Source organism: Cupressus sempervirens, chromosome 6, assembly GCF_028749045.1.
Source record: "Cupressus sempervirens isolate cs-2001-9-10 chromosome 6, ASM2874904v1, whole genome shotgun sequence".
Classification (NCBI taxonomy): Eukaryota; Viridiplantae; Streptophyta; class Pinopsida; order Cupressales; family Cupressaceae; genus Cupressus; species Cupressus sempervirens.
This window is the reverse complement of record NC_143123.1, coordinates 417,010,924-417,083,012: the sequence shown is the minus strand read 5'-3', so window position 1 is coordinate 417,083,012 and position 72,089 is coordinate 417,010,924.

Below are 72,089 nucleotides of genomic sequence, written 5' to 3'. Positions count from 1 at the left end.
ATTCATTACCTCCATTACCTCAGAGAAATTACTCATGAGTTTATGTACTTTGTCTGCATTGTTTGCAGCATTACTAAGAGGACTGAAATTTTTATCAAAACAATTAATGAATTCCAAAACTTTTGAATAGACTCTCCATTTTTCTTTCTTTATTTCTTGCTCATGGAGAGAATATTCATTTCTTATTACATCTTCTAGAAAATAGAATTCATGCTGAACTGGACGCAGCTTGATTCTCAATCTAAGGGCAGAGTTAAAGAAACCTTCTGTATCACAAAAACGAGAGTGAGACACTGCCATTTTGTATTGATCCAAAAATTTATGGAGAAAGGCCCACCCTTCTTTAGTTATCACAAATTGGTGGGCTATATTACAAGTAGGAAAAATTGATCCTGTCCCCCTTTTGTGCAAAAAGGCCTCCTCCACTCCTCCCAACTGCCACAAAAATTCAGCTATCCCTACCTTCAAGGGTACCTGATAGGGTAACACATGGGGTGTTCCTTTGAAACCATAGACCCTGATGACCGTTGAGACTGAATATGGGATAATATCTCCCCAATTATGTGAAACTTTTAGATTGTGGGTTTTGTCCATAGGCCTGATAAGGTGCATTAATGCCTTAGGGATTCTGGGATTGTCACTCAATAAGAGGCACCTTAGTTTGGAGGCAAAGTGCCTATCAAATCTAACAAAGCTAGCATTTTCTGCTTCCCAGGTCATGTCTGCACTCCATAATTGGACTGGTAGTGCTTCCCCTTCTTGTTCTCTATTTAAAACCATTTCTTTACCAAAATAAGTGGCCCCTTTAAAAAGAAACATATGCATCAGTAAGGAATACTGACCCCAAACCTTTTCCACCTTGCCCTATGCAATCCCCACCAATCCATGATGGATCTCATTTGCCAAGTAAGATGCAAAATCAAAAATTATTTCCACACCAAAAGAAGAGATTTGGGTGATCATATACATGAAGCTCACCGGAATAAAATCTTCTTCGCCCTCTCCGAAGACTCTGCACAGGGTCCTATATATCTCCACTGCCCTGGCATTAAAACATGATTTCTTGAAGGGCTCTTTAGAAGATGATGTTATGGTTGGGAGGCCTCCAATTCGGCCTATGTGGGCTTTCAATGCACCCTGTCTAACTACATCCCTCTTGGATATATATTCTTTTTCTAAATCTATCAGATTAATGGGCACATGATACATGGTGAGGGGTCCCAGACTGAATACCTTCCTAATCTCCTTGGGACTGATGGTAACTAAAGCCTCACCATCTATTCTCCTCACTACCTTAGTGGCTTGGTCATAGTTTTTTGCTATGGCTTCAAGCAAGTCAAAATCCATAAACACGCTGGGAACAACAAGCTTCCCAAGATCAAAATTCCAAATGTTGGCATGAGGGGCATATAACTTTCTCTCTGCAAACCATTTCTTGAATAAAATCAAACCAGTTTGAGCAGTTTGAGCATCCCGGACCCAATTACCCTTATCATACAATCCATCAGCTACCCTAAGCCGAGGATTGAGTGAGGTTAACCTCTTAACTTGCATCGTTTCTACAGTGGACTCAGGAAGTAACTCAAGCAAATCATCATGCACATTTCTATCCAGGTAGTTTACTGCTCCTGTAAATCCCTTCTTAGGAGGCATCTTGGGCTATCCTCTTTAAAACTTAAAAGCTCACAAAGATGATGGCAGTTTTACTTACTTGAATTCTGTCTCAATTCTCCTTTGAATTCCTGCAAAATTTCAGCGAACAGATAACTTGACAATTCCTTATCAACCTTGGCATGCTTTTCTTTCAGTAATAGCTTCTGCACAGGAATGGCTTCAAATCTTTTCTCGCGTGAAATGAAACTGATGCAATCTCTCTGTATTATACTCTATTTTTTCTCACGGACGAAGCTTTCTTGTCTAATTAATACAGAGAGTGGCACTACATTTTTTATTTAAAACTGCGCCGTTGATCTTCAAAGATCCTACGATCATGCAGTACAAAGAGAACAACTAGGAGTTATACTTGCCATGTCAGTCATATTACCCAATGAGAGCCTGCCACGTACATAATTCTTTCTTTTGATGGCGCTTACCTTTAAACCCACTGACGACGGAGAACACGTGTCAGCATGTCGCTACTTCGTTATGCATAAAGAACTAGCACCTTACCATAACGAGGCGGCGACAACCGTTGATCGGATCAAGAAATGATCGAAAGATACGCTACAGGACTTCTTAAGAAAGAAGGCGGTGGGCCCATCTCGCTATGTCACTGTAATTATCTTCCTTGCAACTCTACATAACGAGATAGCGAGCTCCGTTGATTCACTTCAAACTGACGTTCCAGATTTCTTGTACATTTAGTCAGGTAGGCATTAATGAGAATCGGATCTCTGCATAGCTAGCACATGTCAAAATTTATCACAGTCACCTGTCATTACATGTCATCATAGATCTTGCCGATCTTCTACCATTTTACGGGGCCTTGCTAACTCGCTAACGGTGAAGCACCTCAATTTTCTGATAGTGAGGTAGCGAGCTTCAACACTTTAAAGGATTTCGTGCCGGAAAAAGCAAGGGGGTACCCAGTAATTACTTCCGTTAATTAAAACTGATTCTGACAACAGTATTCATGACAGGTCATGCCACCTGGTGTAATTATGATACAAGCAAGATGCAATGTCATCATTTTAAGATTTTCACGTGGCCTCGCTACTTCGCTAATGGTGAAGTGCCTGAATTTTCCGATAGCGAGGTGGCGGAACTTCCGGAAAAATCAACATTCCAGCTCTGATGTCAGATATTCTAGTGGGTCCTTTTCCCCCTTTTTATGGTGAATTGCTAAGTGTACCTGAACAATAAAGCACTTAAATAGAAAATCTTCGATCGCCGTACGTTCACTTCATGGTCCCACCGCTTAAAAACTCGACACTCGCTATCTCGCTATACTTAATGAGCATGCAACTTTCAATAGCGAGATAACGTCAGCGGTAGATCTAATCGGATCTGACGGTTGGGACAAACAGTAAGAAAGGTAACCCGGGAGAGAGGAAAAGGAATACGGAAGCATATTCGCTTCTTTTGAATTTTGAAAATTTTTGCGCCCGACCATTTATAAATAGAGATGAATGTAAGGCTTACAAGGCAAATATTTCTTATAGATGGTTTATCCAAAACCTTATACTTCACTTAGACATAGAACATCTGACTTTTCTATGGTTTAACTGAAAAATTTTTTACTGCAGAAAAAGTCAGACCAACAGATCTTTTCATTATCTTTAGTTTTATTAACTCTCACAATTTTATTTAGTTATCACTTACTTAAAACTTCTTATCCTCCGTCAACCTCCGGCGCCATACGCCGAGCTGCGAGATAGAAGCCCCCTCCAAATGCTACCATACCCTACCCATGCTCATCCAACGATGAGTGCCCGTAGGCATGCAAATTCCCAACCCAACCCCAATGATCAAAACTTCCAGAAAAGACATGGAAGGTCGAGACTCGCAAGTCCCCCAACAAATGTACGCGTACGTACTTGTGTGTGGTGCACCACCATCATGAAGATCATAACACAAGGACAGGAATGAGAACACAATGCAAAGAAAACACCCAACTGAAAGCAACACGGGAAGGATGGATTCTACATGAATCCCAAAGCCAATAAAACCGTACATCATAAATCACTCAACCGGCCTCAATCCGAGAGTATGGATTCTACACGAATCTCAATGATGAACAAGACCAAACATCATGAACTCACTCAATCGTCCTCAATCCGAGAGTATGGATTCTACACGAATCCCAATGATGTAACAAGACCAAACATCATGAACTCACTCAATCAGCCTCAATCCGAGAGTATGGATTCTACACGAATCCTAGCATTCACGAAACAAAAGCAAAGGTCCAACAAAAACATAACAAATATAAAATCACTCAACCGAACACAAGTCGAGAGTACGGATGCAACATGCATCCCAATGCAACATAAAAGTGCTAAAGTGGTCTGATTGATATCCAAATAGATCATCAAGGTCCACGACCCACATTGTGCCAAGAAAACCCAAGAAAATAGGGTGGCACGCAAAACAAGGTAAAAACCCCAAAAATTTGAAAAACTTCAAAATTAAAACCCATTTGGCCTTTGGGTTCAAAAACCCCAAAAATCCAAAAATAAATGAAATTAGACACCGTATGCAAAAATGGCCAGCATAATGGCGTAAAATCCCAAACCCTCATCTCAAAAAATAGAGAAACGTTCATACCCGCCCAATCGGGTAGAACTAGCATACAGAAATGGAGGGGAACACTAGTTCTCAGCCTCCAAACAAACGGCTACCAAAAACAAAAGCAGAAACGAAGCAGAACCAATAAAATGGGAAAGCCCTACCTCACAGCCAAAAGGGCAAAACGAGAATCTGAACCATAAAATAAATATCCCGCAGAAGTAGCTGAAAATTGCGGCAATCCAAGGTTTCTCCGAGCTGGATCCAATGAGCCCAACCTCGCAACGATCCCATGCCCGTAGCGCCCACAACGAACAAAACAGTAAATCCTCATGAAGAGGATTTTGGGTTTTACTCTCCAACTTTCCAATTCAAAAGTGAGAAGTGAGGAATTAAATTCCTTTTTGGATATTTATTCACTTTTTGGGTGAATAATCGATTAGGGCATTTAACCAGCCAATCCAGTTAAAACCCAAATCGACCCAAATAAAAATAGGCTATTCCTATAAATAGGAATTCATCTATGGAAAAGCTGCCAGAAATTAAAATAAATCAATTTAAAAAGCCCGAAAATCCAAAAACACATAAACCTCCTTAATAACTTTTTGCGACAATGCGAACCTCTAAATGCACAGTCACGCTTACTGGTCTAATCACATAATGCAAATGAGTTCAGATTTAATAATCATCGAAAGGTTTAAATTAAACATTTTAATAAAGGATACATCGACCATACAAGGACAACATTGGTAAAATATGAAAGGTTGAATCACTAACTCCATGTGCCACTGCTAGGGATATAATCCTGCACACTAAACAACACGATCAAGTGCAATTGCACATAATAACATAGCCGAAGCAATAATGTGTTAAATCACCTAATTTAACCATTTATTTAATTATATTAAAATAATCTATTTACATCACTCATGTTCGCAAAAGGCATAGCAACGCAGGAATAAGTGAATAACCATAGCATTAAATCCATCACATAACAAAATCAGAGGTATGTCCAAATACCAAATAACCAGATAACATCACAAAACACATTGTCATCTCAAAATAGCATCATCATGCAATATGATTAACTGAACAACATAGTAGTCTAATGTCTATGATACTAGAATCAAAGAGTAACATTTGACCCTTAGGTCATCTCAAATGTAAACATAACACGAGAATAGATATCTCTCAGATCAAAATAAAACAAGGTAAATGTCCGCAGCACATAACCAAAGAATCCAACAAGAATAATCCATTCTAATTACTTAAGCATTTAATAATGATTGATTACTTTGCATTAAAAGGCATTTAAAACACATAAGCAAACTCAGTCATAAACATGACTAACCACTGCTACAGGAACCTAGTCCCATGTAGCATGGTAAAAAACTACATAGTGCAATCTCTGCACACATCTCAGGGTAATCACAGAACAACCTCATGATACCACATCAATCCTGGTAACCACTGGCACAAACCTCAGTGAACCAAAAATTACATCATAATCTCAAAGATCAGTCAAAAGCATAATCAAAGCAACTAATACAGAAACATAAATCCAAACACCTCGATGGTGTAGACCACTCAGGGTCACAATCATGATCCCATCACAACAAAAGATCAGCAAGGTTGCATCCATCAGGACGACTTACAAAAGTCAAATGGGAGAGGCACTACATGAATGTTATGTGAAAAAATATGGAAATCTATTGAGAGGTATAATACTTTTCTTGCACCTCATTTTGTGGTTGTAGTCTGTAGTTCTCTATGAAGTCTACAAACAAAAATAATGGTATCTAGTGGAAATGTATCCTTTCACAGCTTGAAGTACAAATCTAGCCATCGAGCTCTATGTGTATGCCTTGCATACTCATAAATAATCTTCACAAACACATTCATCACATTCATACTATGTTGGAGAAGCTTAGTTAGTCAATGCTCACTAGACATTCCTAAAGAATAACAAGTAAACTTGTGCATTGAAAACTTAGTCTCGAACTTAATGAATGAACTTAAAATCAAGAGTCCAAGCACCATTTCTAAACTGATGAAAAAAGGGGCTAGTATTGAAGATGCTCTTATCCATAAGGGAATCCTCAAGATAAACAAAGAAAACACAAACACCAACTCGTCTAATGACAAGGCAAAATTTTTCTCCAAAAACAAGAATATGACTAATTATGGCATTGTGGATGCCCGCACGATTAGCACAGCACAACCTCAACTGAATTTGAAAGGTGCAAACCCTACAAATTCACAAACCTCTAATCAAACATCAGCTCCATAAAAGAAAACTGAGACTTCCATGCAAGACAAACCTCAAAGACATCCTAGAACCAAAGACAGGAAATTCACACCATTGGGAATACCACTTGAGACTGCATTACAATAGTTACTGAGTAATAACTTCTTGCAGCTACCCCCAATCAAAGATGAACCATTAACTAAAGTAGATTGGTGAGATGAAAAAAAGAATTGTGATTACCATTGCACCAAAGGACACAAGACTTCATCATGCTTCCAATTGAAACATGTAATACAAGACCTTATTGATGATGGTGTAATCATTGTTCATCCATCACTATTAGCATCTAACTCTGATCACACTATTTTCAAAGATCTTTTGGGTAATCATGACAAAGAGAAACCCTCAAGTTCAAACTCAAACTCACAAGCTAATGTGAATTACACATGCATTAGCTATGACTACACCATCAATTGCTTTAATGAGTCTAATTTCTACATATCAACATTTACATTGAAGGTTGAAGACCCTCATTGTGCTATCACTACTTGCCGTAGCAAGATCACCCTACCTGGAGCTCCATCTAGACCTACTACTTCTACTAGATCTACACCCCCAAGTAGACCTATTGCTCCTACTTCATCTAATTATAGCCTTGTTGAACAATTTGGCAAAACCCCTACACAAATATCCATTTTGGACCTACTGCGTGCATCTCCCCAACATCAGAAGATCTTGGATCAAGCACTTAAAGAGTCAGTCATCCTAGATAACATTGATGTTGCCTAGTTCCAAGCCATGGTTGGGAACCTATCTGCATCATAGCATATCACTTTTTCCCCTCAGGATCTTTCTAAAGATAAACCCAACCACAATGATCCCCTCCACCTTGAAGTCTTTGTCCATAGTGTTAAAGTAAGACGTGTCTTGATAGATGGAGGAGCAGGGCTGAATATGTATACACTTAAAGTAGTCAAAGGTTTGGGTTGTTCTGAAAATGATGTGGATCCCTCTTGAAGGACCACAATCAAAGCCTATGATGATGGATCGAACATACTAGAAAATGGGTTAAATGCATAACATACTATGAGAAAATCATAGAACTCAATCAACATATATTAGCACCCACTAGTCTACCATGAAAGCCAAACTAATAAAGAAATCAATAGAAACCCCCTCTTTTGTTTGTAGCTCCCATGTTCTTCTTTCTTCTCCAAATGATTGTAGCTCCAACTTGCCTATAGTACACACAAAATTGAAGCAAAAGCCTATGATATAGATAATGCCATGAGAATACTTGAAGTTGTGATTTAAGATTTGAGAGAAAATGGTGTGAAAATGCAAAGAAGCTAAGGACTCAAAAAAGGCTCAAGAGTTAGGACCAAGGACTCAAGACTACAAGGATTCTAAGGGTCAAAAATGAGAGAAAGTGTCCAATTTATAATTGACATGGAGAATAAGAGCATTGGATTTGTCACCCATAGATATGCAATGTGGCAAGAAATTCCTATGAGAATCCATGATGCATATGACAAAATATGCCAATTGTAAGATTCTATGACACATGAAAGTCAAACTTTGCTAAATGTGGAAGAGAATCTATGACACGTCATAAGACACCTCAACCCACTTAAAGCTAAGAATCTATGATGAATAAGCCAAATAGGGAAGTGCATAAGAGATAAGAATACTTGATTATCAAAAATCTTATCCAAGTGTCAAAGGAGAATCAACGAGGTGTCGTATCCAAGTGTCATGATGATGCAATATTTTATGGAATATTTGAATTAAAAATCCTTTTATTCCACAAAATAAGAATTGGTAGAAAATGGAATTAATGATGGAAAATGGAACTTAGGAAATTGTAAATTTCCATGGTTTGCAGATAATGAATCAATTAATTAATTAAATTAATTAATTGAGTATGATAATTAGGAAGAATAATTAGAAAAAATAATAGGATTAAATTATGGGTTATTTAATCCTATAGAGAAAATTAGTAGATGGTTGGCCAAAATGATTAAATGAATGCAACTGTATCCTTTGATGAAAATGTAATGATGATGGATTGAACGAGATGATGACAAGTAGACCAAATCCATGGTCAAATTGATTGATTGAAGTTGATAACATGCCAAGGACACATGACATGAATTGATATTGCAAATGCTACAGGATCGAGGTTGATTGATAAGGTTGATCATAATAACATCGAAAAACACTGTCAATATTATTAAAATGGTTAATGATGCCATGATCTAACATTGAAAGCCTCAACAATGTCAAAGATTGGATGACATGAATGATAGTTTGACCTAGCACTGAGAGCCACAATAGTACTAAGGTCAGATTGATAAGATTGATAGGTTGATATATTTCCAAGGCACTGAAAGCCACAACAATACCTAAGATTGGATAGATGATGATTGATTTGAGATGTTTGATATGTTCTGGGCTGATTAGGACTGATTCTGAGTGATTCTAAGTTGATTTGGGGTGATTTTGAGTTGATATTAAATGGTTTTGAGTTTATATGAAATTGATGTGAAAGAGGATACAAATGATAAAGTATGATCAATTTGGCCAAAAGATCAAAGTTAGTAGAATGAGAAAATGGGACAAATTAGTATCAAGAAGTGATGAAACCATAGATGTGAACCATTTTTGAGCATCTACATTTTCCCCCTCTTTGATACAATGTGATTTAGAGCATTGTATCAAAGAATAACTAGTGAGAAAGCCAGAACATGCCCTAGTAGGGATGATATATATGGGTACCCCCTCAATAAATTGACTAAGATAAGCATATGATAAGTTAATGTTTTGAAAACGAGAAGAGAAAACTATAGAAACTGACAGAATGAAAATTAGAGCTAAAATGTGAAAGTTATGAGGCCCGGAGTGCAGAACAGGATCAACTAGGAGCTTGAGAGTGATTGCATGGGTGACCACTTAAGAAAGACACAAAATGATAAAAATGATAGTTCATTTTTTCCACAATAAAGATATGAATCCAAAGCAACTAAAAAATTGCAAATCCATTTTAAAATGCAAAAGTTATGGGCTTCGGAGTGCAACATAGGGGCTCCAGGAGCAGTTCTGGGTATCTTAGGTTCCCAACTGTACCCAAAAGTCAACCAAGTGCATCATTGATGTAGTTGGTAAGCCCAAGTGTGTCAATGATGCACTTGGGAAGCCCAAGTGGACTCGAAAGGTGCAAAATGTGCTCGAGAAGGCTCTAGGGGCCAAAATCAACATAACAGGGGTCAAGCAGGAGCCCAAGAGTAGTTTCAAGGATTATCACTCCATAAAATGACCAAGTAATGAAATTGATAGCTCATTATATTCACAAGAAATAAATGAGTCCAATGCAACTGATGGTTCATAAATCAGAGTTGAAATGCAAAAGTTATGGCCTCCAGAGTGGAACATAGGGGTTTCAGGGGCAGTTCTGGATAACCTAGGTCCTCAAGTGTGCCCAAACTCTACCAAGTGCATCAATGACATATTTGTCTTGACCAAGTGCATCAATGATGTATTTGGGAACCCCAACTACACCCTAAAAGTGCAGATTATGCCCTAAAAGGCTCCAGGGCCAAGAATCAACCTGATTGGTCTTGGAATGCCCCAAAACTTTGTATGCATGCCCAAAATGATGGAAAGATATTAGAGCATGAGTGAAATCACCAAAAATGGTCATATTTGGTCAAACATGGTGAGAAAAATGTTAGACTGAGGTTGAACTAGGTGGAAAGCCATAAAAATTTGATTGACAGAGTAGGATGATGCAAGAATGCATGAATGCAAGATGAAGATGATTTGGTGAATCAAAAGACATGATCATGGTGATGGAGAATGAGATGAAAAGAAATATGAGATTAGGAGATGTTATTATGATGGAAAGACTTTTGCTTTTAGAAAGTGCACTATATGTCAAATGGAGCATTATTTTGATGTGGCAAATGGAATGCAATGCATCATGGTATAAAGGGCCAGAGCGCAAATGCAAGCCTTGTGCATAAACAAGCACAATGCAGATAGAGAATAATGTTGTCCTTCCTAAGGCATATGTATGTGCCCCAGACTCTCAAAGGTACATTCTAATAGATAGAAATAGAAAAAGATGACCATGAACCATCCTGACCACTCTCATAGATTAGTTGATATCATCGAGTAGCATAGGAACATGATCAAAGAAAAATAAAGAAAAAAATAAATCAATCACTAAACAATGTGAGTCAATAGCCATTCTTGTCCATTATTGCTTACTTTTTAGTGTTTTAGGTGTTGAGATGGTGTTTGACATGTTGATGAAGTGATAACTCTATTCATGGATTCAGTTGATAGGTTCATAGTGATATGTTGGATTGATTGTTGGTTCACATTACCTAGATAGTGTGATTGTCTTGAAAGTGTAGTGCTTTAAGTTTCAGTCTGTAATGTGCAAGTGTTTACGCAAAAGTGGTGGTTATCCACAGTGAATATGTAGAAGGTTTATTGCAAATTTTTAATGGGTTTTTTGATTTTTAGGATTTTTGAGGATGTTTGATTTTTTTAGTGCTTTTTTCAGGACATTATGTGATTTTTATAGATTTTTTCAGGACATTATGTGATTTTTAGGATTTTTTCAAGATTGTATTTGAATTTTTAGGATTTTTTCAGGATCATAAAAGCATATATAGGTGTTAGCTCCAATCTGTTATGCGATAGGTCCAATGGAAAAAAATTTCTTAGGGATATGCCCCCAGTTCAAATTCAAATTCATACACCATGTAGGTAATATGCCCCCAGACAAGACACAAACTATGTACAAAGTTCAATGACAGAGTGTGTGTAGACTAGTGATGCTTAGGAAAGGTAACAAAGGATATTAACTAGTTCATGAGCCATGGTCAAGGAGCCGAGGATGTCTTGCAATAGGAAAAATATGATCAAGGAATGATAGAGGGGGAAAAGACCAAATGGAATCCCGATAGATGGAGGAGCAATACTAATTACACATGGTGCCTATTTGCCAAGTTTTCACCATGATACTTGCCCAAAGCACCTGTTTTCCAAGTTTTCACTTTTGGATGGATTTTTTCTCTTGACTCAAATTTTCATGCCAAGATGCCTGTTTGCCAGGTTTTCATCAAGGTATCCATTTTTTTCATGACTTTTTTCACTTTTTTCTTTTCTTTTCTCAGGACTTTTAGCTATTTAAAAATTTTTTTTTTAGGACTTTTAGATGGAATCAAGAATGTTGTTGCTGAATGCTGAGAAGAGATCTAGTGTCACTATTGCTAGCTAATGATCTCAAAGTCCATGACTAAACATAACTACGTAGGATTTGTTTCAAGTCTAGAGCTAAGATCAAACCATTGGGAAGGCCTCGAGATATACCATCATGTACTGTATGTAAGATAGTGTCTATCTCTTGTGAATCAAGGCATCTGAGGATAATTGGGTCAAAATAAATGTCATGTGGGATGTAACTGATGATGACATATAGAAAGGCTTGTGGGATAGAGATGTGATCTTCAGTGCTAGGAAAATTAGGTAGTTGGATTTGGGGATAAACAACTGGATATAAGGGAGGGTTGGGAGGGTTGAGACCAATGACCTTCCACAAGAATGCTAATCGAGAGAGCTCCAAAAGACTTTGTGTCATGTTGAACACTATAATGCTAATATTCATGGCATCATATCTTTCATTTTGTATCTTAGGGAGCTGCTTAGCTTTTGATTTGTCATGGTCTAATGGTGCCTTTTGATTTTCACCAAGAGACCTATGCTCATTATTTTTTTCTTTGCTATCAGATGGAGTTGACTCCCAACAATATGCCAATGTGTTCTGTTTAGGAGAAATTACTTCTTTATGATTATTGTCCATAATGCCTCCATATATTTTAAAGTCTATTGTGAGAGTGTCATCATCATAAAATTGATCAAAAATTGGTGGTCCACATTGGTCCTGATCAATAGTTTAGGATAACTTGAGGGGATGTCATCATTAGTACTAAATGGGCTTTGGTTGAAGGTATGGATATGGGTATTAGATTCTATTGTATCATTAAGGTCATGCTCAGAAGTTGGAGTATTGCTCATTTAAGGTCGGATATCCTCAAATGCAATTTCATCATTCAAAACATCCATAGTCTTACACATAGGTACCATATTACTAGAAGGACCTATTTGTAATGGTTTAAATCCAAGCCCCAAACTAGGAGGTTGTCCTTCTATAGTGATAGGTTCAATGATTCCTTGTTTTGGAGATCCAAGAATGCTATAGCCATCATAGCCTTGTTTCTACATGATAGTAAACCCAAGTCAATACTTTCTAGGAGATATCAAATTGGGTTCTTGTTCTACTTTTTCTTTCTCAATACATACAGATGTATTCTCATTGATAGAAGTATCATTCTTTGCATTGATCTTTGAATGTTGTGCTTGAAGTGGTTATGATTTACCATGAGATTGGGGAGAAACTAGTGACTCCCTAATGTGAGAGACTTGAGACATAAAGTACTCTCCACACCCATTGTCTTCAATCTTCATCTTTTCCATGGCTTTACTGAGCAGTATATCAGCATCCACATACTTAGAGGAATTTGTGGTTTGTGCTTCATTGCTTGTTAGGATTTGGTATGCAGTAGCATGTCTGAGGTTAGCACAAAATTGGAAAAGATCTGGATCGTTGGGGATGGCAACCTCCACATTGTCATAGGAAAACTTAAGACATTGATGATATGTAGAAGGGACTGCTTTCATAGCATGAAGCTAAGGGCATTCTAGTATCATGTTGTAGTTCATTTCAATATCTAGGACATGGAACAATGTGTCTTCAATATCTGGACCAACTCTAACAGGTAATGTGATAATGCTCTTTGAGAAGCATTCACCATCATCATAAGCTTTTATTGTGATTCTTTGAGAGGGATCCACATCATCTTCAGAATAACCCAAACTGTTGACAACCTAAGAGTACAGATGTTCAGTCTTCCTCCTCCATGTATTAAGGCATGTCTGACTTTGGCATTATGGATGAAGACTTTGAGATGAAGGGGATCATTGTGATTAGGTTTGTCTTTAGGAACATCTCGAGGGGAAAAAGTGATATGTTGTGATGTGGATAGGTTCCCAACCATGGCTTGGAACTGGGAAACATCAATGTTATCTGGGACTACTAACTCTTTAAGGACTTGCTCTAAGATCTTTTGATGTTGGGGAGATGCATGCAGTAGGTCCAAAATGGATATTTGTGTAGGGGTTTTGCTGAGTTGTTCAACAAGGCTATAATTAGATGAAGTAGGAGTAGTAGGTCTACTTGGGGGTGTAGGTCTAGTAGAAGTAGTAGGTCTAGATGGGGCTCCAAGTAGGATTATCTTGCTACTATGTGTAGTGATAGCACAACGAGGGTCTTCAGCCTTCAATGTGAGTGTGGATATGTGAAAATCAAACTCATTAAAGAAGTTGATGGTGTAGTCATAGCCGGTGCATGTGTAATTCACATTACCTTTTGAGTTTGAGTTTGAACTTGAGGGTTTCTCTTTGTCATGATTACCCAAAGGATCTTTGAAAATAGTGTGATCAAAGTTGGATGCTAATAGTGATGGATCAACCATGATTACACCATCATCAATAAGGTCTTGTATTGCATGTTTCAATTAGAAGCATGATGAATTCTTCTGTCCTTTGGTGCGATGGTAATCACAATACTTTTTGTCATCCCACCAATCTGCTTTAGTTAATGGTTCATCTTTGATTGGGGGTAGCTAAAAGAAGTTATTACTCAGTAACTATTGTAATGCAGTCTCAAGTGGTATTTCCAATGGTGTGAATTTCCTGTCTTTGGTTCTAGGATGTCTTTGAGGTTTTTCTTGAGTGGAAGTCTCAATTTTCTATTGTGGAGCTGATGTTTGATTAGAGGTTTGTGAATTTGTAGGGTTTGCACCTTTCAAAGTTAGTTGAGGTTGTGCTATGCTAATCGTGCGGGCATCCATAATGCCATCATTAGTCATATTCTTATTTTTGGAGAAATTTTTTGCCTTGTCATTAGATGAGTTGGTGTTTGTGTTTTCTTTGTTTATCTTGAGGATTCCCTTATGGATAAGAGCATCTCCAATACTAGCCCCTTTTTTCATCAGTTTAGAAATGGTGCTTGGACTCTTGATTTTGAGTTCATACATTAAGTCTAGGACTAAGATTTCAACACACAAGTTTACTTGTTGTTCTTTAGGAATGTCTAGTGAGCATTGACTAACTAAGCTTCTCCAACGCAGTAAGAATGTGATGAATGATTCTCCCATCTTCTATTTAGTTAAGAACAAATTAGAAAGTGTCACCTCATTTGTAATGTTGAAGGAAAAGTGGGAGATGAACTTGTCTCCTAGCTGTGACCAAGATTTGATATTACCAGGAAGTTTGGAGTACCATTCAAGTGTGGGCCCACCTAGAGAATGAGGGAACAATCTCATGAGGTAAGTGGGCTCATCATTGAGTTTGGTACATGAAGCACAAAATTCTCTGATATGATCAATAGGGTTGCCTTTTCCTCAATATTTTTCAAACCTTGGAGCCTCAAAGTGTTTTGGGAATGGAGGCATATACAAACTTTTATCGAATGGGTTAGGACATAGGTCCCTTTCTGTGTATAGAGTTTATTTCTTCTGGACTCCCAATGCCTTGACTTGTTTGGAAATTTGTTTGAATTGTTGTCATAGCTCTTCATTGAGGTTTTGCATGATGGTCTTTCCTTCAAGTCTTTTGTGTCTGTGAGTAGACCGTTTGCTGTGGCGGGAGCTATGTCTACTCAGTTCTGACATTTTTGTGTTTGATGAGTCTGGTGAAGTGTCGCTAGGTGGTGGAGGTATGTTGGCACCTCAAAGATAGAAAGGTTCCTATTGTTGGGGAACTTTTTGTGGTATTTGATATGGCACTTGTTGAGGGATTGACTGCAATTGTTGTACCATGTGTTGTTTTTGTGCCATGTGTTGTGGTTGTTGTTGGGATACCTCTATCGATTGTATGTGAGACCATGTCTGTGGGTGTTGTTGTAGGGGTATCTGTTGAGGTTGTTGTGGCACATGTTGTTGTTGTAACAAATGTTGCTAGTACATAATTTTTTGCTCAAGGCATCTTTGATATACTGTTTGTTTTTTGAGTTGTTCTTGTTGTTTAGCAAACATGGTTTGTTGTTGTTGTTGGAATTGTTGCTGAAATTGTTGTTGATAAATTGTGTGTAAGCCAAGTGGGTTCACATGGGACTATATATTAGGAATGTTGAATGTTTGTCCCACTTGAGGTTGTTATCATTGTGGTTGATGTTGTTGTTGATATGTGGGATGTGTGTTAAGTGGATGTATACTTGGTTGAGGGTTGGAAGTGTTAAGTTCTTGCACAACCATAGGTTGATGTTGTTGTGGGAGTTGACTAAGTCCTTGGGAAGTGATAATCATGTTGGTATTGTTATTTTGGCTCCTTTGCATTTTGGAGGTTTCTCTTTGGGACATCATATTGACTTGACAATGAGGTTCATCCATTTTGGTAATTGGTGTAATGTCAATAAGACTTTTCCTTTGTATGTCAATAGGGACTATTGTAGATGATGTTGCAGATAGTGCACTCGTGGTAGGCTCCGTAACACTTGATGTCATACCACTTGGTAGGGTTAGGAGAAAATGTGTACTTTGTTGATTTACCTCCAAAGAAGGTATGTCTAGCATCCCTAGAGCACAATTCTCTTTAGGTGCATCTTTTTGTTGCATCATGTGACTAAAATCAAGTCTTAATGTCCTTTTGGGGTGTTTATGAATCGGTGGTATTTCATCAAACAAGGGATTAACATTGATGTGTTCAAATGTACTTTGGAGGATTTCAATTGTTTGTTCTTGATGGGACCTTAAAGGTGCCATTATTGCATTTGAAAACTCTAAAGGTTGTTTTCCCTTATTTAAGTCCAAGTTGATCATGGGTTGTAGGTTTTCAATTGTTGTGTTGGTTTGATGTTTGGACTTAGGTCCTTCCATATTTGGGTTGAATTTGACAATTTCTTGGGCTGCCAAAAGTTTGAAATTTTTATGAAAGTTTTTGTCTTGACATGCCCTAGCCATTTCCTCATTAGTGATGCCATAATCAGTGTCAAAGTCATCACTGAGGTGTACAATACCTTATTGTATGTTTGATGTGTTAGGTTGGCTAAATTTGAAGGAATGTGATTGTTCATCCTTAGGTGTGGTTGGTACACTTCCACCTCTAGGTGGTATTGGAACGAATATAGGTTCAAAGTCAGGACTCCACTGAACCATCCCATGTGTGGGGGAAGTGTTTGGAGGAAATATCATGGTAGGTGCATTGTTTAAGGTTTGTTGTGTCATAGCTTTGTTATGGTGCTCTTATGGATACATGTTTAAGGGGTCTGCAAGTAAAGGTTGTGATGCCTCGATTTGTTCTTTGTCAATGGTTTGTTGGGTTCTCTTGCTCTTCCTCTATCTTGGACAAGGTTTTGATTGTGCTTGTGCCTCAAAAAACAAAGGTTGATAGAGTTCCTCGGGTCTCTGAGCTGATTGTGTCCTAGTAAGTGCTGGCATGATACCTAAGAATGCAGATACAATGGAAATTTTGAGTGTTTTGAGTGATTTAGAGTGGTGGGTATGCAAGATATGAGTATTTTTGGGATTTTTAAGTATTTAGGAATGTTATGCAATGTGAGGAAATGCTAAATTAATTAGGTTTTTGATGTGGAAAGTGAAAATGTATTAGGGATGTTATGCAAATGCAAATGTAAGGTGATGTTTTGAGGGTATGCAAAATGAAGGTTAGGGCTATGTTTTGGACTTGTTAATCACACTAAAGGTTGGTGTATGAAAGGTAGAATATGAAAAGGATGGTTTTCAAGGGTTGATAATGACGTTTAGGATATGCAAAATGAGGATAAATGATCAAGAAGGCAATTTGGTTGATGGATAATCTAATAGGGTTTGGTAGTGAGAATGATGCTAAGGTTTGGACCATGCAAGATGAAGGGGATATACCACTAGGGTAAGTAAAAATGATGTTTGGGGATTCTAGGGATATGATTATGCTATGAAAAGGGTATATGGAAAGTTTTGAACTTAGGTAAAACCTTTTAGAAAGTATTTTGTCTAGGAGTTTAACCTTGTGATAGAGGACTTTGGATCTTGACCAAAAAGTGACAAAAGATGAAAAGATCAAATTGATAAAAGATGACAAGGTCAAATCTATCAAGACATAGACATATTTTGACCCAAGAAAAGTGATAAGAAAAGATAAAAAGACTAGTCAATATCCATTATCCGTCAACACTAGGAGATACTCTAAGACTCATACTTTGTTTAGATTTTTGACTAAATTTAAAGGTTTCAAGGGTTCAAAATGATGTTTTGAGGACTTGAAATGGTGGTGATGTTGAATGGATGTGTGATATGGACAATTCATATGATGTAAAATTGGATTTTGGGTGCAAGATACAATTTTGGGTCAAGTGCAGAACGGGGAGGTGTAGAGGCTCCTAGATGCAATTTATGGGTTCTAAAGTGCAGTTCGGAGGCCCAAAATGGTCATGCAGGTACCCAAGTGTACCCTAACAGTTTTGAGTGCACTCAAACAGTAAAAAATATGTCATTGATGCACTTGGAGCCAGTTTGGGCACAGTTGGTAAGCTAGGAAGAATGTTTGCTGATTTTGAAGGGTATGGTTACCAAATTGATATGCCAGGAAGCTAAGATGCTAGGGTTTGTTAGGATTGGTTGGGAGATGAAAAAAAGAGGTTATGACCTATAGAATGATGTATTAAGTGAAGGTGATGAAGATTAGGTGATGCAGAATGCAAATCTGGGCAAGCTAGTGCAAGGGGAGCTATCTAGGTACCTAAGGACACTGTTGAAGCCCTAAAATGTTATTTGGAATCCAAAATTGGGTTTTAGGACCAGAAGGTTCACCCAAATAGTGTAGACTATTTTAATGACATAGTTGGTAGTTTTTGGGCACTGTTGGTAGTTTTTGGGTGTAGTTGGTAAACTGGTCTGAAACCAAGGCAATTTTGGGACCTATGATTCCCATATTGATATCATAGAGAGATAAATAGTAGGGGACAATGTTAAGACTAGTATGAATGCTCAAAATGATGGCTAGGACACTCGAAATGATGGATAGAGTGGTTAAGATGATGAATAGGTATGCAAGGATGCAAGGTGTTGAATGCAAAGTGCTAATTTTAAGATGGGAATGCAAAAGACTAAGGGATGTAAGTTGAACCTAAATGGATGCAATATGAAAGGTAATAGATACTAGGTGAGAACTAAAAGTTTCAATATGAAGTTTATATGATGCATGAATGAGGCCTATACTAGGGTGAATGCAAGTGAAGTCTATGCAAGAGTGAGATCTACATTTTTCCAAGCACATTTAGGAGCACAATTTACCATGTTTTCCAAGGTTTGAGTGTGTTGAACCAAAGTTTGGCAAAATGTTTTGATAATGTGTAATGTTTTGACAAGATCAAATGATATCCAAGGTGTAAATTTAAAATTTTGGCTTTTATCTTGGTTATTTTTTACACACATGAAAGACACATTAAGACAAGAATAACTATTGTTAAAAGTTAACAAACACACCACAACCTAGGATTTTAGGATTGTATCAATAGAATTACTACTTGAACCAAAGTTCAACCACACTTACACATGGTGCTACAACCACAATGACATAAACCTCAAGTGGGGCAAACATCCAACATTCCTAATATACAGTCCCATGTGAACCCACTTGACTTACACACAATTTATCAACAATAATTTCAGCAACAATTTCAACAACAACAAACTATGTTTGCTAAACAACAATAACAACTCAAACAACAAACAGAATATCAAAGATGCCTTGAGAGAAAAATTGCATACCAAAAACATTTGTTACAACAATAACATGTGCAACAACAACCTCAACAGATACCCCTACAACAACACTCAATAAAGCCACAACCTCAACTGACTTTGAAAGGTGCAAACCCTACAAATTCACAAACCTCTAATCAAACATCAGCTCCATAATAGAAAACTAAGACTTCCATGCAAGAAAAACCTCAAAGACATCTTAGAACCAAAGACAGGAAATTCACACCATTGGGAATACCACTTTAGACCCCATTACAATAGTTACTAAGTAATAACTTCCTGCAGCTACCCCCAATCAAAGATGAACCATTAACTAAAGTAGATTGGTGGGATGACAAAAAGTATTATGATTACCATCACACCAAAGGACACAAGACTTAATCATGCTTCCAATTGAAACATGCAATACATGACCTTATTGATGATGGTGTAATCATGATTGAACCATCATTGTTAGCATCCAACTCTGATCACACTATTTTCAAAGATCCTTTGGATAATCATGAAAAAGAGAAACCCTCAAGTTCAAACTCAAACTCACAAGATAATGAGAATTACACACACACCAGTTATGACTACACCATCAATTGCTTTAATGAGTCTGATGTTTGCATATCCACATTCACATTGACGGCTAAAGACCATCATTGTGATGTCACTACACACCATAGCAAGATCATCCTACTTGGAGCTCCATCTAGACCTACTACTTCTACTAGACCTACACCCCCAAGTAGACCTACTGCTCCTACTTCATCTAATTATAGCCTTGTTGAACAACTTGGAAAAACCCCTACATAAATATCCATTTTGGACCTGCTGCATGCATCTCCCCAACATCATAAGATCTTAGAGAAAGTCCTTAAAGAGTCAATATTCCTAGATAACATTGATGTTTTCCAATTTCAAGCCATAGTTGGGAACCTATCCACATCACAACATATCATTTTTTCCCTTCAGGATGTTCATAAAGACAAACGTAATCACAATGATCCCCTTCATCTCGAAGTCTTCATCCATAATGCCAAAGTTAGACATGTCTTTATAGATGGAGGAGCAGGATTGAACATCTGTACTCTTAAGGTTGTCAATAGTTTGGGTTATTTTGAAGATAATGTGGATCCCTCTCAAAGAATCACAATAAAATCTTATGATGATGGTGAATGCTTCTCCTGGGGCATCGTCACATTACCTGTCAAAGTTGGTCTAGCTACTAAAGATACATTGTTCCATGTCCTAGATATTGAAATGAACTACAACATGATACTAGGATGCCCTTGGCTTCATGCTATGAAAGTAGTCCCTTCTACATATCATCAATGTCTAAAGTTTTCCTATGACAACGTGGAGGTTACCATCCCCGACGATCCAGATCCTTTCCAATTTTGTGCTAACCTAAGACATGCTACTACCAAATCCCAACAAACAATGAAGCACAACCCACAAATTCCCCTAAGTATGTGGATGCTCATATACTACTCAGTAAAGCTACGAAAAAGATGAAGATTGAAGACAATGGGTGTGGAGAGTACTTGATGTCTCAAGTCTCTCACATTAGGGAGTCACTAGTTTCTCCCCAATCTCATGGTAAATCACAACCACTTCAAGCACAACATTCAAAGATCAGTACAAAGAATGATACTTCTATCAATGAGAATACATCCATATGTATTGAGAAAGCAAAAGTAGAACGAGAACCCACTTTGATATCTCCTAGCAAGTATGGACTTGGGTTTACTATCATGCAGAAATAAGGCTATGATGGCTATAGTGGTCTTGGATCTCAAAAATAAGGAATCATTGAACCTATCACTACAGAAGGGCAACCTCCTAATTTGGGGCTTGGATTTAAACCATTACGAATAGGTCCTTCTAGTACTACAGTACCTAAATGTAAGACTATGGATGTTTTGAACAATGAAATGGCATTTGAGGATATCCCACCTAAAACCAACAGCCCTCTAGCTTCTGAGTATGACCCTAATGATACAACAGAATCTAATGCCCATATCCATACCTTCAACCAAAGCCCATTCAGTACTAATGATGACATCCCCTCAAGTTATCCTGAACTATTGGATTGGGACCAATGTGAACCACCAATTTTTGATCAATTCAAAAATGATGACACTCTCACAATAGACTTTGAAATATATGGAGGCATTATGGACAATAATCATAAAGAAGCAATTTCTCCTAAAGAGAACAGATTGGCATATTGTTGGGAGTCAACTCCATTTGATAGCAAAGAAATAAATAATGAGCATAGGTCTCTTGTTGAAAATTGATTCAACATGCGACAAAGTCTTTTGGAGCTCTCTCAATTAGCATTCTTATGGAAGGTCATTGGTCTCAACCTTCCCAACCCTCCCTTATATCTAGTTGTTTATCCCCAAATCTAGCTAGCTAATTTTCCTAGCACTGAAGATCACATGTCTATCCCACAAGTCTTTCTATATGTCATCATCAGTTACATCCCACATGACATTTTTATTGACCTAATTATCCTCAGATGCCTTGATTTGCAAGAGACAGACACTATCTTACATATGGTACACGATGCTATATCTCGAGGTCTTTCCAATGGTTTGATCTTAGCTCCAAACTTTGAACAAATCCTGCATAGTTATGGTCAATCATGGACTCTAAGATCATCAACTAGCAATAAAAACACCAGATCTCTTCTTAGCATTCAACATCAAAATTCTTGATTCCATCTAAAAGTCCTGAAAAAAAACTCAAAAAAATAACAAAAAGTCTTGAGAAAACCAAAGAAAAAAGTGAAAATAGTCATGAAAAAAATGGATACCTTGATGAAAACCTGGCAAACAGGCATCTTGGCACAAAAATTTGAGTCAAGAGAAAAATTTTGTCCAAAAGTGAAAACTTGGCAAACAAGCACTTTGGGCAAGTACCATGGTGAAAACCTAGAAAATAGGTGCCATGTGTAATTAGTATTGCTCCTCCATCTATCAGGATTCCATCTAGTCTTTTCCCCCTCTGTCATTCCTTGATCATATTTTTCCTATTGCAAGATAGCCTTGGCTCATTGACCATGGCTCATGAACTAGTTAATGTCCTTTGTTACCTTGCCTAAGCATCACCAGTCTGCACACACTCTATTATTGGCCTTTGTACATAGTTTGTGTGTTGTCTAGGGGCATATTACCTACATGGTGCATGAGTTTGAATTTGAATTGGGGGCATATCCCTAAGAAAATGGGTTAAAATGCATAACATACTATGAGAAAATCACAAAACTCAATCAACATATATTAGCACCCACTAGTCTACCATGAAAGCCAAACTAATAAAGAAAGCAATAGAAACCCCCTCTTTTTTTTGTAGCTCCCATGTTCTTCTTTCTTGTCCAAACGATTGTAGCTCCAACTTGCCTATAGTGCACAAAAAATTGAAGTAAAAGCCTATGATATGGATAATGCCATGAGAATATTGAAGTTGTGATTTAAGCTTTGAGAGAAAATGGTGTGAAAATGCAAAGAAGCTAAGGACTTGAAAAATGTTCAAGAATTAGGACCAAGGACTCAAGACTTCAAGGATTTCAAGGGTCAGAAATGAGATGAAGAATGCTCATTTTGTAATGGGCATGGAGGACGAGAACATTGGATTTTTCACTCATAGATATGCGATGTGGCAAGAGATTCCTTTGAGAATCCATGACGCATATGACAAAATATGCCAATTGTGAGATTGTATGACACATGGAAGCCAAACTTGGCTAAACATGGAAGAGAGTCTATGACACATCATAAGACACCTCAACCCACTTAAAGCCAAGAATCTATGATGAATAAGCCAAATAGGGACATGCATAAGAGATAAGAATATTTGATTATGAAAAATCTTAGCCAAGTGTCAAAGGAGAATCCACAAGGTGTCATATCGAAGTGTCATGATGATGAAATATTTTATGGAATATTCAAATTAAAAATCCTCTTATTCCACAAAATAAGAATTTAGTAGAAAATGGAATTAATGATGGAAAATGGGACTTAGGAAATTAGGAATTCCCATGGTTTAATGATAATGAGTCAATTAACTAATAAAATTAATTAATTGAGGATGATAATTAGGATGAATAATTAGAAAGAATAATAGGATTAAATTATGGGTTATTTAATCCTATAGAGAAAATTAGTAAATGATTGGCCAAATTGATTAAACGAATGCGACCGTATCCTTTGATGAAAATGTGATGATGATATAGATATCAAATAAGATGATGATAAATAGACCAAAGACATGGTCCAATTGATTGATAGATCAAAATTGATAACATGCCAAGGACACATGACATGAATTGGTTGATATGTAACATTTAACTGACATTGTAAATGCTACAGGATTGAAATTGATTGAAAAAGGTTTGATCATAATAACATCGACGGACACTGTCAATATTATTAAAATGGTTGATAATGCCATGATTCAACATTGAAAGCCTCAACAACATCAAAGATCAAATTACATAAATGATAGTTTGACCTAGCACTAAGAGCCATGATAGTACTAAGGTCAGATTAATAAGATTGATAGGTTGATCGGTTTCTAAGGCATTGAAAGCCACAAAAATACCTAGGAGTAGATAAATGATGATTGATTTGGGATATTTGATATGTTTCAAGTTGATTAAGACTGATTTCGATTAATTTTGGGTGATTCTAAGTTGATTTGAAATGGTTTTGAGTTGATTTGCTATGATTTTGAGTTGATATGAAATTCATGTGAAAGGGGATACAAATGACAAAATATGGTCAATTTGGCCAAAATATTAGAGTTATTAGAATGAGAAAATTAGACAAATTAGTATGAAGAAGTGATGAAACTATAGATGTGAACCATTTTTGAGCATCTACATTTTGCCCCTCTTTGATACAATGTGATTTAAAGCATTGTGTCAAAGAATTCTAATGGAAATGCCATAAAAGCATGCCCCAGCAATATGGTATATATTTATGCCCCCTCAATAAATTGACCAAAATAGGTATATAATAGGTCAGTTTCATCAACAATGAGAAAAAAAAGCCATAGCAACTGACGAATCAAAAATCAGAGTTAAAACACAAAAGTTATGGCCTCCGAAGTGCAAATAGGCATCGCGACCAACACATAAAGGGTATTTGGCACAAGAATCTAGGTAGAAGAAAGTTATAAAAGGGCTTGGAGAGGAGTTTGAAAGTCATTTTCACTCTCTCATTTGGAAGGAAATAGCTCTGGAGCAAGGAGGATGGATCCACTATCTAGGGAGCAACACCATGGTGAATGGGTGTGGACCTTCCAACGGTGAGCAGATGCTGGACCTTCGATGAGTACATCGAGGCCATATTTGTACTTTTTGTATTTTTTTAATGCTTTTTTCTGTATTTCGATGCTTTTTTATTGCTTTTTAGGCACCTAGGAGTCTGTTGGGGGGGAAACACGGTCAAACAGGGTCAACCATGGGTCCTAGGGCCAATTAGGGCTTCCAAATACCCCAACTGCACCCAAAAAAAAGAAAAGTGCATCAATGAAATATTTGGAATTCCCAAGTGTGTCAATGATGCAATTGGTTTGACCAACTATGTCAATGACGCAGTTGGGAACCCCAACTGCGCCTTAGGATGCTCCGAGGCTTTGATCGGGGTCCGAATGGTCTCGAATCGAGCTAAAACTTGGTATGGGTTAGCATAAACCTAGGGGGCTCTTAGAAACATGATGAAATGTAGTCAAAAGTGGTCAACATACTTAGAATTTGGTCAAACTTAGGGCAAATGGAGGTCAAACCTAGGTAAATGTTGACAGCAAATAGTACACAGGGCCCAAAAGGGTGCAAATGGACATGGAATGACTCAAAATTTGGAACACATGTTCAAAACCCTAGGAAGAGTTGAAAACATAGGTCAACTAAGGCTAGGATAGTCAACAAAAGTTAAATTTGGTCAAACTTAGATCTGATGGAGGAAAAAAAGTTGATCGATGGATAGGGATAGGGTCAAAATGAAGCAAATGAGCTCGAAATGACCCGAAACTTGGGAAACATGTTCAAGAACCTAGGAAAAGTTCAAAATATAAGTCAAATTAGTCAAAAATACTCAGAAAAAAGTCAAACTAGAGTCAAACTAAGTTAAACTTGGGTCAAAAGTAGGGTAAACTAGATGCAAACCATAGAAGGTCGACATAGGCTATGTGATTATGCAGGAGGAGCTGCCCCTATTATGGGTAGGGGGACATAAGCCACATAGCCTTGGACTACATCATCAGATGACACCTAGTGAGTGGGGGATATTGGCTAGATTAGGATTATACCATGTGACATTGTATCAAAGAATAACTAGTGAGAAAGCCAGAACATGCCCCAGTAGGGATGATATATATATGTAGCGACAAGAAAATGGGTTAAATGCATAACATACTATGAGAAAATCACATAAGTCAATCAACATATATTAGCACCCACTAGTCTACCATGAAAGCCAAACTAATAAAGAAAGCAATAGTAACCCCCTCTTTTGTTTGTAGCTCTCATGTTCTTCTTTCTTCTCCAAACGATTGTAGCTCCAACTTGCCTATAGTGCACACAAAATTGAAGCAAAAGCCTATGATATGGATAATGCCATGAGAATACTTGAAGTTTGGATTTAAGATTTGAGAGAAAATTGTGTGAAAATGCAAAGAAGCTAAGGACTTGAAAAATGCTCAAGAATTAGGACCAATGACTCAAGACTTCAAGGATTCCAAGGGTCAGAAATGAGAGGAAGAATGCTCATTTTGTGATGGGCATGGAGGATGAGAACATTGGATTTTTCACCCATAGATATGCGATGTGGCAAGAGATTCTTTTGAGAATCCATGATGCATATGACAAAATATGCCAATTGTGAGATTTATGATGCATGGAAGTCAAACTTGGCTAAACATGGAAGAGAATATATGATGCATCATAAGACACCTCAACCCACTTAAAGCTAAGAATCTATGATAAATAAGATAAATAAGGACATACATAAGGAATAAGAATATTTAATTATGACAAATCTTATCCAAGTGTCAAAGGAGAATCAATGAGGTGTCATATTCAAGTTTCATGATGATGCAATATTTTATGGAATATTCGAATTAAAAATCCTTTTATTCCACAAAATAAGAATTAGTAGAAAATGGAATTAATGATTGAAATTGGAACTTAGGAAATTGTAAATTTCCATGGTTTGCAGATAATGAATCAATTAATTAATAAAATTAATTAATTGAGGATGATAATTAGGAAGAATAATTAGAAAGAATAATAGGATTAAATTATGGGTTATTTAATCCTATAGAGAAAATTAGTAGATGGTTGGCCAAAATGATTAACTGAATGCCACCATATCCTTTGATGAAAATGCAATGATGATGGATCGAACAAGATGATGAAAAGTAGACCAAAACCATGGTCAAATTGATTGATTGAAGTTGATAACATGCCAAGGACACATGACATGAATTGATATTGCAAATGCTACAAGATCGAGGTTGATTGATAAGGTTGATCATAATAACATCAACGAACACTATCAATATTATTAAAATGGTCGATGATGCCATGATCTAACATTGAAAGCCTCAACAATGTCAAACATTGGATGACATGAATGATAGTTTGACCTAGCACTGAGAGCCACGATAGTACTAAGGTCAGATTGATAAGATTGATAGGTTGATAGGTTTCCAAGGCACTGAAATCCATAACAATACCTAGGATTTGATAGATGATGATTGATTTGAGATGTTTGATATGTTCTAGGCTGATTAGGACTGATTTTGAGTGATTCTGAGTTGATTTGGGGTGATTCCAAGTTGATATGAAATGGTTTTGAGTTGATATGAAATTGATGTGAAAGAGGATACAAATGATAAAGTATGATCAATTTGGCCAAAAGATCAAAGTTAGTAGAATGAGAAAATGGGACAAATTAGTATAAAGAAGTGATGAAACTATAGATGCGAACCATTTTTGAGCATCTACGCTACCCTTAAAAACACTAACTTCATCCTTTTTGTCTTCTTAATGCTTCTAATTCCATCCAAATATAATCATAATCTAATCTTATTTTATCTAAAAAAAAAAAATTTCACTTATGTTGAGAATGCCCCAAAAACATAAAATTGCATTTAGCTCCTTCCAATGAAGACCTGTGTAAAATCTAATTTTAGAAATGAAGAATTTAGGTTCTCCTTTTTTTTATGGTATATTATATTGCATATTTTGGATAAAAACAATGCCTTTGAAGTGTATTTGAAAAAATTAGGCCTTGAACCATGAGCAGAGCAATTAAATTGAAAATTTTAAAGTATACTTTGGTCTGAACTATATGATATCATCAAACATATTTAAATCTTCTAACTTTATCTTTAGATTGTGACCTTAGATAAATTTAATATCTTAAAATTCTTTATTTCATTCCTCACCTTATCTCCCCAATCCACAAGCATCATGTGTTAGATTCCCATTGGACATATTCACTAGGTGGGACCCACATCTCCTTATACATTATTTGAAACATTAGAATTTTTACTTTCTGATATTACAAAGTCATGATCTCACAATAAATCATGAAATCTCAATCCTCAATATGTCATCCTATGACCATACACCAATGTCTTAACATATTACCTCTAATATTTTCTTCTTATGATCTCCCAACATCTTATTTTGGCCTAGCATCCCCATATTTTAGTTTCCACCTCTTGATCCTACGATTAGCTATGATATCATTACTATTCATTTTGGCCTCAAACTTATGTAGTTATGATCTTACTAATTCATTGTAACATCTTAAATGATTATTTATCCTCTCTCAATCACATGCCATACACACCATGTCATAGGTTCACAAATCCCTTTTCTTTTTGTTATGATCTCACATAGTCATGAGGTTGTAATTTGGTATCTGGAGGACTCCTAACCATTCAAAATTGAAAGCCTCTCATAACATCGTAGCTCTATTGTTTCCTTCTCCCAACCATACAATGGAATCTAGATACCCATATGATAGTATATCAAGTTACAAACCTAATCTTGACCATGTGAGTGCCTAGACATCATAGGGGGCCCTTTACCCATGCATTCTTCCATCTTAAAATATGGAGTTGTCACATGTGTTTTTCCCAAGGTTCTCACTAAGTCAAATATAGAAAAGTTAGAGGAGACATATTTGTAAGAGGAAGTGGCTAGGTCTCTTTGCTAAAATAGTTACTATGAAGGCCTTATTAGAGAGTCTTGGACAAACTAGTGGGGTGTTCACCCACTCTCTAAGTTTAGATACAGTTAGGTTTTGGAGGGAGATTAAGGGAGCTCTACTACAACTATCATTGCCTTTAGTTTGGACCAAGGTTGGTGTTTCAAACGATGTTTCATTTTCTTTCTTTTAGTATTGAAAAATAAATTTGCAAGTGTGGAGAATTTGTCAATGGAGCATGCATTGTATTGTGAATCTTTACATTGTGGATTTTGGTATTGTGTTGTGGCAATGTGAATGTGTAATATGTTCTTCAAAATTTCTTGGGTTTTCCTTCTTGATTTTCTTTTTTGGATTTGATTGTGAATGTGAAAATGGGTGTGAAGGCTTCACTCACCCTTGGGAGGGAAGAAAAGCCTTTGGTGAAGGGATTAGTTGGGTTCAACATTGTAGTTGAGAAGATTTACCTAATGATGAGGAGTTGTTTTCTTTAATGGAGTATGGGCTCCATTGAAGCCATATACATTTTTTTATTTTGGGAGATACATGGGCTTTTGTGTGTAATAAGGAGGAGGTTTTTATGATGGACTTGTGTGGAAAATGTAATTGCAATATGATGTTCATGTTTAGTTATGTCATCTCCTCTTTGAAGAGTCCACCTTCACCCAATGTAAAATTATTCCAATGGTGAATCAATGTGCAAGCCATGGGAGGGAGTTTTTTTGTGTTATGTGTTGTGTTCATGAAATGACAAGTGATGTATGCATGTGTGTGTGTGTGTGTGTGTGTGTGTGTGTGTGTGTGTGTGTGTCCTATTTGGACCTTGTTTCCCCTGCTTGGTGGGTGGATTCATAGAAGCCTAGGATGAGAGGTGAGCCTCCATGGTTCCTAGTTTGTGTGTGTATGAAGGATTTGTGAAGATGGATTCCATGAAGATATTAGGGTTTCACCCTTGATAAAGATGAAAAAAAAATAAAAAATTAAGCATGTAAAGAGAGAAAAATGTGTCATGTCATCTCAAATGTATTGTGATATCTAGCTCCCATTGTGATTTCATTTTAGTGTAAAAGAGAATTATTATCATTGTTTATTGTTTGAATTTGTGAAAGGAAGGATTGAGAGATGGTATATATTTTACTTGTAAGAAAACATTCATTATGAAATTTGATGTATTAAGATGAAGTTATGTAATAATATCCTTCTTCTTATATTATTTGTAATTCATTTGGTAGAAATATTTCATCAATGGTGTGTGGAAAAATATTTTAGATATAGTGGATCAATTGAAAATATATATGTTTCATTGTAAATACATATGTTATGAAATGGAAGGAAGCTAACATAATTTAATAGTTCATTTTGAGAGTTAAAAAAAAAAAACCTGATCATTTGGGTTTCAAGTCTTAAGTTAACACCATCACATCTTCAACATAATCACTAGAAATTTGATGGTAGGGTTAAAGGGAAAATAGCTTGAGAAAAAATACATAGCTCAAAACCCATAAAGGGACAAGCCTATAGGTGCCTATTAACCCTTTGGAAAATGTATGGGCAAATAATTTAATTCCCTTCCTTAGATTATAGAGTAATATTTTAATCAAAGAGGATATACCAAGAATCTTGTGCTTAGAGGATTAATAAAATAATGAATGTACTAAATGTAAGGTTCAAATAATAATTATGACTTTCTCCCTAGATTGGTTGTAAGAAAGGGCCATATAAATCCCATGACCCATAGGTCATCATATTAGAAATCTACAATATATATATATATATATATATATATATATATATATATATGCAAAAATAAGGCTATGTCAAATCAAAAGAATATTAAATTTAGACACTCAATACTAAAACTAGGAAGTACTGTAAGGAAAAAATCCATTCTTTATCAATTAAAGAAAAACAAACTAATTTTAAAAAAGACATTAGCCAAAGCATAAAGTAGGTGTCTTTACCCAAGATAAAAAGCAGAAATCAATAGCTTACAAAAAGTGATGGCCCCACCTAGGCACCTATGGCTTGGGAAACTCCCACAAAATGTATGCAACATGGGGTACATACTGATGTAAGTTAGAAGACACCCCCTTAGTCATTCCCACCCTTGAGAGAAGGGAAAAATGTGTTTTTTGGATGGAACACTTGTATTAGCACCAAGTTTTGGGAAAAAGGTAAGTTTACTTGTTAGAAAGTTTAGTTGTTATGTGGGGAGTAGTGAATGTCTTAGGTGGGAAGTGGTAGGTGTAGGTGGTAGGTATGATTGACCTTGAAAAGGGTGTTGGTCACCTATCCAAGTTAGAAAATCATGTTGGGAGTTAGGAAATTATTATTATTTTTTGGGTCAAGTGTTAGTAAAGTTGTAGACACTTGGTGTAATTAAAATTAGTATAAAGTGGGAGCATGTAGCAAGTAGGATTAAGGAAAAAGATTAGAGGATAAATAAGATAAGTTGATTAAGCTTGTTATAGATATATGTTGTCTTTCACTTATATGTGGAATAACAATTATGTTTGTAACTAGCAAGTTTTTTGGAGTAGCTTTTAGTTGGATTAAGGTAAGGTGCATAAGTGGGGGCATGAGATTTTAATTAAATGGATAAATAAACAATGAGGGTTAGCAATGTTAGACTTTAAATTTTATTCCCCACTATGACTTGTCATATTAATTCAAAATTAATTAAATACATTGATTTACTCTTTCATTTGGGGATATCAGTACTATTGAATAATTAATAATTAATTAATTAATTAATCGAAATAAAACTAAATAAATAATCAATAATTAATTTTAACCAAAAGTAGATAAATAAATAAATAATTAACCTTAAATTACAACTAAATAAATAATTAAAATTACCTAATTAATAATGTACCAAATTGATCAAGGTCAGAAGAGGGGTAAGATGTAAGAAGTCCTTTAAGAGGATATATATATATATATATATATAATTTGAATGGGAAAGGTACATAATAAGAGTGTGTACATGTGCATGTGGTGGGGCAACTTGTATTCAAAACATTTGGGACAATTATAAAACATCTCCACATTTGCATACCCTAGAACCATTGCAACTACATTAATATCAAAGAAATTGAACTTCTCTTGCAAATTCAAAGTGTCTTAATTGGGGTATAGAAGGTGAAAATTTTATAACAATAACATCACTCAAACTCTGTTGTTATAACTTAGTACTAAAATCAATAATAGAAAACCAAGTGGCCTCTCATGGAAAAACTTGAAGTCTAGATTTTCAAATGGATCAATTCCATTACATCTACTAACTTTATCACCTCCAAACCAAATGATAGAATTAATAAATTTCCAACACTCAAGGAAATATAAATTGTTATCCAGACAACTCACCATGCAATAGAATATTTGTAACTAGTATGGACCTATACATTAAATCTATAGTATACCTTCAAAAAAATAAAAATAAAATAATTTGGTTGTGTTTTGCTTTGTAAATTTAGGGCATGACAATGGGACCTACATCTCCCTATACATTATTTTAAATATTTGAATTTTTACTTCCCGATGTTATGAAGTCATGATCTCATAATAAATTGTGAGATCTAAAGCCTCAATATTTTATCCTATGACCACATGCCAATATACTAACATATTAACTCTCATATATGCTTCTTATTATCTCCCAACATCTTATTTTGGCCTAGCATCCCCACATTTTAGTTTCCACCTCCCAATCCTACGATTTCTTATGTCATCATAACTATTCATTTTGGCCCTCAAACTTATGTAGTTATGATCTTACTAACTCATCATAACATATTAAATGTCTATTTATCCTCTCTTGATCACATGCCATACACACCATGTCATAGGTTTTCAGCTCCCTTTTCTTTTCCTTATGATCTCATGCAGTTATGAGGTTATAAGTTGGTATCTAAAGGACTCCTGACCATTCAAAATTTAAAGCATCTCATAACATTGTAGTTATATTCTTTCCTTCTCCCAACCATACAATGACATCCAAATACTACCACATTGCACTTTATTTCCACATATGGTATGTCATTCATATCTTTGCACAAGTGAGAGGTAAACAATCCCAATTTGATGCTTCAACATGACATTAGCATGCTCAAAAGAATAGTGACAAGCCACTCTACTAGAAATTGGGCTCATAGATAACCTTCACTCCTTTATTTATGCTACCCCTACCTTGACGAAGCACTATAGAGTGGATATCACTACAATATTTGAATTTTTTTCAAACAAATCACTATGAGGCTTATACTTCAATAGTCTAGATGGCATCTTACTTATCAACAACTCCCCATTCAAAAACATAAAAGTTGTGAAACCATAAAGTGTCCATACAAAACATACATGTTACCATCTTATCTCTATTAAGGGAGAATTTATCACATTCCCTCACAAACACCCTAGTTTAATTTTTAGCATCCAAACCTACTAACTTATAAGCAAGAAAATTTGTCTTTTGATGACATTCTTCAATACACCAAGTGAAAGAAATCCCTTCAAATTAAGCGGTTTCATCTTGAGTATAAACCTATAAAAGTTTCAATGATATCTCATAAAGCCATTGGGTCCCTTAAATAATACTTGAGGACTTTTGACATGATTCTTGCACCCTCAATTGCACCTACATATTTTTCATCCTTATGGAATTAGTCGGGCCCCAAAGTGATTCTGGCTAAAAAATATTGAACTAAAATAACTGATATCTCAAATTTATCCACTGTGATTTTGGTACTGGCTAGATTCAAATTTGGACAATAAATTATCATTTAAAAATTGTTTACCTTGTTTTAAAAACTGTGATTTTTCATGCCAAGGGGTCCTCTGACCAGCCTTAAAAATTGACCAAAACACTTGACTGAGCTCTATAAACCGACATGTCGATTCTTCATCCCACATTCTTAGATCTTACAAAATATTCCCTGAATATGATCCATCAGTCAAAAGATGTTGATCGTCAACTTTTCTTAGCTAAAACTACTTGCAAATAAACATGTTAGAAAACCACAAAATGTGTTCAGTTATGACTTCAAAAAGAGGAAAAACAGATACTTGAGGGCTTGAAAAATGGGGCATTAGTTAATTTTCATGAGGTGAATATAATTATATGATTTTGGATCATGACAAATAATAGGGAAATTTTGGAAGGTTTGCAAAGTGAGGTACTCAAAATTGCAAAATTGGAAACATCAACAAAACTATGGTTTTCTCAAATGGAATGGAGCTAAGAAAGTGTGTAGAAAAATTGGTCAAGACTTGCAAAATAGCACACTTAAAGAATTTTTGGATTAGAAAGGATTGGTACAAACCATTTGATCTCATCTATCATAGATTTAGAGTAATGACATCCCAAACAAGGGTATTGATCAATCTGCACAAAATGACATTAACAAAACTTTATAATTTGCATTTCAAATCACATTTGAATACTAATCAAATGGACTCATCATATGCTCAAATATAGAATGTAGAAAATGTTGGTCTCTAGAATGCAACATGAAAGGATTCTTCTCATTTTTTCAATCAGGTCAAAGTTATAATTAGTCAAATAGGGCCTCCTAGATTTCTGAGAAATACACATCAGCATGACAATAATAAACAATCAACTTTGACGGACTCAAAACCTAGTGAAAACATATCAAAATGTCTTAAAATATGAAATATAGGTTCTATTATGTGTACTAGATACTCCCAAAGTGGCTAGTCATGAAACATGTATGGGTGCAAGATACTCAAATTCAAACTAGGCTTCTTGTCATTGTTTGACATAGTAAAAAATGTAAAATTGAACATTGATCAAAACAAAACTTCATAGAATGACTTGGAATGATAGTTTATCATCATAGGATGCATGGATATACTGAATGCAAGGTTTTAGAAACATAATAAACCTCATAGACCTCAAAAGTATAGTGTTGCTATTTTGAAACACTATGGTTTCAAATTACCCTGATGAGACAAGATACATGTAGGGGCAGCCACTTCCCATCTTTAACATACCCTTTTAGACATTGGACAACCTATAAGGCTAGATCCTTCTTCTACTTTAGGCTCTAAAAAACCTAGGTGGGTGTACCTCAAATTCACTTATATGGTACCAGTGCTAAAACATACACTTGAATCTTCACAAAGAAAATAAAGACACTAAATCGTCTAACACTTATGCCAAGATCTTAGACATAAAATAGCTAATAACATGACCAAAGAACTTGATAAGATAAGTGAGGGCATCCTTTTTAGTTCTTCAACATTAAAGTGAAAAAAATTTGATTAATGATGTTGATTTCAGAAAAAAACCCAAATATGCAGCAATAAGAACAAAACAATCTTGTAGTTGACTAGTGCCTTATCTATTGGGCAATTCCACAAATTAAACACATACATCTATGATATCAATGATGTATTTCATACACCCAGATATCAAATCTATCTTATCTTTGTGAATCAAACATTAGTGTTCATAAAGATCTCATTCTTAGGAAGTATCCTTCTCAAATAACCAAGAACCCTATCAAACACATCAAGGATTTACTTGGCCCTTTGTTCCAATAGAAAAATATATCAGACATACAACCTTAATGGGATTCAAATGGGTCTTAGTTCTTTGTCCTTAAACCACATAAGATTGCAAATTATAGAGATAGGAGATAAGAATTAGAATGAAACTAAAGATATTCTTGCTCATTTGTATTCATTTCCTTGAAACTATACATTCAAATTCATGAAATTAAAACCTTGAAATGCCTAACAAATTAGAACAAGCTATATTATCTTCACTACTATTTTTCATACAAGAGAAATATCAACTAAAGAATTTGGTGGAATCCCAGTCATGGATCTAATGAGGTGGTCTCATACTGAAAATTGCCAAGCCTTACAATGGATGAGAGAAAGAAAGATATAGAAGAAGAATGGAATCCTAGATTTGATCTGAAGATGACATTTTTCGACTTAAATCTCCATTTTTTTTTTTGTAGAACATCTCTCATCTTTCTACCCATGAAATCTGATTTGGTTTTAATCATTGTTTTGTAACAAACCCAAAATATCTCTTCCTCAATGATGAAAACCATCCTACTACTAAAATATCTAAAATGCATCTAGAATGTTGATAAAACCTCCATTTAATTGACTTAGAAGTGACAAAACTCACCCATAACTGCCTTCATGCTACCTTTTAGTTCATCATTTCATTAGAAATTAGATCTGAGCTACCTTGACTAAATGAAATTGCAAATTGTGTACTTGAGAAAATTAGATCTGAGCTACCTTGACTAAATGAAACTGCAAATTGTGTACTTGAGACAAATCCCTGCATAACTTGAACCAGTGGCCTCCTATGCAAAAATAAACTCTAGAATCAAAAATTTTGTCTTCTCCTAGTTCTAGTGATATATAATATGCATTTATGGACTTAACAAAAACTCCTAGGATCTAAAAATGAAAAACAAGTCCCTTCTATGGCTCCTGAGAGTGTTATTTTGCAAATATTTGATTTTTCATAAAGTTTAAACTATAGGATAAATTCAAAACTTTATTTAGAAATTTGACCCTATACATGATTTTTGAGACAAAAAATTATTATTTTTAAACTTGTTTGAAAATTTCCCTCATAGATTCCATCTGGGTCAAACCTAGTTGACCAACTTGTGACACATGTCATGCTCTAATTCACTAGATCTTACATAGCTATCTAACAACTGCCGTGTGGTTGCCACATGTCTACCAAATCACTAGTCCACCTTATTCCCAGCTAGCTAATCACCATGTTGCATGGTTAAATACCCTGCAACCTTGCCTTGGTGACATATCGACCACCATTAGATTTGCCACATGGAATGATATGGTGCATTGTTGAAATCTAACTCAATCCACCTGGCTCCATGTATCAGTCTGAGATTCATCACCACATCCAAATGGGCCACACAACTCCTTGCCATTTTCTTACATTTTCTAGGTAGGTCACCATGTCTCCATTAGTGAAACCTCCCATTTTTTAGTGGTGACATGGTGACTATCAGAATCCATCAAATTTTTTGGTGAGCTCTTCTATTTAATGCACTTGGTCAAAATTAATTGGATCTCTATGCCAGTTGTCATCCACGATGGGTGGGGTCCTCATGTGGACCACTACCTTTCAAAAGGCCCATGTCTTGAAGACATTAACCCTATTGATTTTTGTTATATTTAAACATCAAAGCAACAAACAACCTACCAAATGTGGGATAATTTGTCCTAGTGAGGATGCATTCTACCTGCTGATATCCCTGACATGAATTCCTGAATGTATACCCTAGATTTTATTATGTATCTACCATGGGTGAATAAGAAACAATGATAAGGAGACTCTCCACAACATTGAAGGTGCCCTCTTCAAATTTTATCTATTTGACAATGACTTTTCTTCAAAAGTTTGTGTGACATAAGGGACAATGACTACAGATTCTTTTAGAAGCAGGGTTTTTTTTTTTTTTTTCAAGGAGTGACCTATGCCACACAAACTTATTTAAAAGATGCCTCCCCTTTCTTGATGCTAGAACACTACAATTTACTGAATCACCTTTCTTTAGATAAGAAGCCAAATCATTTATAATGATCTCTGTCATAGATATTTGCAATGCAGCCCTAACACAAGATAATGAGTCTTTTTGTGCCATTTAGTAACACCAAATTTGAGACTAGAATGCAAAGATATCAATCATCACTATTGAAAAGGATTCTTAAATCTAAAAAATCTCTCTTCAAAATCCTATTGAATCTTCATGTAATGCCCAAGCTCCACTATCCAAAATTATTTGTAAAAAACTATGCCTTTTTTAGTGTTGCTTTCAGAGAGATTTATTCAATGATGATGTACATTCTATACAATCATAATATATTCACACACTTATCACTATCTCTCTTTGTTGTGATAGAAATAACTCTGCATTGTCCAATTCTTCTTTCATTCTTTGTGTCATTGTCCTAGTCCTTTCTTGTTCCTTATTTTTCCATATGGCCCTCTCCTCTACAATTTTTTTAAGGAAACAATCTACTTCTTTGCAAGAGGATTTCTCTACATGTTCTACCTCCTACACTTGCAAATGAGTTTTTGATAGCTCATTTTGCAGAGCCAATACAAGTGACACACTTGTAGTCTATTGATTTTTTAGGTTCTTGATTTGATGGTATTCTCATGGATGATGATAACTTTGGCTAATGATCACATTTTTGAAAAATAAAAATAAAATTGATCTTTGTAAGATTACTTATAATGGATACCGTGACAAATCTTGTAATATGACACTTGTATTTATTTGAAAGTGCAATGGATTCTCTCCTACATAATGCAGTTAAAATCTTTGAATATAATCGTTACATCATACATTAGTTGATTTTCCTATGAACTTTTGACTTTTAAAGATTCCATTGGATGGTCCCTATTTTTTTGAAAAAGATCACACTAATTAAATTTTTCTTTGTTGAAACGTGTTTATAGTACTTCCCACCACAAAATGCAATTTGAATACAAATCTCAAACACCATAATATATTTAATTGCTAAATTGATGGCCAATAATTTCTTTTTTCTTATGGGAATTATAGATGGAGACATCATGATCCACCAAAAAATTCTATTGTAGAATCAAATACAAAGTCCTCATTTAATTAAAACTTGCAATAAATCAAGAATGTCACAAGTGATGCCCCAGTTCCAAAAACCTAAAGCTCTTAGATGATTGGAGATACATTATAACATCACTCAGATGATCCCAATCCTCAACCTCTTATCAATCTACTGAAATTAGTTGGGCCCCAAAGTGGGTCTGGGTAAAAGAAATTTCATTTCCAAACAACTAAACTATCAAATTGATCCATTGATTGCCTAATACTAATTCAAAACAAAATTGACCAATGGTAACAATTTTAAAACTCATTTTACATCTTTCTACAACGATCAACTCCATATCAAGAGGTCCTTTGAATGGCTTTAAAAATTGGCAAAAACACCTGATTGGGCTTTGAAATCAAACCTATTGATTCTCTGTTCCACATTCTTGCATCCTATCAAATCTTGTCTCATGATGAATTCTTAGTCAATAAAAATTAACTGTCAAGGTTGTCCTTTCAGAACTGCCTACAATAAAGCAAGTTAGAAAACCATAAATCATTCTCTATTTTACCTTTGAAAACTAGATAAATGAATAACTGAGGAGAAAAAAAATAGGGCATTGTTTCACTATCATGAGGACAATATAAATATTTGATTTGGGCTCATGCCCAATAACTGAATGCATTTGAAAAAAGGTCAAACTGGGCTACTCAGAATTTGCAAACTGGAAATGATGGGAGAAAAGTGATTTTTTGGAAACAAAATGGACCTAGGAAAGTGTGAAAATTGATTCGTCAAGACTTGCAAGCTAGCATACTTAAAAAAAATTTTAGAGTAGAAAATAGTGGTGTAAACCATTTGATCTCATCTATTATTAATTCAAAGATATGACATCATGAACAGGGGTACTGACAAATATGCCTTTCTTGAGACTAGTAAAACATCATAAATTGCATTTGGAATCATGTTTGAAAACTAATCAAACAAATTTGTAATAATCTCAAAATTGAAACATGGTAAGTATCTGACCTCTAGAATGTAATGCAATAGGAATTTTCTAATTTTTGTCAACTAGGTCAAAGTTATAACAAGTTAAATAGGGCCTTCCAGAATTCTAAACAATTTGCATTAGCATGACAATAGTAAACAACCAACTTTGAGGAATTCAAGACCTAGTCAAAACATATTGAAACAACTCAAGATCTATTAAATAGGTTCTTTGATATGGACACTAAACACTCCCAAAGAAGTGGGTCATTAAAACATTACTAGGTGTGAGATATTCAGATGTAAACATGACCTCCTATCGATGTTTGACACTTGGGCAGAAATGTAGATTTGAGCATTGCTCAAAATGGGACTTTGTGGAATGACTTAGAATGAAAATTTATCATCATGGAACACATTGATGTACTAAAAGCAAGGTTTTGGAAACATTAAACACCTCTTATGGCTCAAATAGACAGACAGCTGGGTATGCATGCATTAAAAGTACTTATTGGGCTTGATTACATCAATGGTACTCAAAATCAAGGCTTCAATTTTGAGTCTCAATAGTGGCTCTATCTAGGGATGCATGTCCCCTTATAGGCATGGTAAGGATTCAGATCTTTGGAAGAATTAGACCATACACCTGACAACAAAAATTTCTCTCAAACAACATTATTGAAAGAAAGAAATCTACTCCTACTATGTACAAACGATGACCCTAGGCCACCAGACTTCAAAAAAACTTCTTATCTCTATCATATACCTAATTTTCATTCCTTTCACCATGAGGTAAGTTGAAACTATAATCCATATCAGTTTCACCAATTAGATAGACATTATGAATCAACTCACTTGGCCAAACTAAATCTACATCTTCAATTTCATAACGCATATAAAAGCTATGATCACTCTCTACAACTTTCTCATTATGAAAGTATAGATCATCATGCTCAAAAACATTAGGCTCAAACTGAAACTTTGCTTCATTTAATGAATCATGCATGCTATCAATCTTGAATATGAAAGCATCATAATCAACTTGAGGGATAAGATCACACGTACCTTGAAAATGTGCATCCTTATATAAGACTAGATGTTACTCGAATGAGAAATTAGACTTAGACTCACAAATATCATCAATGTCAGAATCTAAAATTAATCTAGAGTCCTCTAATAAATCTTTGAAATTAGAAAATGAATTAATTGTCACATTAGAGTATTCACCATAGAACTCACTACATTGTGTGTGTTGATTTTCAATAACAACATTGTCAAACACGTTGTTCTCAACATCATGAGATATAACATTATTATCATAATCACTATCATATCTAGAAAAAGAACAATTTGATCTCATATAGTAGTAATAAAATGTATCATCATTAAATTTATCCCCAACTAAATCTAAAACTTCCATGTCTTCTTCAAACAATGGATTGATAACTTCATGCAAGGATCCTCTTTGAGCATTTTGACAAAAGATGAGCTAATTAACATCAAACTCCTCACCATATAATGGATTAGTGGAAACCTTGAATCCATTTCTAACATCACTATCATGAACACTTTTAGCATATAAAGAAGAGAAAGCAGGATCATCACAAGAAGACACACCATCCACTTCATCAATGAAGCATGTAGAATATAGATCAGTATTACTTGCATTGTCTTCATTAAGATGATTCAAATGTCTTGAAAACCAATCATCCTTCATTTTATCAATAGATGTTGATGCATTAATCTTAAAATCACTTGCATATTTTTTATTACTACTACATGCATCTTCACAATATTCATCTACACAATTGGGTAATTCATCATTATAAATGATCTCTTTGTCCTCATATTATGTAGACAACTCTTCTTCACAACTTTCAATCTCAAGCTGATTTACATAATTTTGAAATGGAACTTCATTTTTGAGATTTAGAAATAGAACTCATACCTTTACTAGCATAAGAGTACTCACTTCCATCATTTTTTTCTTCTTTCCAATTTGCATCAGATCCATATGAAGATGAACATGTACTACCACTATCCATTTCTTGACTCAAGTAACAACTTTTATCATTGTCTTCACATGATGCTTCTTCATAATATATTAGATCAAAAACTTTACCTTCATCACTTGAAGCATGACTTTCAACTTCTTCATCCTCATATTGAGATGAACATCTTTCACCTTCAAAGTTTATAACATTCTCCACATAATGCAATCTATCAATAAGAGAAGGAATAACTAAAATAATTTCTTTCCTATCTAACTGATCAAGTGAATCCACCTTATCATCCATTTTTGAAATACTAAAAACATGCACACTTTATTCATCAAGAATAGAACTATCTCTTCTTTGAAACCAAGAAAATTCATTTGCACATGTCTTTAATTCATAATTTTTCAACAAAATTATTTGCCATAGTAGGGGTACCTACTTGCTAATATGAATTTGAACACTCTACATGACAGTGAATTCTCCTTTGAACTTCATCTTGCTGGAAATTCTTCTAGAGAAATGACTCGTAGTTAATTTGTACTTTATGTTATTTTCAATCTCTATTGCTGTCATGAATGCCTAATGTGTAGTCTTAGGTTCTTTATCTATTAATAGATAACTCATCTTCTTATCAAATGTATCAAGATAAAACACTAAACACATTTGATCATCTATCTTACCATTTTTGAGAACCTCATTTACAATCTTTGCAAATATGATATTGAACTCAGGAACTAATTCATCATCCCTTATTTGTGTCTTCAAGAACTTATCAAAATAATTAGAGATGCTTACTCTTTCCTTGAATTGCTTCATGAAGGCTAAATGTAATTCATCCTAGGATGAAATAGAACATGCTGGCAAAAAGGAAAACTAATCTCTAGCATCACTTTCCAAAGTTTTAAAAAATAATTTCATGTGCACATCTTCATGCGCAATCTCAAAATCACCAATCAAATCAGTGAACATCCAAATATGATGAGTGGCTGAATTTTCATGTTTCCCATTTAACTTAGGTAAACACTTTCTAAGATTATATGGCATAGGGGTTGGGAGACCATGAATGCCATCAAAAACTAATGGTATGTATGTTTTGGTAGAAATAGATCTATAAACATCACTAACTACTACATACTTGATGAAAGGAAATTTGTCATTCTTCAAAGCCTTGACACTCATCAACAATGATTTTGACTTGAAATTTTGTAGCAAGCTTATAATCTTCTACTAAATGAATCTCTTCAAATACTTCACGAAACTTTATACAAAAAGTTAAAGCTTATTACAATGAAGTGTATGAAACTTATCACACTATTCTCCTCCGCTAAGTGCTAAAAATCACTTGATGCAGAACACATACATATACCACTTTCTTTCATGACAAGAACAACATCATGAAAAATAAAATAACTCAAGTGTTGATGCCGAAACCACCAATCTATTGGTTTGGCATTGGTTCTGACATGAACTTCCTCACACCACATATTTAACCATTATAGAGTCATCACCTTATTGAAGAGGAAAATTAAATCACTATTGTGATTCATTGTTAACACACCATTGTTGATGATGTAGGTGACTCCCTAGAGAGGGAAACCAGTCTTTCCTTCCTCCACTCTACTAAAAAAAAAGCTAACTCTTTCCTTTAGGTTGATTCCCGGTTATATAATGAAATAATGAGGCTGAAGAAGAAAGTGGATAAATTGCAACATAACCAGGAGGCTGACCGGGCTATTATTCAACACATGGAGGTGCAAATGGGAGACATCCCTAAAAAACTAAAGGAATATGAGAAAAATGTTAGATTTCTCATTAGGGAAAGTGGAACAAAAATGGAACAAGTTACCTCAAGCATCTGTGCAGCTACGAAAACTTTGGGTAAAAGAGTTAATGAAGGAACCATATCTTTGAAGGGCCCAAGCAAGAGGAAAAGACAGAGTTTGAGGAAAAAAGCTTTGATTGATGCTGCTTCTTTGGTTGCTAACTCCATCTAGGATATGACTAAGATTGGTAAGGAGGCTATGAAGATGATTACAAAATTGTAATAGTTTCTTGAGTCTTCTTTTTTGGTTGGGTTCTTGTGCAGGTCTTGTTTGCTGGCTGGTTCTTCTGGTTCTTGTGTTTGGTCCTGGTTTTTGGATTTTAGTTTTTTATATATACTATCAGTTCCAGGTCCTTGTAAAACCTAGGTTTATTATCTAGACTTTATTAGTGGTTTCAAGTCCTTGTAAGACCTAATTTTGATGCTACTTTTTAGTAGGTTTATGGACTCTTTTCTTTTGTTAGCATGTTTTTTCCTTTTTTGAGGCTGTAAAAGGGTTTCAGGATCCCTTCAAAACCTATTTTTACCATAATTGAAAACATTCAAATTTCTCATGATAGCAGATCAAACACAACACTTAAAAAAATATCAGTCAAGAACTTATATATTCTCTCTTCTTGCTTACATCTTATCATAACTTTTAGATTTGCATAAGCAAGCTGAAAACTCTTGAAAGTAGTTATATAAAACCAATTTTCACTAGTACAGAGATCTTTTAGAGAGTCACCACTCACAATTATGAGAAAGATTTAAGACATGATTCATAGCATGAGAAATCTGAACTAAATTTTCAACTTGTTGAACTTTTCAAATCTTTAAACACTTAGAAGAGAGAAACCACTTTTAAACAATTCTGACTCTGAATTTACAACAACACTTTGAAAAACAAAATTGGCTGAATTGATTGAAAATAAAAATTAGTAACAATATAATTTGCATTTAGTCCTTCAAAGCTACTATTGTCCTGAATAAAGAATCACTGGGGTGCATGATATTTGAGTAAGAAAACTAGAAAACACATTAGATAGCTTACTATTGAAAAAAATTTCATGCACTTCTCCTGTTGTATTGAATCTACTTTTTTCAAATTCTGAAGGTTTTTTGACCATTCATATTCAATACAATCACTAGTAGAGTCACTATTTTGCTGGCTGACTTGGATGAGCAAAACCATACTGAAAAATAGGATTGAAATATTCAATTCACACTATAAATTCTTGTCCTTTTAACAAGGTCTATTACCACCTTATCTCACCAATAGAGTCACAATTTTGATGGTTTTTTTAAATGCTATGGTTTCAAATTACCTTGAGGAGACAAGATACATCTAGGGGCAGCTACATCCCATCTTTAACATACCCTTTTAGACACTAGGCCAACTATAAGGCCAGACCCTTCTTCTACATCAAGCTCTACAAAACCTAGGCAGGTGTACCTCAGATTCACTTATATGGCACTAGTGCTAAAACATACACTTGAATCTTGACAAAGTAGATAAAGAACCTAAATCTTCTAATAGTCATGCAAAGATCTCACACATAAAACAACTAATAACATGACCAAAGAACTTGATAAGCTAAGTGAGGGCATCCTTTTTGGTTCTTCAACATTAAAGGGAAAAACAATTGATTAATGATGTTGATTTTAGCGAAAACCCCAAATATGTAGCAGTAATAACAAGTTGATCCTATCGTTGATCAGTGACTTATCTATTGGACAATTCCACAAACTAAACACATACATCTATGATATCAATGACATATTCCATATACCCAAATATTAGATCTATCTTATCACTTTGTGAATCATACATCGATGTTCATAAATATCTCATTCTTATGAAGTATCCTTCTCAAATAACCAACAACCCTATCAAACTCATCAAGGATTTACTTGGCCCTTTGTTCCAAAAATAATATATATTAGACATAAAACCTTAAGGGGATGCAAATTGGTCTCAATTCTTTGTCCTTAAACCACATAAGATTGAAAATTATAGAGATAAGAGACGAGAATTAAAATGAAACTAAAGAGATTCTTGCTCATTTGTATTCATTTCCTTGAAACTATACATTTAGATGCATGAAATTAAAACATTGAAATGCCTAAGAAATTAGAACTAGCTATATTATCTTCACTACTACTATTCATACAAGAGAAATATCTACTAAATAATTTGGTGGAATCCTAGTCATGGATCCAACAAGGTGGCCTCATACTAAAAATTTCCAACCCTTACAATGGATAAGAGAAAGAAAGATATAGAAGAAGAATGGAATCCCAGATCTGATCTAAAGATGACATCTATCCACTTAAATCTCCATTCTTTGCTATTGTAGAACATCTATCATCTTTCTACCCATGAAATCTAATTTGATTTTCATCATTATTATGTAACAAACCCAAAATATCTCTTCCTCAATAATGAAAACCATCCTACTACTAAAATATTTTAAAATGCATCTAGAATGCTAATAAAACCTTCATTTAACTGACTTAGAAGTGACAAAACTCACCCATAACTCTTTTCAGCTGCCTTTTAGTTCATCATTTCATTGGAAATTAGATCAAAATTGCCTCAACTAAGTGAAATTGCAAATTGGGTACCTGAGACAAATCCCTGCATAACTTGAACCAGTGGCCTCTTATGTGAAAATAAACTCTAGAATCAAAAAGTTCATCTTCTCCTAGTTTCAATGATATATAATACACTATATGTACTTACCAAAAACTTCCAAGATCTTAAAATGAAAAATAGGTCCCTTCTGTGGCTCCTCATATTTCAATTTTTCAAATATTTGATTTTTCATAAAGTTTAAACTATAGGATAAATTCAAAACATTATTCAAAAATTTGACAGTCCATGTGATTTCTAGGAGGAAAATTTATTATTTTTAAACCTATTCAAAAATTTCCCTCATCGATTCCATCTAGGTCAAACCTGGTTGACCAACTTGCGACACATGTCACACTCTGATTCATTAGATCTTGCACAATTGTTTGACAACTACCACGTGGCCACCACATGTCTACCATGTCCCCAATCCAGCTTACTACTAGCTAATTAGTTACCATGTTGCATGGTTAACTACCTTGCAACTTTTCCTTGGTGATAGAGTGACTGCCATTAAATCTACTATGTGGCACAATCTAGTGCATCAATAAAATTTGACTCAATCCATCGGGCACCACATGTCAGTGTAAGATTTTTCACTGCATCCAAATGGGCCCCACAACTCCTTGTCATTTTATTACATTTTATGGGAGGTTAGCATGTCTTCATTGGTAAAACCTCTCATTTTTTGGTGGCAACATGGTGACCACCAAAATCTAGCAACTTTTTCAGTGAGCTCCTCTGTTCAGTGCACTAGGTAAAAATCAATTTGATCTCGACACCAGCTATCATTCATTACATGTGGGGTCCTCATGTGAACCACTACCTTTCAAAAGGCCCGTTCCTTGAAGAAATTAAGCCAATTGAGTGGTTTTATATTTAAACATCAAATATCCCCCAACCTGGACAATGTGGGATATATGTTTTCTCATTGCTTTTTGTTTGCTCTATGCTTTGAGATTTGGTTCTTCATGGCTTCTCTATAACTGTGGCTACCTCCAACCATGAAGCTCCTCTTCCATGAATGGTGTGTCTACCATGATCATTATTATGTGATTTGCCCTCCTCCTATGATTGTTTATGCCTTAAGAGAGACTTCTTTTTCTTTGACCTATGGTGCCTCCTTTACATGGTCAACATCTTGCTTCACCTACCTTATTCCTGCAATGCCATGGGATGGTTTTCCATTGGTTTCTCTCTCTCTCTCAACAAATCCTTGGTGTCTTTTCTTCTCTTCATATGTGGCAACCATGCCTCCTTTCATGCTGCAACTTATTCTCCTACTGTGGGCTTTCCTTCTTCAACAAGAATGGTGCTTCCCACTCTTACCATGAGTGCTCTATTTTGTATTGGCTTCCTCCATTTTATGCAGCAGATTCCTTTATTTTATGATTTATCCATCATAGTATTACATGGATAGACTGATGATGTTTGGTGTTCTAGGCTACTTCTAAGCCATCTCTCGTATGGCTTCCACATCTGCCAACTTCCTCTTTTGCATTGCCTTGACTAGCTTTGTCACATATGTTGCAAAGTAATACATAGTCTTATCAAGATGCAATACTTAATAGCTACAACTATAGCCTTTCCTTCTGGGGAAATCTCCCTCTTTAACACTACCAAATAAACCTATGCAATGCTACTAGATGTAACTAGCTTATTTGGGAAGTCCTCAAATATATCTTGAAATGGTGAACCAAATGCCTTATTCACAATTTTTTTTTGTCTCTGGAAAACTTTGTAGGTGCCTCAAAACATAGGTTGCAAAGATCATTACAGACATCAAATGGAGAAATATCTGGGTGAGTTGCAACCCATTTGTCATGCCCAAAACTTGAAGGCAAAAAAAAACACACACACAATTTTTTTTTTAAATTTATAATTAAACATGCCCTAGGTTTGAAATGATTGATAATAGTTTTAGTATAGGTTCTTTACTTTACGTCTTAAGGTTATAAACATGAGGGTGATTACATCATTAAGATTTTGAGACTTTTGTTATTAGATTGATATCGATCTTGAGTTATGCTATTTAAGAATTAAACATATCAAAAGATACTAACAATGTAAGTTACTCTTAACTTTTGGCTAAATGATAAAGGAAACAATCCAACATTCTCTATTGGTTTTAACATTTACATTAATTTGCAATGATATGCGATCAAATTTACTTACATAACAATGTACATGAATTCGGATCTAAAATTTTTTGCAATAACAAAACAATCAAAAAACTACCTTAGAATTTATTTAAATAGCCAATTAATCAATAATTTAATCTACTTAATGGTCAAACAATTGGAGTACATTTAAATTAAAACTAGCTAATTAGTATTTAAACATAACTAAGTAACAAAAGAAATATTATCAATTACAAACAACGTCTTTAAACAAACATAAGATAACCTTAAACTTTATTAATTCAACTAATTATTCTTTAACAATTTAAAATTTCATTTTAAACTAACTAGATATATATATATATATATATATAAATTAATAATGTTAATAATGAATCTAAGATCAAATAATTAAATAACTAACTAATCTAAGACTAAACTTAAAGTTTAAAACTAACCTAACACTATCTCCTAATCTAACTACAACTAAACTAAACTCTCAACACTCTAATATATTTAATAACATTTAAATAAAACACAACTTAACATAATTAATAAACTAACTAAACTAAGATTAAGCAAAAACTAAACTAGAATCATAAACTCAAAATAAATAAACTAACCTATACTAACATCAAACTCCCCTCCTACTCCCTACTCTACACTACCCCCTACACCCTCTACACTTCCTACTCTCCCTACTACAAGGGTCAAATCGACCACCCCAACTCATAGCATGTTGCACTTCCCAAGCACTGCACTTGGGACAGTGCGCTGCCAGTTGGGGTACGTGCATGACAGCACTCCTCTCCCCCCCCCCCAAACACATGCGTCCGGGTGAAAAAAAAAAGGCAAGGATCAACTTGCTGACTTTGATCCAAACAAAAACATATTTAAATGCTTCCTTCCATGCTGAGCACTCAAACTGGAGAGGAAGATGGTGATGTGACAAGGGGGGGATGTAAAGTTTTAAACATAAAGCTATCTCTTTATCCCAAGCCCCCACATTTTAAGAAGTAAAGACAAGCACAAAGTCAAGGGGGTGCAGAACAAAGGTGATGTCATCATTATGATGGCACAAGGACTATGCTAACAAAATAAAACATTTTTTTTTTATAAAAGAAACCTCCTTCAACCTGACATCCACCAAGGAGAGGAAATACATTAATGGCAAAAAGTTTTTATGGTAAGAAAGGATATTTAGAATATTTAAAGTTATAAAGGTTTAATAACTTATGCATTTTATTAGATATCATATATATATATATATATACATATATATATATATATATACATATATATACATATATATATATATATATATGTATATATATATATATATGTATATATATGTATATATATATATATATATATGTATATATACATATATATATATATATATGTATATATATATATATATATATTGTTTTATTTCTAATTTTAAACACTAATAGATTCTTAGAATATTCTCTGTTGCAAACCAAAGATTATCACATTCTCTCATACAAACTCCAGCATCCTGTAGGTGGATTATTTTATTTGACATCCACCAAGGAGAGGAAATACATTAATGGCAAAAAGTTTTTATGGTAAGAAAGGATATTTAGAATATTTAAAGTTATAAAGGTTTAATAACTTATGCATTTTATTAGATATCATTTATATATATATATATATATATATATATATATATATGTATATATATATATATATATATGTATATATATATATATATATGTATATATATATATATATGTATATATACATATATATATATATATTGTTTTATTTCTAATTTTAAACACTAATAGATTCTTAGAATATTCTCTGTTGCAAACCAAAGATTATCACATTCTCTCATACAAACTCCAGCATCCTGTAGGTGGATTATTTGATAATTTGTCTACTCTCTCTTGAAACTCAATGTATATTTTTCTTTTGCAATTATATTACCACAATAGGTGTATGCATTTTCTTATAAATTTCTAATTCATTATTTCCATGAACCTCAAATGGCCATGCATTTCAATGAAACCACATTACATGAAATAACCATCTACGTGTAACAAAATAAAACATTTTTTTTTTATAAAAGAAACCTCCTTCAACCTGACATCCACCAAGGAGAGGAAATACATTAATGGCAAAAAGTTTTTATGGTAAGAAAGGATATTTAGAATATTTAAAGTTATAAAGGTTTAATAACTTATGCATTTTATTAGATATCATATATATATATATATATACATATATATATATATATACATATATATACATATATATATATATATATGTATACATATATATATATATATATATATATATATATGTATATATATGTATATATATATATATATATATATATATGTATATATACATACATATATATATATGTATATATATATATATATATATATTGTTTTATTTCTAATTTTAAACACTAATAGATTCTTAGAATATTCTCTGTTGCAAACCAAAGATTATCACATTCTCTCATACAAACTCCAGCATCCTGTAGGTGGATTATTTTATTTGACATCCACCAAGGAGAGGAAATACATTAATGGCAAAAAGTTTTTATGGTAAGAAAGGATATTTAGAATATTTAAAGTTATAAAGGTTTAATAACTTATGCATTTTATTAGATATCATTTATATATATATATATATATATATATATATATATATATATATATGTATATATATATATATATATGTATATATATATATATATATATATGTATATATATATATATGTATATATACATATATATATATATATTGTTTTATTTCTAATTTTAAACACTAATAGATTCTTAGAATATTCTCTGTTGCAAACCAAAGATTATCACATTCTCTCATACAAACTCCAGCATCCTGTAGGTGGATTATTTGATAATTTGTCTACTCTCTCTTGAAACTCAATGTATATTTTTCTTTTGCAATTATATTACCACAATAGGTGTATGCATTTTCTTATAAATTTCTAATTCATTATTTCCATGAACCTCAAATGGCCATGCATTTCAATGAAACCACATTACATGAAATAACCATCTACGTGTTCATTTAACTATCTAATAAAACTGATGGATCAACATAATGACTAAACTAGTCATAAGGCATTTGAGAAAATAAGAGAGATCAAAATGATAATGCTCCATTCCTTTTGAAAGGAGTATCAAAATACACAAAGTTATTTCTCTATCATGTTTCAATTGTAGCTTGGATCTCTTGACATAATTCTTCCTACATGTTCTTGCAAATTTATTTTCAACACAATCAACCATGAACTAAATCATTTCAAACTTGATAAAGACACCATACATTTACATGGATTAGTAATATCTCTCACTACCGTCCATATGAATAGAGGCATCACCATACATCACAAATTGAATCATGTATAATTGAACATCATTGTTGCATCTTATCTTTGATACACATTCTAATGACAACATAGGATACGAAAATTTTAAGAGAAGTAAATTTACTCAATCACTTATTTTATTATCAACCTAATTCAAGGCTCAGCCGGGAAAGAATTAGGAAGAAAACCCGGCTTCGTTGCCATATATAATAAGGTTTAAAAAAAATACAATTTACAATATGATCTCAATCCCAGTTTTCAATAATTTTATCAAATTTCCTTCATGATCAAATCAAGGAGTTTGTAATGTCTTCTAAATCTCATTTCAAGAACCATGGAGGAAACCAATAGCTGATTGGGTGACAACCAAGCAGAACCAAAAGAACATCAAGCATGCATAATCATACATGGTTTACACAATAAGATTCACAGTGAATCAAGACTAGGGAGAGGTGGATTCTTCCAACTGAAGAAGTCAACCACAACACCAATTCAAATGCCCAATCGGGGCCAATAACCAAGAACTTCTGTTCTTCCATTTAAACTTGCCATACTCATACTAGGTTTGTGCTGACGGGTAGGGGCCCATAACACCCTACCCTTTATCCCTCTTCTCATCCTGAGAAGAGACTCTACACAGGTTGGAGTCCAACTAAACAGACCTCTCCCAAAATTGGTCACTTCTGCCCTCTCCTAGGGTGAGTAATACCAAAACACCCATGCAAGGAAACTCAAAATTGCAAACATAAACAAGAAAGGAAAACAACCAAAAAAAAAAAAAAACAAACAAGGTTTACAAATCTTCCCAACATACCCACAACCATACAACAGTAAAAAAACAACAAGGTAACAAGAACATGAAAGAAAACACAAAAATGAATAAGGGAGGTGGGAGTTTCCTACCTTCTCAAAGAGGTAATGGCAATGAACAAATTTGAGTAGAGTATCCCTCCTTCCTTCAAGCTTCAAGAAATCTTCTCTAAATGTAGAGATTGCCCCCCCCCCACCCCCACTAGACCAAGGAAGGCCTCTAAATAAGCCTCCAACTCAACCACCCAAAAGGAGCAATAACTATTTCCACCCACTAGCCACACTAGAAACTCCTAACTCAACCTACACCATGGTTAAATCCTAAGAGGAGGTGGGGTAAGACAACTCATGACAACCACTTGCAATTTTCGCACAAAGGCAAAAAGGGACTTTTTGAGTGCCCTCAAAAGTCAAAGCTAGGGTCTTAGGGGTTGGAAAAGACCCCTAACCCATACCCACACCCATAGGTTAGAAAAAAAACATGTTTTAAAGCCTTAGGGAAGAGGTTAGAGTCAAATAAAAATCTAGAGATAAAATAGGTCTATCTAACAACTCTAGCTTGCAATCTAGCACAAAATCGAATTAGGGATGACTAACCCTCATTAAGAATCTAATAGAAAATAGACACTAACTTGAAACCAAAGGTTAAACAATTAACCCTAACTAGCATACCGAAGCACATAACATTTTATGAGTGTCAAGCGACACTGAAAGAACATAATTATGAACAATAGGGTTTCCAAATTTTAGCACATGGAGATCAGTTTTGTTCCTCCGTAGGGTTTCTCGGCTAAATATTTGCACACTCATTGCACACATCAGTAGTCCCAAAAATCACATGTACATATATATGTATCAGAAATTTACATAATTTGAAACATACATAAATCAGGGTTTTCTTGCATCCTACCTATATCCTTAATCATAAAGATTCCAACTCAATGTGTTAATCCCACATTTTACTGATTTCATCAACATACATATACATGAGCATTAAATGACAATCATCAAATATATCTAGAAATAACATCACAAAAGATGAAATAATAAAATATATTCTAAGCATCAGATAATGTCTTGACATCTTAAGTCGCGGATAACAAAATAAGAGTAATGTATCACTATGCTACGATGGGTCGGGGGCAAGGCCTCACATCCTCCCCCACTAGGCATGAACTTCCTCTTGGAGTTCATCAAAAAGGTACAGGTACTGAGATTGCATCTACACTGCATCCTCCCATGAAGCTGTGACCTCATCGTAACAGTCCCATTGGACCCTAACCTGGTCCAGCTCTCAGCCTCGAAGTGCTAGGGTCTATCGAGCAATAATGTGGATAGGCTCTAGTGCTAGCTGCCAGTCTGACTCCACCTGTAAAGAATCCCAATCAATAATATGAGATTCATCATAAATGTATCCTCTAAGTACTAAAATATGAAACACATTGTGGATGCGTGACAGGCTAGGTGGCAAAGCTAAATGGTATGCAACAGGTCCTATCCTCTCAAGGATCTCAAACGGCCCAACAAATCGGGGTGCCAGCTTAGAGCCCTTTCCGAAATGAATCAGACTCTTGTGTGGTCATACCCTCAAGAACACTCTATCACCAACCTAATACTCTCGATCTGTCCTCTTCGCATCTGCATACTTCTTCTGCCTATCCTGTGCCTCTCTCAGGCACTGTCTAATCAGGGTCACCTACTGCTCCATCTCCTTTACTAATAGGGGACCAATAGATACTCGATCCTCGATCCTATCCCAACTCAAGGGTGTCCTGCATGATCTCCTGTACAAAGCCTCATACGTTGGCATACCTATGGAAGAATGATGCCCATTGTTATAGGCAAACTCGACAAGATGAAGGTATTCCTCCCATTTGACCTGATGGTCCATCACATACATATGCAGCATGTTCTCCAAAACCTTATTCACTTGCTCGGTTTGGCCATCGGTCTGAGGATGGTATGCTGTACTAAAATTGAGCCTAGTGCCCAAAGCTGACTGCAACTCTCTCCAAAATGAAGAAGTGAACAAAGAGTCTCTGTCAGATATGATCTTACGGGGAACACCATGAAGTCTAACAATGTCCCACAAGAACACCTGAGCTATGTCTTGTGCTGTAAATGTAGTATGCACGGGTGAGAAATGGGCAACTTTGGTCAATGTGTCGACTATCACCAAAATGGCATCATGGCGACGAGATGACATAGGAAGACCAACAATAAAATCCATAGATATAGTGTCCCATTTCCACACTGCAATCTCATGTGGCTGGAGAAGCCCGCCAGGATGACGATGCTCCGCCTTCACCCTCTGGCACTCAAGGCATCTCGCAACTGTGCTAGCAATTTGCACTCTCATGCCTGGCCAATGATACAACTGCCTCAAATATGCATGTAACTTCTTAAGACTGGGGTGCGCTGCATAAGGTGCTCTATGAGCCTCAAGTACAATGAGCTCGTGCAAACCCCCAATGGAAGGTACATACATACGTCCCCTATGCCGCAAAAGTCCATCGAACTCCAAAGAATACTCTGCAAACTTCCCTTCCAAGGGTCTCTGAGAATGTACCAACTGACTTACTTCTGCATAAAGTTCATTAGCTGGTAAGTGTTGCAAGATCCGCTTTCTCAAATCGATGCAAGTAGTCACAGATGAAAGTTCATGGCGCCTTCTGCTTAAGGCATCTGCAACCACATTCTCCTTTCCCTTGATGTAATGAACATCAAAATCATACTCACACAGGAACTCCATCCACCTTCTTTGCCTAGCATTAAGGTTCGGCTAAGAAAATATGTACTGCAAGCTCTGGTGATCGGAATGAAGCTTGAATCTATGAACCAGAAGGAAATGTCGCCATCTCACCAAGGCATGAACCACTGCCGCTAGTTCTAGGTCATGAGTAGGATAATTGAGTTCATGAGTCTTCAACTTCCTAGACTCAAAGGAAATAGGTCATCCTTCCTGCATAAGGACTGCTCCTAACCCATCTAAAGATGCATCGGTGCACACCACAAAATCTGCAACAGGATCTGGTACTGCAAGAATTGGTGCACTCGTGAGGGCTCTCTTGAGCTCTTCAAAAGCTCTACCACACTTCTCTGTCCACTCGTACTTCTTCACTTTCCTCTGAAGAGAAGTGATGGGGTGTGCCAACCTAGAGAATCCTGAAATGAAGTGTCGGTAATAACCTGCTAGCCCCATAAAGCTCCTCACTTCGGTAACACTGGTGGGTGCTGGCCAATCCATGATGGCCCTAATCTTTGATGGGTCTACTGAGACACCATCACCTGATATGACATGACCCAAATAATGTATCTCAGGTCTGAAGAATGCACACTTCGACAAGCTGCCAAACAACTAATTCTCTCTCAGCCTCTGCAATACCTGTCTTAGGTGCTCTTCATGCTCTCTCTCATCATGAGAATAAATCAGAATGTCATCAAGAAACACAACCACAAACTTATCCAAAAAGGTATGAAATACTCCATTCATGAGGCTCATGAATATAGCTAGAGCATTTGTAAGACCAAAAGGTACCACGGTGAACTCATAGTGGCCATACCTAGTATGAAAAGTTGTTTTGGGGATATCACTATCCACAATCCTCAACTGATGGTAACCCGAGTTTAGGTCAATCTTTGAAAATACTCAGGCACCCTACAACTGGTCAAAGAGATCATCGATTCTGGGAAGAGGATATCGGTTCTTGATGGTCACCTTGTTCAATTGCCGATAATCAATACACAACCTTAGTGATCCATCCTTCTTCTTGACGAAAATCACTGGTGCACCCCAAGGTGACACACTAGGTCGTATATGCCCCTTCTCCAAGAGTTCCTCCAACTAAGCCTTTAGCTCACTAAGCTCATGAGTAGTCATCCTATAAGGTGCTCTCGAAACTGGCTCAGCTCCTGGTACTAGGTCTATGTGGAAATCCACTGCCCGCGGTGGAGGCATACCAGGAAGCTCTGAGGGAAACACATCTGCAAACTCCTGAAGGATTGGAAAATCATCAAGGGATGGCTCCCTTTCTGATTCTTCCTCTCGGTCACTGATAGTGATAGAAAATAACTAACAACCCTTTCGCATGCACCGTCTAAGCTGCATAGCGGAAATCATACGAAGGGACACTGGCCTCTTCACTCCAAAGATCTCCCTAGAGATACCATCATCATCCACACATTCCACCCTCTTCTATCGATAATCCACCTTGGCGCTGTGGGCACAAAGCCAATCCATGCCAAGGACAACATCATAAGAACCTAGAGGGGTAATGTGCAGGTTAGTCCTAGTGGACATGTCCCCAATTTGCATCTGACAACTTCGCACCATGGAACTAACTGACACTCTAGCTCCTGAGGCTAACTCTACCTCCCAACTAACATCCTGTCTAACTGCCACTAGCCTGCAATGCTCCACCACAAATAGAGATATAAAAGAGTCAGTAGCTCTGAAATCAAATAGAACTGCAACCATATGGCCCTGTATAATACATGTAGCCTCGATAACTATGGCCAGATGCTCAGCCTGGCGGTTGTCAACCGCTGTAAAAACTCTATGGGATCTACCCATGTCACCAACTGTCGGCTCTGAAAAAGCCCTGCTCTGACCACTGGATGCCTGTCCCTACAGACACTCCCTAGCTATATGACCCATGCCACCACAAGTGTAGCATGGTCCACGAGAATATGATCATGCACCCTATGACCCAGACTGCTGTGGGCCTCCTGATCTGCTAGATCCGCTGAAACCTCCCCTAGAAGACTGTTGAGTCTTCACTGACTGAGACTGTGGGGCCTGTACTTTCTGCTCCTGCCTAGGACCCTGTGACTACCACTGCTTGGGCCTAGAGCCCTGATAACCATGAGAAGGTTTTTGTTGTTGCTGTTGCTGGGGTTTTGGCTGCTGAGACTGTTGGCCCCTAGAGAACCCTGCTGTATAATTCTGATTCCCTTTCCAAGGGGGTTTCTGCTGGAAGGAGTTTTGGTTCTGAAGCTAATCCCGTGACTCCTGCCTCCCTCGAGTATCCTCAGCAACTAGTGCTATCTCCACTGCCTGTCTGAAAGTGGTAGGGAAGGCCATCCTAACTGGGCCCTGAAGAGAGAAATTCAGACCCATGATAGAGCGATGCACCCGTAGTTTCTCGTCCTTCATGTATTCCACATAGGGAAGGAGCTTGAGAAACCTACTCTTGTACTGAGCCACTGTAAGGCCTCTTTGATAAAGAGAATGGAACTCCTCTATCTACTTCTGCCGAAAATGCTCTGACCAGTATCTCTCTCAGAATCTTTCTAGGAAAGATTCCCATGTGATGGTGTCCATCCTCACTCCACCAATGATCTCCTCCTGATGCCACCAGTTGGAGGCATCCCCTCTCAACTGATGAACTGCTAGTCATGCTTTTAGATTACTCCCATAAGGGCGTAACCCAAAGCACCACTGTAAGCTCTGCAACCATGCCTCTGCTACTGAACCCTTAGTGGTTCCGGTAAACAATGGTGGTCCGAGTCGAATCAATTCCCTAATGTCATCCCCTACATGTCTAAGAGGTCTGTCAAAAGGGGGTTCTCTCTGGTGTATGGGCTCTTCCTCGTGATCACCCTGACCCTCTATCTATCTTGGTGGGGAACTCCTAGTCCTCTCTCTGACCCTGGGCCTGCCTCCTCTGGGTCCCTCTGCTTCCACTACTGGAATCTGTTGGACTGGCTGAACTATAGGTACCACTCTCTGCTGAACTACACCAGCGGCATCTACACAATTAAAAGTTTGAGTTAAGTTTAGGAAGAATAATGGTTTAAGGTTCCTAGTGTTGAAACCTGGCTCTGATACCAAAATGCCATGCCCAAAACATAAAGGCAAAAAAAAAACACAACACAATTTTTTTAAAAAAATTTATAATTAAACATGCCCTAGGTTTGAAATGATTGATAATAGTTTTAGTACAGGTTCTTTACTTTACGTCTTAAGGTTATAAACATGAGGGCGATTACATCATTAAGATTTTGAAACTTTTGTTATTAGATTGATATCGATCTTGAGTTATGCTATTTAAGAATTAAACATATCAAAAGATACTAACAATGTAAGTTACTCTTAACTTTTGGCTAAATGATAAAGGAAACAATCCAAGATTCTCTATTGGTTTTAACATTTACATTAATTTGCAATGATATGCGATCAAATTTACTTACATAACAATGTACATGAATTCGGATCTAAATTTTTTTGCAATAACAAAACAATAAAAAAACTACCTTAGAATTTATTTAAATAGCAAATTAATCGATAATTTAATCTACTTAATGGTCAAACAATTGGAGTACATTTAAATTAAAACTAGCTAATTAGTATTTAAACATAACTAAGTAACAAAAGAAATATTATCAATTACAAACAACGTCTTTAATAACATTTAAATAAAAGACAACTTAACATAATTAATAAACTAACTAAACTACGATTAAGCAAAAACTAAACTAGAATCATAAACTAAAAATAAATAAACTAACCTATACTAACATCAAACTCCCCTCCTACTCCCTACTCTACACTACCCCCTACACCCTCTACACTTCCTACTCTCCCTACTACAAGGGTCAAATCGACCACCCCAACTCATAGCATGCTGTGCTTCCCAAGCGCTGCACTTGGGACAGCGTGCTACCAGTTGGGGTACGTGCATGACAGCACTCCTCTCCCCCCCCCCCAAACACATGCGTCCGGGTGAAAAAAAAAAGGCAAGGATCAACTTGCTGACTTTGATCCAAACAAAAACATATTTAAATGCTTCCTTCCATGCTGAGCGCTCAAACTGGAGAGGAAGATGGTGATGTGACAAGGGGGGGATGTAAAGTTTTAAACATAAAGCTATCTCTTTATCCCAAGCCCCCACATTTTACGAAGTAAAGACAAGCACAAAGTCAAGGGGGTGCAGAACAGAGGTGATGTCATCATATATAATAAGGTTTAAAAAAAATACAATTTACAGTAGGATCTCAATCCCAGTTTTCAATAATTTTATCAAATTTCCTTCATGATCAAATCAAGGAGTTTGTAATGTCTTCTAAAATCATTTCAAGAACCATGGAGGAAACCAATAACTGATCGGGTGACAACCATGCAGAACCAAAAGAACATCAAGCATGCATAATCATACATGGTTTACACAATAAGATTCACAGTGAATCAAGACTAGGGAGAGGTGGATTCTTCCAACTGGAGAAGTCAACCACAACACCAATTCAAATGCCCAATCGGGGCCAATAACCAAGAACTTTCGTTCTTCCATTTAAACTTGCCATACTCATACTAGGTTTGTGCTGATGGGTAGGGGCCCATAACACCCTACCCTTTATCCCTCTTCTCATCCTGAGAAGAGACTCTACACAGGTTGGAGTCCAACTAAACAGACCTCTCCCAAAACTGGTCACTTCTGCCCTCTCCTAGGGTGAGTAATACCAAAACACCCATGCAAGGAAACTCAAAATTGCAAACATAAACAAGAAAGGAAAACAACCAAAAAAAAAAAAAAACAAGCATTACAAATCTTCCCAACATACCCACAACCATACAACAGTGAAACAACAACAAGGTAACAAGAACATGAAACAAAACACAAAACTGAATAAGGGAGGTGGGAGTTTCCTACCTTCTCAAAGAGGTAATGGCAATGAACAAATTTGAGTAGAGTATCCCTCCTTCCTTCAAGCTTCAAGAAATCTTCTCTAAATGTAGAGATTGGGTCCCCCCCCCCCCCCCCCCCACTAGTCCAAGGAAGGCCTCTAAATAAGCCTCCAACTCAACCACCCAAAAGGAGCAATAACTATTCCCACCCACTAGCCACACTAGAAACTCCTAACTCAACCTACACCATGGTTAAACCCTAAGAGGAGGTGGGGTAAGACAACTCATGACAATCACTTGCAATTTTCGCACAAAGGCAAAAAGGGACTTTTTGAGTGCCCTCAAAAGTCAAAGCTAGGGTCTTAGGGGTTGGAAAAGACCCCTAACCCATACCCACACCCATAGGTTAGAAAAAAAACATGTTTTAAAGCCTTAGGGAAGAGGTTAGAGTCAAATAAAAATCTAGAGATAAAATAGGTCTATCTAACAACTCTAACTTGCAATCTAGCACAAAATCAAATTAGGGATGACTAACCCTCATTAAGAATCTAATAGAAAATAGACACTAACTTGAAACCAAAGGTTAAACAATTAACCCTAACCAGCATACCGAAGCACATAACATTTTACGAGTGTCAAGTGACACTGAAAGAACATAATTACGAACAATAGGGTTTCCAAATTTTAGCACATGGAGATCAGTTTTGTTCCTCCGTAGGGTTTCTCGGCTAAATATCTGCACTCTCATTGCACACATCAGTAGTCCCAAAAATCACATGTACATATATATGTATCAGAAATTTACATAATTTGAAACATACATAAATCAGGGTTTTCTTGCATCCTACTTATATCCTTAATCATAAAGATTCCAACTCAATGTGTTAATCCCACATTTTACTGATTTCATCAACATACATATACATGAGCATTAAATGACAACCATCAAATATATCTGGAAATAACATCACACAACATGAAATAATAAAATATGTTCTAAGCATCAGATAATGTCTCGACATCTCGAGTCGCGGATAACAAAATAAGAGTAATGTATCACTATGCTACGATGGGTTGGGGGCGACGCCTCACACCATTGTCCCCATTTAATGAAGTTTGGACCTGCATTTTCAATTGTTTTCAAAACTATAGCCAACCAAAAAGAGATAATTTGAATATTTGACTCATTTGAAAATATTGCAAAAATAATGGATGGTGTAATTATTAGAAGCAAATACAAAGCCCTGAATACCATTAGTGAACACCCAACTACAAAATCAATAAAAATTTGAAGATTTCTCATAGAATCATTATCCTCAATTTGGAACCCTAGCATGATATACGCTTGATCCTCCAATGCCATGCCCCAAAAAAGAAATGGCAAACTCATCAATACATGACCTTTGTTGCATGCTATATTTAGACATAAAACAAGCTTCTGAATGCTTTTGTAATACCATCTTCTAGAATGATATTTTGAGTTAAGAGAGTAAAAAATCATTAGTTTCCATCTCCATATTTTGTAAGCATTAGTTATAGCATTAATCTTATTTAATTCCTTTCCCCCAAAAGCCTTCCTTATAATAAGTTGATTTCCTAGATATTTATAGGCAACTCGCAAATCATTTTCCCTCCAAACATCTTAACAATCTAACAGGCATTAGTTAGGCCCAATAGTGGATCCAGTTAAAAATAAAATGCATTTCAAAAAACTAACTTCTTAAAATTCTGTGATGAACACCTGGTACTGATCAATTCTGAACTTGACCACTAAACTATCATTTTTTAACTCAATTTACAACTTTCTACCAACTGCCAATGTTGCATCAAGAGGTCCTTTGACTGGCTTTAGAAACTAATCCAAGCACCTGACCAAACTCTAAAAATAGGCACTCTAATTCTCTATTCCACATACTATTACCCTATCAAACCTCATCTCTTGACAAGATCTTAGTCAAAATATATTGACCATTGAAGTTGCCCTCTTAGAATTTCCTACAATAAAAACATGTTAGAAAACCACAAAACACATTTAGATTTGGCTTCGAAAACTAGGTAAACTGACACTTGGGGAAACAAAAACTAGGTCATTAGTTCACTATCATAAGGACAATATAAATCAATGATTAGGGCTCACAAAAAATAAATAGATGCATTGGCAAGTGGTCAAAGTGGGCTACTTAGAAATTATAGACTAAAACACTAGCAGAGAAGTGATTTTTGCAAATGGAATGGACTTGGGAATGTGTGTAGATGGATTTATCAAGATTTAAAAATTGGCACACTTAAAGCATTTTTGGAGTAGAACACAACAGTGCAATCCATTCAATCTAACCTATCATGGATTCAGAGATATGATATCATGAAAAGGGGTACTGACCAATCTACATTTACTAACACTAGTAAAACATCATAAATTGCATTTGGAATCATGTTTGAAAACTGATCAAATAGATTCATCATAAGCTCAAAATTAAAATGTAGCAATCATTTAACCTTTATAATGCAATGCAAAAGGAATTTCTCATTTTGATCAACTGGGTCAAAGTTATAACGAGTCAAATAGGGCCTCCCATAATTATAAAAAATTTGCATTAGCATGACAACAATAAATGACCAACTTTGAGGGATTCAAGACCTAGTCAAATGGATTGAAAAAAACACAAAATCTAAAACATAGGTTTTTTAGTATGGACACTAAACACTCCCAAAGTAGTGAGTCATGAAGCATTACTGGGTGCAAGATATTCAAATGCAAACAAGGCCTCCTATCATTGTTTGACATAGGCAAAAATGTAGATTTGGACATTACTCAAAATGAGACTTTATAGAATGACTCAAAATGGCAATTTATCATCATGGAACACATAGAAATATTGAATTCAAGGTATTAGAAATATTAAACACCTCTTAGGCCTCGAATAGACAACTAGGTACACATACTAAAAATTCTTATAGGGCTTGATTACAAAAATGGTACTCAAATTAGGGCTTCAATTTTGAGTCCCAACACCTTCAATCCAATAAGCATAATCAGATCTGATTTTTATCATTGAATCTTATTGATCCTTTTCCTTACACAAGACACAATGCATCATTACCAAACATAACACTACCTCCTTTATAAAGTTCTAGAGTTTTAAACTTACTTTTATCACCAGTCATGTGATGTGAGAAACCATTATCACTTATCCATTGATCACATTATCTCACTTATGAAATAAGTGTAATTTTTTCATCATCATCAGAGCCATCTTTCATAGAAACATAAAAAACTTCTTCATCATGACTATTTGAATAATTATCAATTTCTTCTTGACCAATGTAACAAGACTTCTTATCTTTTCTTTTGTAGTATTTTTATCCTTTGTTGTCTCTTTGAACTTGTTGTCTTTCCTTTCATCCTTGTCAGCAAATCTTGTCACAATATGACCAAATTTATTACATGAAAAATATATTATAGGAAATACACCTCTAAATTTTCCTCTCCCTCTTGGTAGTCTTCTAGCAATTAATGCTTCAAAGTCCTCAAGATCATCAAAAAAAGATTCACCCTTAGTATCCTCATACATTCCTTTCTTCTTCTTTGACTTATGTAGAACCAATTGTGATTTGAAAGTAGAATCAATATTAGGGGCAATAAAATTATCAAAATTTGATTATTCAAAAGAAGTAAGTCTACTAACTAGACTATGCAAGCTTAGATCATTACCAGGATTATATCTCAATTCTTGTATTGTAGAAACTCTAAAGCACAAGTAGTAAGTAAAGTTTTCAATATCTTTCTAACCATAGTCTCATCATTTATCTTTCCTTCTATCCTCTGATAAAATTTACAACTTCTTTGACTTCCCAACATATTGATAAATGTTCTCACCTTCTATAATCTTGATGTCATCAAAATTTCATATCAAGCTTTCTTATTTGGCTCTTAATACAACCTTATTTCTTTCACGTATCTTTCCTAGCTTTTCCAACATCTTCCTTGTAGTGTTTTTGTCATCTATGCCATCAAATTATGACTAACATATGGGAGATGCAATCTCCAATAGTACACAATTGTGCTCTCACCTATCCTTCATATTTTGGGCTATCATAGGTGTAGGTACTATTATGTATTCATTATCCAAGTAGTATACTAAAAAATATCCAATTCTAGCAATGTGAAGCTATTGGAAATGTAAGAGGAGTAATTGAGATGTGTGGGAGTGATTTAGTTACTACAAAAACAAATCCAAGTCTCTTAGATGTTGACACAAACTTTTACTCCTTAAACCAAATACTTGCACTACTCGATTATAACTAGATATTATCTATAACTTGGTTAACAAATAAATCTTAGGATCATGTGTATTAACCTATAATAAATTTTATTTGCATAACATACACCATAAATAAAATCAAATAAACACATGAGACACCAATATTTAACATGGAAACCCAATTTGGGAAAAACCACCAATGCAACTAGTTACAAATTTTCACTCTTTTGAAGTAACTCTTGTTAGGAGCAAACCCTATTAAAGTTTACAAAATACACTATTAGGTGTGACCCAATTAGAGAATTTGAATTACCCTATTAGGAGGGCCTTGTTAGAGGTCTTTAAACATTTTAGTCAAGAAATTCTACCTTGCTCGAAGATTTACAAAATGATTGTTAAGTCAACTCTGTTAAGAGATTTCTTCACTACTACAATTGTTAGAGAGTAATAATGACTGACTAGATTAATGAAGCAACTGACTCTAAAAATTTAGATCACAATTTTGGCTTAACCTATGGATCCTTCCCAATTAGAATATTCCTTGTAGCTCCTTGACTATTTCATCTTTGATTATATATCCTTCTTATTTCACATATTTTCTTTATTCTTCTTTATCAACCATTAATCCACAACTTTAACTTTCATATATATGAAATCCAATGTCATTTTAGCTTGAATATCCTTGCAAACAAATAATTAGCATCTACTGAGTTGACTTGTATTAACCATTCAACTAGAAGATGTACTATACTGTCAAACAGATAACAATAAAATAAATCACACAGCTAATACTAGATTCCTTTGGTAACCAACCTAACTTGGTTAATACCAACATCCTTTATTGATTGACCTAACTCAATTTTCATTGACTTTCTCCGATGACCAATTGAACTTGGTTCCTTTTAAATTGAGCTTGGCTGACATTGGAATCTCCTTTGGTGCCCAACTTGTCTAGGTTAATACTAGTTGTGCTCAATTAGAGTGTGACATTTTTGTAACATCAATGATAATATATAATTAAACAATTGTTTTCATCAATCTCCCTCTTGGAATTGATGGCAATACAATATGTTATTGTGCAAAGAAAACTTAGAGCAATAGAATGAGTTATAAGATTTTATAATATCCTTAGTTTCATTTTGATTCTTCATCCATGGGAACTCCCTCTACCATATTATAAGAATATGTCTTAAGACTTTGCTACTTGCTCTTTCTAGTTATTTCCTTTGACAAGACATCAATCTCTCCCTCACATGAATATCTTCCTCTGATTCTTTTCTTTGACACATCGATCTTATCTGCCTCTTTGACATCAAATGCCAAAGTATTTATACAAGGAATTTGAAATTTACCTAATTTATTGTTTCATATACAATGTGCTTTGAAGATCTTGCATCAACTTGATAATTCATTAATACAACTTGGTTGATGCATCATTGATTACTCTAGTGAGTATCAAATAGGGGAATGACCCCTAGCTTACCTTTGAGGTACAAAAATGCATCCTTGAGCAATGACTTAGTGAATATGTTAGCTATCCACTCCTTCATTTTCACATATTCCAATATTATTTCTTTGTCTTGGACCAATTCTTTTAGGAAATTATATTTGGTTGCAATGTGTATTGTCTTAGATCACATCACTAGATTTTTTGATATGTTTATTGCACTTGTGTTATCACAGTGGATAACTATTGGTTCCTTGATTTTGTCCTTTATTCCTAGCATCAACTTCTTGATACACATTATGTTAGAATAATTTAATGTTTCTACAACATATTCTACTTGTACTATGGATTAAGAACTACAATTATGCTTCTTACTTGTCCAAGACACTAGCTTTTTTCCAAGAAAAAATGCTCCTCCAGTAGTACTTTTTTTGTCATTAATACTTCTTTCCCAATCTACATTAATGAAGGATCTTAATTCAACATTTCCTCCTTTCTTGTACCATAACCCATAATCCTTAGTTCTTTTTAGATATCTCAATATTCTTTTGACTTCTATCATATGATTTTCTTTAGGATTAGTAGAAAATCTTGCAACTTTTCCAACTACCAATGCAATATTAGGTCTTGTCTAAACCACATATTGAAGTTTCCCAATAATTTATCTATAAGAATTTTGGTTTACCTCTTTTGAATCATCATCCTTTGAGAGGTTATGGCCAGTAGACATAAGTGTATCAACTAGTTTGGAATCTTCCATTCCAAATACCTTCAACTTTCCTTGATGTACTTTGATTGAGTGATAAATATCCCATCCTTCATCTAATTAACTTGTAGACCTACAAAGAATTTGATTTCACCAAGCATAGAAATTTCAACTTATTTTTTTAGCTCTTTAGAGAATTATTTGTATAAGTTATCATGTCATGTGAATAAGATATCATCTACAAATATTTTTGCAAGAAATATATTTTCTTCAAGTCCTGCCCTGATAGAAAAATTGCTATTTTCATCTATCTTCTCAAACCCAAATTTTACTAGGTGTCCATGAAGTCTTTTATACCATTCTACAAGCTTACTTTAAACCATATAGGGCTTTATGAAGTTTACATACCATGTCTCTTTGGCTTGGATCTATGAAACCTTTAGGTTAATTAGTGTAGACTTCTTCCTCCAGGACTCCATTCAAGAAAGTTGATTTGACATCCATCTGATATATTTTGAATCCCATTTCTCCTACCTATGGTAGACGTGATCTGACTCCTTCAAGTCTTGCAACTAGGGAAAATGTTTCCTCATAATCAATAACTTCTTCTTGAGCATACCTTTGCAAAAAATTATTTCCTTATTTATTGTCACTTCACCTTTCTCATTCAATTTAGTTTTGAATATCCATTTTGTACCAATTAATTTTTTATCTTTGGGTCTAGAAACAAGAGACCAAGTTTTATTCTTTTCTATTTTCTCAAAATTTTCATTCATTTTTTGTATCCAATTTTCATCTTCTAAAGCATCTTTTAAAAATCTAGGTTTGACTTCACTAAGTAAACATGTACCTTTTAGCTTTTTCCTTGTTAGTATGCCATCTTATTCTCCTCCAATTATTTGATCATGAGCATGATGCCTCTTGACATATTTTGCAAGCCTTAGATATTTCTTTCTTTTCTCAGAACTTGGTATACTTTTTTTTGCAAGATCTTTCTCTATTTTCTCAAGTTACTCTAGTTGATCATTTTGAAGCTTGGGTAGTACTACCTTTGACTTGAGTTGAACTACCTAGGACTACAACTCAGGTTCAACTAACTATGACTCAGGTGCATTTTTTGAGACTAGGGTTGAGCTCCTAGTGAGTTACAAAATGTACTTCATTTCTGATTGGCTTCAACCTTTTGAGGGAAGGTTTTAGATTCTTCATAGTATATAAGACTTCTATAATCCTTAGGTGCTTTTCTACTCTAAACTTCACTTCTTTCAATGAACTCATCAATTTAGACATTTGTATGTCTTTGTTTTATTGGAGTACCCTAGGAATATTTCTTCATCACTCTTCACATCAAGCTTTCCTTTTCTTGCATCTTTCAAGATATAGAATTTACTTCCAAATACTCTATGATAACAAAAATTATGTACTTATATCCATACCATAATTCATAAGGAGTTTTATTTGTACCTTTCTCCAATTGAACTCAGTTCAGTGTGTGAACTACTATGTTAATTACTTCTCTCAAGTATTTTGGTGCAATATTTTTTTCTGACAATAATGTTCTTACACATTCCATCATGGATATGTTCCTTCTATCTTCTATTCCATTTTTTTCTAGAGTTCTAGGTGCTAATATGTGTCTTTTGATTCCTCACTCATTGCATTCATTTGAGATAAATTATCCTCTATCTATTCTTAGGAATTTTATATTTTTCCCTATTTCTTTATGAACTCTATCCAAATACCATTTAAACTTTTGAAAAGCATCAGATTTATCTCTTAAAAATATTATAATCATAATTCTATAGTAATTATAAACAAATAAAATGAAGTACACATCTCTACAGTAAATCTCCAAACAATTGGCCTACAAATATCTATGTGAACTAGTTCCAAAATATCTTTAGAATTATAGGATTTAATTTAGAAACTTATTTTAGTCATTTTACAAATTTGACATGGTTCACAAATTCCTATCTTTGGTTTCTTTAGATAAAGTATGCCTCTCACTCAATTATTCTTTATTATGTTGATCAAATTATCAAAGTTTTAACACGACACATTTTTTTATACCATAATCAAATTTCTTCAACATGAAGTAATAAGAAAGAGATTTCATTAAGATCTAGGTAAAAATAAATTCCTTTAGTCTAATTGTGAGTTCCAACTAGTTTTCCTTTTTTCTCTAATAGTGTGTATTTTCTATTCATGAATTCAACTTTGTATCCCATATTGTTCCTCTAAGCTACACTGAGTAGATTATGTCTTAAAGATTCAACCCAATAGGCATGCTCACATTTGATTTCATTTGTTAATGCAATGATACCTTTTTCTTATACATCACATGGTTCATTGTTCTCAAATCTAACACTTTCACCATCATAATGTATTAAATATTCAACTTTTGATTTATCATGAGTCATGTGATGAGAACAACCACTATCTATGATCCATGTATCATTTTTGCTAGCATGAGAGATAAGTGCCATTTTTTCATTTTCATCATCATTAGGTTCATCATTGACAACAATATAAACTACTTCATCTTCATCATCATTGCTATCAGAATCTTTTGAAGTGTAACATGATTCTTACCTTTTCCTTTAAAGTCCTTGTAGCTTTTGAAGTTTTTCTTTCCTTTGAATTTTTTTAACTTCCTTTCTTCTTTATCTTTTTGTTTGGACATTTAGCTACAATGTATCCAACTTCCTCACACGAGAAACAAGTCAATGGAATCTTTCCTCTAAAGTTTCATTTTCCCTTTGCTGCCCTTTTTTCTAGGAGATCCTCAATGACCTGAACGTCCTCATTTGAGCCTTTTTAATCTTCATTTTCAACTTGTTTTCTTTTTTATTTCCCTCCTTTTCTACCAACTTTATAAATTTGGACAAATATTCTAGCTTAACCTCTAGATCCTCTTTGATGAGAATATTCTTGGCAACTCCTTGGATGCTATGTCTTTATTCACATATCCTTCTTATTTAACATCTTTTCTTTATTGTTTTTTATCCACCCTTTAATCCACAACTTGACCTTTGAGATATATGAAACCCAATGTCAAGGCAGCTTGAATATCTTTTCAAACAAATAATTAACAGCCACTGAGCCAACTTCTATTAAACATTCAACTACCAAAAGTATTTTTTTGCTAGTCATCTAATACTGAAACGAATAACTTATTTGATATTGGATTCCTTTGGTAACAAACCTAACTTGGTTAATACTCAAATCTCTCATTGACTAACCCAATTTGGTTTACACTAATTTTCTTTGCTGACAAACTGAACTTGGTTCAATCTTAATTTAGCTTGACTGACACTTCAATCTCCTTTCATTCCCAATTGAGCTCAGTTAGAGTGTGACATTTGTGTAACATCAATGAAAATATACAATAAAACAATTGTTTAAAATAGAAGCTTCATTAAACTTTAAAATGCAAGAATTTTTTTTTTGTTTAATTAGGTACCTCCTTTCTATACATCTCGATCTTTACTTTAAATCCCTTCAAATTTTTCTTCACAAGCACTAGACTCTTTGATACCAATTGTTATAATTATTTATAATAATTGATAGGTGGTGGGGGGGAATAGATCAATCGGTTATCCCTAAGTCCGAATGTACAAATTATAATTTTGAATACTTCAAACTATTTAGATCTATTTATTAAGTGACTCAGTCTTTATAGTAACTTATTAGTAACATAAACTTGTTGTCCACTATTGAAACAATAACTTAACTTGCAAAATGGAAAACATTAAATGATAAAACATATCAAATAACATCTACACAAGTAAGACAATAATATTTAACATTGAAACCCAATTTTGGAAAACCTACCAGTAACATGTCACAAATTTTCACTCTTCTAAATTCATATTAGTTAAGAGACAACCTTGTTAATGTTACAATACACAATGTTAGGTGTGACCTTGTCAAAGGATTCCATCATCCCATTAGGAGTGACCTTATTAGAGGACTTAAGAACATTCCATTTGAAAGTCATGTTGGTTAAAGGATTTACAAATGACTATTAGGTTAACCTTGAGTAAATGGTTTTAAATGATAGAATGGTTAGAAAGTAATAGTAGGTTAATCTAATAAATACAACTCACTTTACAAATACAAACCACAATGTAGCTTCTTTTCTAAGTCATTGATTGTACTACGTTCATGTCTCTAGTTTGCTTGAAAATCCCTTCAATAAATCACTCTTCACCTCTGCTCTACTCCTTTTTCTTAGCCTTCCTCTCTTATTCACCAATACACAAAATTAGAAAATGATTATCTATGTAGATTAATTCTTATGCCTCCTTAAATAGGTCACTTTGATCTTTATTTTCTTAAATATCTTCATTGATCTTAGAGCCATGATCAGATTGAACACATATAATGAATTTGTCCACCCTCTTGTTCATCTTCATCCTTTCTAGAAACTTCTATCTAAATCCAGGCCTTTAATCTCTCACTAACTTTTTTCTTTTATTAAATAATCTAGCTCATCAATCCTTATCTTGAACACACTTTATCCATTTCATGAAATCAAACTGTGTTGGTTGGGAATCTCAATTCCTTCAAAAAATATCAGATGTTGACACTTAGCCAAAACTATGATCCTCAACATCTATTATCACTAGATAAATTAGTCTTTGGTAATTATCCTGCTTTTCTTATATTGAATTTACTCAATCCAACTTTTATAATACTTAATCTTTACTAGTTGTCAGTCAAAGACTATATTTTCTTAGCTTCTACTAGTTCTCGATGAAAATTATATTTTCATTGAACATATCTTCTAGGATTCCACTCAACTATCTTCTTCACTTAATTTTATTATTAGAAACACATTATCTTATCAAACTCCAATTCATCAAGTGCCCAAAGTAGCTCCATATAACTCAATCTTTCCAATAGGTCCTCATGATATCTCATCCTTTTAAATGCTATTCATCAATCATCTTTATATGGAACCCTACTAAGCTAGCAATTGTCTCACCAATAAGGTTTGAAATCAATGGCAAGATTAAAAAAAATTCCAATTTTAGTTTTCAATAGCTACCACTTTTTGCTCATCTAAAGTGAACTCAGTTATGAGCCAACCCTATTAAAAGTTATAAAACACACAACTAGGTTTTATTATATTAAAATATTTAATCATTCTCTTATGAGTGGTTTGGTTAGAGGACTTTGGATCATTACATTAGAATGTCACAATGATTAAAGGATTTACAAAATAACTATTAGGTCAACCATGATTAAAAGATTTTGACTACCATAATTGTTAGAAAGAAACAAGTTTGATCTATTTAGATACAACTCAATTTTAAAGTTTGGATCTTCATTTGACTCATTTTATAGTTTATTAAATGGACTACATTATCATCTCCTTCTCAGATCTTCTTGGCAACTCTTCAAGAAATCACACTTTACCAATATTCTCACTTTTCCTTTGCTACTTTGTTCTTCACGAGTTCTTTAGAAAATTGCTAATTAACAATGAACCAACCTTTAAAAAAATCTCTTATGCCTCCTAAAATAGGTAATTTTAATCTATTATTTCTTAAACATCGCCATAGATCTTAAGGTTTGGTTAGATTCATTGAATTTATCCATCATTTTTCCAGTCTACTCCTTTATTGATACTTCTAGAAAATTCTCCTTAAATAGTTGGCTTTGATCACATAAAAATTTCATTTCATATATATTAAATAATCCAACTTATCAATCCTTATCATCCATCCATTTTGACTAATCCAAAAATTCAACTATGTAAGCTTTGAAAACTCAATTCTTTCACAAAGAGTAGTTTGCTAACAAATAGGGCCACAATAATGGTTCCCACTTTCCATCAGGAAGAAATAAGATGGAAAGTGGAATTCAATTAAATTCTGACCTTTGAATAAAGGTCCCTAGGGGCTTCATTCAAATCCCCTAGTATAGGGGCTTCAAATGAAGCCCCTTGCTCCATTAGAAGTCCTTTGCTTCATTAGAAGCACCTAGTATAGGGGCTTCAAATGAAGACTCCAACTTCATTAGAACCCCCCTAGTAGCTAGAAAGTACCTAGGGGGCTTCATTCAAAGCCCCATTTGTGTTATAGATTCTACCAGTAGTAGCTTCAAATGAAGGGGGCTTCATTTGAAGCCCACAAA